This window comes from Cricetulus griseus, chromosome 8 (assembly GCF_003668045.3).
Source record: "Cricetulus griseus strain 17A/GY chromosome 8, alternate assembly CriGri-PICRH-1.0, whole genome shotgun sequence".
Lineage (NCBI taxonomy): Eukaryota > Metazoa > Chordata > Mammalia > Rodentia > Cricetidae > Cricetulus > Cricetulus griseus.
In genome coordinates this window covers 55,178,339-55,250,041 of record NC_048601.1, presented here as the reverse complement: position 1 = coordinate 55,250,041, position 71,703 = coordinate 55,178,339, and the positions used below count along the sequence as shown (strand labels likewise).

Below are 71,703 nucleotides of genomic sequence, written 5' to 3'. Positions count from 1 at the left end.
TTTTTTGGATCACAAGAGCTCTGCCCCATGAATGGAGTGATGAAGTGCTGCACAGTAAATTAGTTATTGAGAGTGAATTTTCTGGCTCTCTTGTCCATTGGATGGCATAGCATTAAGGCACTTACTAGCTACACTGCAAGCTCCTGGCTCCCAGCCTCCAGAGTCATATGTTAAATCTATATTCTTAATAAATTTCTCATTGTATAGAGAAATGAGAAGAAAATGTACAAAGGCAGAAGGCAGGGTCTTAATCATTTACATTCTAATGAGAGCATGGACCAATCTTGGTAGTATTAGGTATCAAACATTGGGTCTCACACATGGCAAACACACACTAGCACCAAAGCTATCAGTGTGAGTGTTTGTGTATAGTAAAGGTGTACACACATGTATATGCTGGTGAATATGCATGCCTGTTCACATAGAGGGCAGAATTCAACATTGGATATTGATTTTTTTGGGGGGGAGCGTGTTTTTGAGACAGGGTTTCTCTGCATAACGGCCCTAGTTGTCCTGGAACTAGCTCTGTAGACCAGGCTGGTCTTGAACTCACAGAGATCCACCTGCCTCTGCCTCCAAGTGCTGGGACTAAAGGTGTGCGCTACCACCGCCCAGCAGGTTTGAATTCTTCTTTAGCCCTTTTTCATCTATTTATTTGTATGGAGGAGGTATACATATGCCATGGTATATGAGCATGTGTGGAGGTCAAAGGAGAATTTATGGAGTCAGTTCTCTCCACCATGTGGCTACTGGGGATTGAACTCAGGTTGTCAAGCTCTGGGAAATCTGTCCGTCTCTGTGTGGTGGAGTATCCACCAAAGAATATTACTTGGACACTGGCTCAAACCAATAGAAAGTGTTTATTAGCTAGCTGGTGATGACAGTAGGTGTTTGGGATCACAATGTAGCCCCAGGACTTTCTCAGGGTGAGCCTCTAAGTACAGTAACCATATCCTGGGTTAACATAGTTCTGTTAGAATAGTTATCCAGCAGCAGAACTACAGAAGCAAGGTTAGTACATTTAGAGACTTTCCCAGAACCATGACTTTGATGGATTAGGTATTTGTTTTCATTTTGGCAGGTGGTGCTATCTATGTGCTGAGTTTTATGGCCCAAATGGTACTTCCATCATGGAGTTGGTTGTGCTAAGATCTGGGGCCTGTTACATCGGTTCCTCCCATTTCCTCTAGAAGCTAAGGTTATGGGGTTAACCACCACACCTCGCTTTTACATGCATGCTAGGGATTCGAACTCAGGTCCTGCCCCAGTTTGCTGTTAGTGTCAACTTGACACTAAAACCTACATGACAAAAGTCCCAACCTATAGTCAATCACCTGCAAACAAAGAACCTCAAGTGAAGCATTGCCTCAATCAGATTGGCTAGTGATTATGGCTATAAGAGATTGTCATGATTGACCACTGACATGGGAGGCCCAGGCTACTATGGGAAATACCACTTCAAGGCAGGTAACCTGAGCTGTATAAGAAAGCTAACTGAGTAAGAAGAGCCAGAGAACAAGCCATTAAGTAGCCTTCCTCCTGGGTTTCTGCTCCAGGTTCCCACTTTGAGTTCCTGCCCTGACTTCCCTCAATGACGCACTGTTATCTAGAAATGTAAAGTGAAGCGAACCATTTCCCTAAATTGCTTTTGGTCTTAGTGTTTATCGCAGCAATAGAAAAGCTAACTAGAACAGGTCCTCACGTTTGTATGGCAGATACATTACCAACTGAGCCATTTCCCTGCTCCCCCAAACCCGTTTTTATCTGAAATGTGGGTTCTGGCTGATCAAGCAACTTGTAGGTCACAATCTTGAAAATGGGGGAGAGGTATATATATATTTTTTTTCGAGGCAGGGTTTCTCTGTGTAGCTTTGGAACCTATCCTTGCACTCGCTTTGGAGACCAGGCTGGTCTCGAACTCACAGAGATCCGCCTGCCTCTGCCTCCCGAGTGTTGGGATTAAAGGTGTGTGCCACCAACGCCAACGCCCAGCAAGAGGTGCACTTTTTAATAACATGGATTTGTCACTCTCTAATGTGGACTGGTGTTTCTGTCCCACCTGGTCACGAAGGGACCTCCCCCATCACTCTAATGCCCACCTCTCAATCACTTTCTCAATCTTTAATGAGGTCCTGCCCCATGAGCCAACCTCAGAACGGCAAAGAAATGACATCAAGAAACTCAGGTAACGCAGATATGAGTCTCTGAAGGACATTGACTCCAAGTTCCTGAGGAAATGTGCTTTCCCAGGAAGCGCAGAAGGGCCAGGAGAAGACACCACAAACACCAGGAAGGCGGCGAGTGCACGGATGGCTAAAGCCCCTGTGAAGCCTAAGGACACTAAACCCAGGAGGCTAAAGTGCCTCAACCATAAGCTCTACCAACTTGTCTCATGGCTCTCGGCAAGCTTAAAAAGCTGATTTGTGGCTTTGTCAACCAAAGAACGAAGCCCATACCAAGGTGGAGGCTGGAGCTCTGGCCCAAGCCCAGACTCCAGTCCCTGTTGTTCCTCTAACTCCAGCTCAAGCTCCTAAAGATGCCCAGGCCTTCATGAAGGCCCCACAGTGAAGACCTCAGTCTGTCAATGTAAATAAGACAGACGGGTGTGACTCCATCCCCCCCCCCCACCATTGAAGATGGCTGGTGTTCTGTATTGCTTTTACAAATAAGTTTGAGGCAGAAAAAGAAAAGATGACTGTGTGGGGCGTGGATCCGTGGCAGAGTACTTGTGTGACTTAAGCATGGCTCTGGGTTTGATATCCAGTACTAAAAAAGGAAGGTGTGTGCACGCTGCTTTTCTTTCTTCTCTTTATGTTGGCTAGAAATGAGTATGAAGGCAGCCAGAATTTATTTGATTTTTTTTTAGTTTTGTCTACTTATTTGGATATGTATGGGTGTATTGTCTGCACATATGTGCATGGTGCCGGTGGAGATCGGAAGTGGGCATTGGATTCCACTGGCAACCAAACCTGTGTCCTTTGCAAAGAGCAGTCAGTACTCTTAACCACTGACGTGTCTCTCTCTAGCTCAAAATAAAATGTATTTTAAAAATTAAAGCACCGGGCGTTGGTGGCACACGCCTTTAATTCCAGCACTGGGGAGGCAGAGGCAGGTGGATCTCTATGAGTTCGAGACCAGCCTGGTCTACAAGAGCTAGTTCCAGGACAGCCTCCAAAGACACAGAGAAACCCTGCCTCAAAAGACAAAAATAAATAAATAAATAAATAAAAAATAAATAAAAATTAAAGCAATGTAACAGGGGTTCCTTAGGCCCATACTGTTTCCTAAAATGTGTGCACCATGGTTGCAGCTTTGTCTTTCCCCGGGAGATTTCCCACAAAATGTGGCAATCATATTTGTTTACTTATCCACCTATTTATTTAGCTATTTTGAGGCAGGGCCTCACTCTATGTAGTTCGAGATAGACTAGAGTTTATTACGTAGCCCAGGAAATTCTGTCTCAACTTCCAGAATTCTGAAACTACAGAGCTGTGCCACCACACCCAATCTGTACCCTGGAATTTTAAAGCCCTTGAGAAGCTCTGAAGTTAGAAAAGGTGGTTAAAACTGGGCAAGGTGGCACACAACTGTGATACCTGCACTCCGGAGTCAGAGACAGCCTGGGGTCCATGAAATCAGGACTCAAAGGAAGAGCTACATGACTGGTGGTGGAGGCAATGCATGTTGTTAATCCCAGCACTTGGAAGGCAGAGGCCAGCCTGGTCTACAAAGTGAGTTCCAGGACAGTTAGGGCTATACTGAGAAAGCCTGTCTTGGAGAAGGAAGGAAGGAAGGAAGGGAGGGAGAGAGGGAGGGAGGGGGAGGGAGGGAGGAGGGGGAGGGAGGGAGGGAAAGGAAAAAGGGAAAGAAAAGAAACAAACTACATCTCGGGGATGGAGAGGTACTGATTGGTTAACAGCACTAGCTGCTGTTCCAGAGGACTGGACCTCAATTCCCAATGCCCACAGGCACTCACAACTATGTTCTTGCCTCTGTGGGCACCAGCATGCTTGCAGTGCATAGACATACATACAGGCAACACACACATACACACATAAATATTATTAAAAAATAATAATAAAATAAAAACTACTTCTGTCAGTGTTCCCTGCAGGGAGCAAGTGGCCAGGTGACAGGGTGGAAGCAGAAGCTGCTGGGTGTGCTTCCTTGAAATTTTCACAAAGGAAGAACTGAGTAAATTAGAAAGTACAGTTGGTGGCTTCGTATTCCCCTTCATCCTGTCTGAAGCTGCCCAGTGATGGGGAAGTGTCACAATCACCTTTGATCTTGAGGGGACAGTTGAAAGACGAAAGCCACAGGATAAGGAAGACTGAGCATAAAAGCGACTTTGGTCTCTAGTGACTCCATGGTGACTTCTCAGTTAATGAGAAAGATGAAATGTGTGCCTGGTTGAGGAACTAGGGCATGGGTTTGTGATGCTGGAGATGAACCCTAGGCCTTGTATGTACTTGGCAAGTGCTATACCACTGAGCATACATTCTTCATGTGTTGAATTTTCTATCAAATGATAAAAGGATAAATCCAAATTGCTTTTACAAAATGGAATGACCAAGCCCTAACTTGTTTGTTACGTTTTTGTATTTTTTTTTTGTAATTTATTTTGTGTGTACGAGTGTTTTGTCTGCATGTATATATGTGCACTGCATGTGTGCCTTGTGCCCATGGAGATCTGAAGAGGGCATCCCATTTCCTGGAACCAGATGGTTCTGAGCCGTGTACAGATGACTGCAGGTGCTGATAACTGAACCCAGGTCCTTTGAAAGAACAGCAGGTGCTCTGAGCTACTGAGCTCTCTTTCTCCAAATCCTTATTTGTTGTTTTGACATATGTACCATACTTGGCTTCTGGATAAAAAGGAGTTCATGGGTACACAATGGAAATGGTGCATCTCAGTGGTGGGACAACCAAACAGACTGAGAGTGAGGTGATGGTTGGGTCAGGGACTTGGGAAGAGGACTGAAAGGGCAGTCCTGAGGCTTCCTGATGGGAGTTGGAAAGTCCCTCAACACCTGCTTGGGGCTGGGTAGAAATGTCAGCACCACTCTGAGGAAGAAAAGAAAGATTCAGATTGGAGCTCCAGCTGAGGGAAGACCCTCCCACTACCAGAGCGCTGCAAAAGCATTTCGGGTTTCTGAGAATGAGTAAGCATGCACAACCCCAGGAAGTTCAGGAGGGGGATGGACACTTCCTGATACTTCCTATAGCAGTGCTCAAATCACAAAGCTTGATTATAAAATGGAATTTTAACAACTTTGAGAGAGCATCCATTTTAGGTCAAGGTGACAGCTTCCCTGCAATGTACCACTCTTCCTCAGATGAGGCTAGGGTCATTTAGATAGAGTCAGCCAGGAAGTTTTCATATGTGTCTTTGGGAATTATTAGGCTGAAGATATTTATGGGTTTTTTTTTCTTAGTGGTATTGGGGGTTGTGGGGATTGAACCCAGGGCTTCATGTGTGCTAGTCAAGTATTCTGCCACTAAGCTATATCCCAGCACCTTCTCTCCCCCCTTCACCCCACCTCTTTTTGAGACAGGAGCTTGTCATGCAGCACTGGCTAGATTGGAACCCTTGCCTCTGCTTCCCTAGTACTGGGATTGAAGATGTGCACTATTGTTGTGGGATAATCTTTTTGTACACTGTGAGGATGTGTCTTTGATTGGTTTAATAAAGAGCTGACTGGCTGGGTGGTGATGGCACACACCTTTAATCCCAGCACTTGGGAGACAAAAGCAGGCAGATCTCAGTGAGTTCCAGGCCAGCCTGGTCTACAAAGTGAGTTCCAGGACAGCCAGGAATGTTACACAGAGAAACCCTGTCTTGAAAATCCAAAATAAATAAATGAATAAAATAAATAAAAATAAGGAGCTGAATGGCCAATAGCTAGCCAGGAGAGACTAGGCAGGACTTCTGGGCACAGAGAGGACCTCAGGGTTAGAATATGGCACCACAGGAGACACCAGTGAGACACACAAGGGATTGGACATACAGAATGGAGGAGAGGTAAAAAACCTTGTAGCAAAGCATAGATGGATAGAAATTGGTTAAATTGTAAGAGCTAGTTTGAAACAAGCCTAAGCTAAGGCCAAACTTTCATAATTAATAATAAGTCTCCTTGTCATTATTTGGGGTCTGGTGGTCCCAAAAGAAAGTCTGACAAGAAAACTTACTATACACTATCACCCCTACCACTCCTACCATCCCCATCACCCCAGTTTTTTATTTTGGAACAGGGTCTCACTATTTTAATTACTGTTCTATTGCTGTGATAAAACAATATGGCCAAGGCAACTTATAAAAGGAAACATTTAATTTAGGATTTATAGTTGCAGAGGGTTAGAGTCCATGATAGCAGATCAAGGGCATGGCAACAGGGGTAGCTGGGAGCTCACATTTTGATCCACAAATTAGATGCAGAGAGAGAGAGAGAGAGAGAGAGAGAGAGAGAGAGAGAGAGAGAGAATAACATGAGTTTTTTGAAACCTCAAAGCCTGCCCCCAATGGACATGCCTCCTCCCAAACTGGGGATCAATTATTTAAAAGTAGGAGTCAGTGGGTGCCATTCTACCACACACTAAATTATCCAGGCTGTGCTGGAACCAATGATCCTCTTGTCTCAGCCTATTGAGAAACTTGGATTGCAGGCCTTTGACACCAGGCCTGAATAAGATTAAAAAAAAAAAAAACCCTATTCAGTTTTTACCATGTTCTGCCTCCTGGAGACAGCCACACTTGTACTTTAGTATCAATTGTTTTCTATATTCATTTTTTGAAAACTGTTTTCTATTTTACATGGCATTTTGATGGTGTTTTAATTTTGTGTGTGTCTTTAAGACAGAACTTAATGCAGCATAGGCTGACCTCAAACTTACTATGTAACTGAGGAAGACCTTGAGTTTTTGGTTTTCCTGTCTCTATCACCCAAGTGTTGGGACTACAAGAATGTGTCCTTATACCTGCCTAATGTCCGTCCGTCCTTCCTTCCTTCCTTCCTTCCTTCCTTTTTTCTCTCTCTGTCTCTGTCTCTGTCTCTGTCTCTGTCTCTCTCTCTCTCTCTCTCTCTCTCTCTCTCTCTCTCTCGGTGGAGTCTCACAATGCAGCCCTGGCTCCCCTGGAACTCTCAAGAGACCTGCCAGCCTTTATTTTGTGAGTGCTGGAATAACAGAAATGTGCCACCACATCTGGTCTCAATTTTTTTGTTTGTTGGGTTTTGACAGGGTCTCACTATGTAACTCTGGCTGACCTGGAACTTGCTATATAGACCAGGCTGGCCTCCAATTCATTCCGATATACCTGCTGCTTTATTTCTTGACCAGTCATCCTGGCCTCTAGTTCACCATATAGCTCAGGCTGCCCTGAACTCTGGACTCTCCTAAACCCTAGAATCACAGGTGTGGCCCATTATTGCCAGCTCTTGCATGCGTGTCTTTTAGAGGCTTGGGTAATGGCACTGGGGATTAAACCAAGGATCTCATTCTAGGCAATGCTCTTCCACTGAACTCTGCTATAGCCCCAGCTACCCTCCCCACTTCCTTTTTACTTTATTTTGAGGCAGAGTGTATGAGTCAAATATATTGCATCTTTCTTTGGACCACCAGCTCCTGACTACTGACACTGAGACTTTTTAATTTTGAAAGCTTGGATTTACCTTAGGCTTGCTCCTAGCTAGCTCTTAAAACTTAAATTAACCCATTGATACTAATCTATATTCTGCCATATGTCATGTCCATCCACGTCTGGCTGACGAAATCCCTCACTCCTCAGATTCTTTCCCAGAGTTCCTATCTCTCCTTGGAAGTCCCACCTATCCTCTCCTGCCTAACTATTGGTTGTTCAGATCTTTATTAAACCAACCCAGGTCTGGAGAGATGGCTCAGAGGTTAAGAGCACTGACTGCTCTTCCAGAGGTCCTGAGTTCAATTCCCAGCAACCACATGATGGCTCACAACCATCTGTTATGAGATCTGGTACCCTCTTCTGGTGTGCAGACATACATGGAAGCAGAATGTTGTATACATAATAAATAAATTTTTTAAAAATCTTAAAAAAGGAACCAATCCAAAGGTGTTTAAGGCAGATGAGGAAGGACAGAGACACATCGTCATACAGTATACAAAAAGATTATCCCAACAGCAGAGTCTCACTGTGGTGCCCAAGTTGGTTTTAAACTTAGCATTCTCCTTTTTTCAGCTTCCTGTATAGCTGTGATCATTTCTATGATGCCTTGCCTCGTTTAGTGCATTTCTTTCTTTCTTTTTTTTTCAAGGCAGTTTCTCTGTAAAGTCCTGGCTGTCCTACAACTCACTTTGAAGACCAAGCTGTCCTTGAAGGGTCAGCAGGTAAAGCAGCCTGCCACCAACCCCATTGACCTGAGTTCAATCTTCCTGGCCTACAGGGTAGAAGGAGAGAACCAATCCCAGCAGCTGTCCTCTGACCTTCAAACTTTATGCTGTGGTATAAATCTGCAAATAAGAAAATACATGTAAAGAAGTAAACCAGTCAGAAGTTGTCTTAGTTCATTTGGGCTACAACAACAAAACACCATATGTAGATCACTTACAAGCTGAATGTCATTTTCCCCAGTTGTAAAGGCTGGCTAATCCAAGATCAAGGCCAGCAGATACGGTTTCCATGGAAGGTCTGCTGCTCTTGGCTTACTGGATAGAACTTTCCTGCTGTGCCCATCATGGTGGATAAGGTCAGCTAGTTCCTTCTGTCCCTTTTACAAGGACACTAATCTTTATCATGGTGTGACATAAAAATGAGTACTTTACATTGGTATGGGATTTTGGTTTATTTATAAAAATTTAAAGTCAATTTTGTATATATATATATATATTATATATATTATACTCTTGTCTAAGGTATAATGTTTATGCAGCTCATTTAAATGTAATATAAAGAGATCACTGACTCTGGTCTGACAAATAGGGAACCTGCGTGAGACTGAACTAGATTTCCTTAATATAGGTGACAATGGTGTGGCTGGGGCAATATATGAGGCCACTGGCAGTGGGTTCAAGATCTAACTCTAATGCACAGACTGACTTAGTGGAGGCTATTCTATATGGAGAAATAACTTGCTCAGCCTAGACTCGGGGGAGGGGAGGTGGGGGGTGTCTTGGTCCTGCCTCAACAAGATGATAGGACAGATTTAGTAGACTTTCTAGGGGAGTCCTTACCCTCTCCAAGGAGCTGGTGGGAGATGGAGGGGAGTGGGGGGAGAGGAGGGAAGGGGAAACTGAGATTGGAATGTATACAAATAAATTAATAGCCGGGCGTTGGTGGTACACAGAGAAACCCTGTCTCAAACCCCCCCCAAAAAAACAAGTAAAAATAAATTAATAAATTAAAAAAGAAAAATGTAATATATAACTAAGAAATACAAATTAATAGTCATCTATAATAATCAAGTTTACAATCATGTGAGTTAGGTTTTCTAGATATGTAGAGATATATTTTGGATGGATAGATAATCCTCAAACACTTCAAAGACCTCTCTTCCCGGGCTCTCATGATGACTCTCTCTGCCTACACTTCCCAGAATTCTCTTCATCTGGTAGCCCTGCCTATCCTTCCTGCCTGGCCAGCAGCCACACAGTGTTTTATTCATCAACCAATAAGAGAAACATATACAGAATAACATCTCCCATCACTATATGCTGTGAATGTGTGTTGCTTTTATTGGTTGATAAATAAAGCTGATTTGGTCAATGGCCAGGGAGAATATAGCTAGGTGGGAAATCTAAACAAACATACACAGAAAAAGTAGGCCTAGCTAGGTGGGAAATCTAAACAAACATACACAGAAAAAGTAGGCCGAATCAGAGAGACACATGTAGCTGCTGAAGGAGTAACATGCCAGAGTATTACCGTTAAACCACAGCCTCATGGCAAAACATAGATTAGTAGAAATGGGTTCATTTATAAGAGAGAGCTAGCCAATAATATGTCTGAGCCATTGGCCAAACAATTGTAATTGATATTAAATCTCAGAGTGTTATTTCATAAGTGACTTCGGGAACTGACAAGTGGGGCAGAAAACTTCCAATTACAACGGTGGCTTTGTACATGTGTGCAAACCAATGCCAAGGCCAAGGAATCAGGACTTCCTCATATGAAACGCCCTTAGACCATCATATTTATTATGAACATTACCATGTCTACACATTTACCATCAAGTGCAACATTTATTGCTGCCTAAGTGGGCCCTTCACTGTACAGTATGACCCCTTCAGATGAATCTTGTAATTATCCACATTTCACATATGAATAAAGTCATAGGTACTCTGACACCTTAACTTTTATTTATTTTTTAAAAAGTCTTTGATTTCTAACATTGACATCAGTGTCATCGCTACATAAAACTATAGACAAGATTCCTAAAGTCAGCTGTTAGGGTAAAAAGGAAGAAGATCAATGCTGTCACAGAACCTTAAACCTTTGTCTCCTTACAGGGCGGTCATGGCCTGTGATACACTGTAAATAACTGTGTTTAAAACAAAACAAAAATAATTTCTGGCAAGATGGATATGGTGGCACACACCTGCAGTCCTAGTACTCAAGAATTAAAGCAGACCAGGCAGTGGTGTTGCACACCTTTAATCCTAGCACTGGGGAGGCAGAGGCAGGTGGATCTCTGAGTTCAAGGCCAGCCTGGTCTATATAGCCAGTTCCTGGACAGCCAGGGCTACACAGAGAGACCCTGTCTTAAAAAAAAAAGAAAAAAGAAAAAGAAAAAAAAACCAAACAAATAAAAAGTTAAAGCAGAAAGATTATGAGTTTGATACTAGCCTGGGCTACATAGCAAGTTCCAGGACAGGTTGAGCTAATGAAACAAATTCAAAAGTCATGAGTGATATGATCCCAGTATTTGGAAGATGGAAGTAGGAGGATCAGAAGTTAAAAGTCATCTTCAGGGGCTGGAGAGATGGCTCAGAGGTTAAATGCACCGACTGCTCTTCCAGAGGTCCTGAGTTCAATTCCCAGCAACCACATGGTGGCTCACAACCATCTGTAATGAGATCTGGTGCCCTCTTCTGATGTGCAGATATATATGGAAACAGAATGTTGTATACATAATAAATAAATAAAATCTTTTTTAAAAAATCATATTCAGCTACATTGGGAGTTTGAAGCCAATCTGAACCATAAAACAAGTTGGAGGCCAACCTGGAGTACATGAGACCCTGTGTCAAAAAAGACAAAACAAAACCTAAAAATCAAGCCAACTCAAACAAAACACAAAAGAAACTTCTAAAGACTTCCATATCACCTGAAAACATAAAACATAGTAACCTTTTTGTTGTTGGTTGTTTTATTTGTTGTTTGTTTGTATAATAGCCCTAGCTATCCTGGAACTCCCTCTGTAGACCAAGCAGGCCTTGAACTCACAGAAATACACCTGCCTCTGCCTCCGAAGTGCTGGGATCAAGGGTGTGTGCCATCACCGCCTGGCACATAGCAGCTTTTAACAATAGCAGAATTACTTAGTCAAATATAAAATGTAATCAACTGTCTCTGGTCCTATCAGAATTTCTTGATATTAAAGTATGTCTGCAATCTGTATTTATAGCAACTTTAATGCTAACAGCTGAACAGTGGAAGTAATCCTAGTGTTCATTAACAGGTGGATGGATAAAAGTACTATATAAATACAGTAGATTACTCAGAATAAAGAGAAATGAAGTTCTGCTGTGTCCTGAAAACATGCTTGAAATATTAAAAACACAGGCCTGAATTAAGTAGACCAGATACACAAGGATAGATATTGCATGGTCCCATCAAAATATGCTATATAGAATAGTAAAGTTCAGAGAGAAAAAAAGGTAGAATGTTGGTTGCCAGAGCTTGGGGTTGGAACAAAATGAGGAATTACTGCTTCGTGGTAGAATTTCAGTTCAGTTATGCAAGATGAAGAGTCCTGGTGGTTGCTTATGAAATACTGTGGGTGTGCTTTATTGGACTATGCACTTAAGAAGGGTAAGATGCTAAGCTTTGTGTTATGTGTATTTTGCAATCATTAAATATATTTTTAAATGTATCCAAGATTAATTCACATGAAGTATGAAGATAACAGCCAGGTATAATGGTGCATGACTGTATACTCAGCACTTTGGACTTGGTGGGAGGCAGAAGATCAAGAGTTCAAAGTGGTTTGGGGCCAGCCAGGTCTACAGAGTTCCAGGATGGCCAGGACTATACAGAGAAATCCTGTCTCAAAAAAACAAAACAAAGAGAAGAGAGAGTCGAAGTCAGCTACCCAAGTGAGTGTGAATTTCAGAACTCCCTGGGTAGTCTCTGGGAAGAAAAGAAAAATGGGGGAAGGAAGAAGGAGCATCAGAAACATGGGTTGAGTGTCTGACAGACTCAGAGCAGACTGGGAACTGAAGCGGCAGGCGGTGACTGGCAAGAGGGCTTTGTTTTTGTTGTCGTTTTGTTTTGTTTGAGGCAACATTTCATTATGTAACCCATGCTGGCCTCAAACTTGAGCTCTTTCTGACTTGGCCTACTCAAGGCTAGAATTACAGATATGAACCCTCATGCCTGGTTATATAAATTACTTCTAACAATTTTCACTGTCACCCTTGAAAGAGGTTTGCAATTTTCACTTTTGGAAGGGGCTGAAGTTGGAAAAGATTAAGTAACTTATTAAAGGATACATAAGATAAAACTGAATTCTTTCTAGTATCCCACGTGGCCTCCAAGATGCCTACAGAACTAACACACTCCAAGACTAAACTGCACTGTCTCAAGCTATGAAGTGTTGTTCTAGGGTAATACATAGCTAATATTTATCAAGCACTTGGTACAGGTAAGTGGCTTGGCTGATTACATTACCTTTAGGTTTTCTTTTTCTTGTGGAAGGAGAGGTTTATCTGACTCAGTAACTGGTGGGGAGGCCTGACAACTGAGGCTCTGTGGTGGCTTGAACAGCATCTCCTGTCACATCTTTGTAGATGAGGACCAGAGCATATTACCATATTAACACTCCCAAGATCCCCAAGTGCTGTGTGTAATTACCCAATTGGAGAGTGCTCAATTTAGCTCTTTTCAGTGTTGGTGCAAGCCCTAAATCCCAGCACATGGGAGGAGAGGCAAGAGGATCAGGAGTTGAACACAGTCTCCTCTGCATGGCAGGTGTCTTAAAAGAATGTCTGACTTGTCAAAGACCGAACACTAGGCAAGATTCCAGGAGGTTAAGTTCTTTAGGATATTGGACCTAGTCCTCTCTTCTCATTAAATGTGACCTACAAGATCAACACCAATCTCGGATTGCTACTTTATTATGTTTCTCTTTTTTTTTCTTTTTCTTTTGAGACAGGATTTGACACTGTGTAGTCCAGGCAGGCCTCAAACTCACAATCCTCCTGCCTCAGCCTATAAGTGCTGAGAAAATAGGCATGAGACCTCACTCTGAATGTAACTTTATTATCTATTTATTTATTGGCTTTTCGAGACAGTGTTTCTCTGTGTAGCTTTGGAGCCTATCCTGGCACTCGCTCTGGAGACCAGACTGGCCTCCAACTCAAAGAGATCTGCCTGCCTCTGCCTCCCCAGTGCTGGGATTAAAGGAGTGCGCCACCAACGCCCGGCTTGTAACTTTATTTTTTAAGCACGGGAAACATCTTTCCAAATAATTTTAAGACTGAACTGGGCTCCAACTCTAACTTAATTCTACCAGCTAATCCCCAAAGGACAACTGAAAGGCCACAGCAGAAAGGCAAGGATGTAGTTGATCGGTAGGCAGATCTTCTTCGTGGCCCTGCAAAATAACTACATGTAACTTCCAAGAGATTGTCACTTGGATTAATATTCCTGGCAGCATGTGCTGCATACTAACCCTGAACATTTTATCCCTGCAAACTGTATCATTAATCTTTTCAGATGTGTTGGATCTATATCTTGAACCCCAGAAGAAAAGATAGACTTCAGGAATCTGACTAGATTTTGCTACTTACCCTGAAAGAAAAACAGGCAAGAAAGGCGATGAAACAGGAAAGGGATCTTTAGCTTCAATGTGTATCTTGAGGCTACTGAGGAAGAACAAAGGTCCGAGGGAGGTTTCTGCTTAGCTCAGTCAAAGGAGTTCCTGCTGCTGGGTGGGGTGGGGGTGGTCTACAGCCACCAGTCTGGTGCTGAGGAAACTCCTGCCAGGAAGGCAAGTGCTGGCTCAGGGGCCAATGTCCATTTGCCCCACAGGATATTTATCTGTCAGATCTTCGATCCTGAAATTTAAGTAAACAGCTACTCACAAATGGACAGGTCACATAGAGTCAAGATGACCCAGTGTTGAGAATTAGATTCTCCCTGGGCAGTGGTGGCGCACGCCTTTAATCCCAGCATTTGGGGAAGCAGAGGCAGGTGGTACCTATGAGTTTGAGGTCAGCCTAGTCTACAAGAAGAGTTCCAGGCCAGCCACAGCCACAGCTACACTGGGAAACCCTGTTCTGAAAAACCGAACAACAGCAACAAAAACATCATAAATTTATAAATCTCAGAAGACTTGATCTTAGATGAAAACTGTCCTTTCGTTGGGCAGTTACCAGTTTGTTATTTCTTGGAGAGATAGTATTAAATAAGTTCATAAATCCTTACCTGTGTGGGTCTTCCTGTCTAAAAACAAACAGTGGCCTATCCATACATATTTTCCTGTGCTTTGCTCACACACACTTTGGAGTTGGTTCTGTCAATAGCGGAGAAGAGAGGGAATACAGCTCAACCCTATTTCAAAAGGATGACTTAAATTCTTTTCAGAGACTTCCCCTCAGGTGGAGCCAGGATTCTTTTGTTTTGATTTGTTCTTTGTGTTTTGAGACATAGGTAGGGTTTCTCAACACAGGGTGACTTTTGAAAGTGCATCGTGTAAAGTGTTCTAAAGAACTTCGTTTCATCTTTTTTATTTATTTATTTTTGTAGATGTGATCCTGGGGTGGTTTCTGAGGTGGGCTGGATAGAATTTTTTACAGGCTGACAAGACAAAGCACAGGTCCAAAGTGTCAAAGGCATCTTAACTATAGTGGTTACACTGAAGTTAAACCATGCTTTGGCTGGTTATCGTCTAAGATTCTCAGAAGGTTACAGGTTACAGCTAGGATACTTAAAGGTTTAACTTGAAGATGTATCAAGGTGTGGCCATCATACCTATAACCCTAGCACTGGGTTGGCTGAGGCATGAGCCAGAGGACAGCCTGAGCCTGCCTGGGTTAGTGTCTCTGTCTCAAAAAGTAAAATCAAATGAAGCTAGGTGTGGCAGCATACACCTGATTCCCAGCACTCAGGAGGTGGAACAGCATTGGCTATATAGAGTTAGGGCCGCCTATGCTACATGGAATGTCTCAAAATAAATAAATTAAAATGGCAATGAATCATACTTTAAGTGCAGTAATTCTCAACCTTCCTAATATTGGGGTTCCTTAATTCAATTCCTCATGTTGTGGTGACTCCCCCAACCATAAAATCATTTTTGTTGCTACTTTATAACTGTAATTTTACTACTGTTATGAATCGTAATGTAAATATCTGATATGCAAATGGTCCAAAGTGTCAGAGGCATCTTTACACTATAGTGGTTACATTGAAGTTAAATCATGCTTTGGTTGGTAAATAAGGCTAGTTATTGTCTAAGAATCTCAGAAGATTACAGGTTACAGGAGGCCTTAGGCGACCCTTGTGAAGAAAGGATTGTTCTACCAACCCCAAAGGAGTCATGATACACAAAGTTGAGAACCCCTGTTAAAGTTTGAGGCTAAGACCTTGAGTTTTTCTTTTTGGATCGAGACAAGGCCATACTCTGAAGCCCAGGCTAATTTCAAACTCACTACAATCCTCCAGTTTTAGCTTTGCCCAGTGTTGTGGTTAGGGATGTCCCATCAACCCAGCTATTGTAACATTGTTTGAAATATTCCTACTTAATAAACATCGTCTGTGAAGGCAATGTTCACAGATAATTCGGTTGGATCACAATTTTTGACCCTCAGGAGACCCCAGGTACACAGGTCCCCTTTATCCTCCATGGCCCCTTAATTTTCTCTGGCTTTCTAACTGCCTCAGCATCACGTCAGCGCATACCCCAGTTCTGCACTGTTAAGGGTCAGAGATTTCCGCTGAAAGCGTTTCACCATGCTGGGTTTCGATTTGCGGCTGAAAGCTGGAAAAAGGAGGTTGTCTGCAGTCAAGTTACGGCTCCTGGAAACCCCTCAACTTGGTGCAAGAAAACATAGCCATGGAGTGGCACCTTTGCGCTCCTGGCACCCTAGCACAGTAGCCAGGAGACCAGGCTTCACTCTCTCTGCAGTGGGGCGCGGCGCTGCGATGTCATTCATATTCTCCTCTAGGTTGCCTCCAGCGTCGCAGCTACAGAAACTCCGCAGGGGTAGCTCTGTGGGTGAATCTCTGCACTTCCCAGAAGCAAGGATACCTCTCCACACTCCCACAACAGGCGGGAAGAGGCCAGAATGTACGCTACAAGCCTTCGTTTTCGGAGACGCAGACTGGATGAAAGCGGAACTGCATCAAAGCGGACTTTACGGCGGCTTGCACACCCCCTGGTGGCCGTGCTTTATCAGGTGCGTGGTCTTTGACTTGGGAATTCTGTTTCCGGGTGGGCCTGGACTGTTGACTTCAACAAGCAGGACACAGCTCACTAACCAGTGTGAGTTTACTCAGCGGACGGGGGCGTGGCCTGTCGGTTTGGAGTTGGAGGCCAAGAGTTGAGAACATTGCTAAACTTTTGCGGAGACAAAACCGAGGCTCTTCCTCTTTATGCACTTGGCTAAAACTCGGGTTGAGATAGATTTGCTGGCCTTTGCCTTAATCATGGCGAGATTTAACGAGTTTTTATGTTGTTGTTGTTGTTTTGCTTTGTTTTAATAAAACGTATTTATTTTATGTGTATGACTATTTTGCCTGCATGTATATATGTACACCACATGGTGTGCCTGGTGCCCGAAAAGGTCAGAAAAAGTGTTTATTTTGTTGGCTTGTTTGTTTGCTGGGATTACAAGAATGAGCCACTATATCCAGCTATGATTTAAATCCTCTCTCTCTCTCTCTCTCTCTCTCTCTCTCTCTCTATATATATATATATATATATATATATATATAATTTAATTCGGTACACATACATATTTTTTAAATTTCTGTCTAAGGAACCAAAATAAGATATTAGCCCCTGCCGGGTGGTGGCGACACACGCCTTTAATTCCAGCACTCAGGAGGCAGAGGCAGACAGATCTCTGTGAGTTCGAGGCCAACCAGGTCTACAGAGTGAGTTCCAGGGCAGCCAGGGCTGTTTCACAGAGAAACCCTGTCTTGGAAAAAAAAAAGATATTAGATCCCTTAGCTTAATGTAGTAGAAGATGAAGTAAGGGAGAAAAATGTAAAAATTCTAATGAAGGATCAGAAGAGGAAAAAGTCTGAACATTTATTTGTTTATTTGGTTGTTTTTGTTTTTGGAGACAGGGTTTCTCTTTGTAACAGTCCTGGTTGTCCTGGAACTTGCCCTGTAGATCAGGCTGGTCTCAAACTCACAGAGATCTGCCTGCCTCTGCAAATCAGGAGAAAAGCAAGGGTCAATGCCTGATATTGTACTCTCACCCATACATACATGCTTGCCGGCATTCATACAAGCAAATCTACACATTCACACATGCAGGTGAGCATACACACCACACACACATACACCACAGAGACCAACAAATTAACAAACATAGATATCATAAAAGGGGTGCTAGGCTGGGGCTGGAGAGATGGCTCAGGGGTTAAGAGCATGACTGTTCTTCCAGAGGTTCTGAGTTCAGTTCCCAGCAACCACATGGTGGCTCACAACCATCTATAATGTGATCTGGTACCCTCTTCTGGCACACACATGATAAATAAATAAATCTAAAAAAAGTGGGGGTGCTAGGAATTTTGGGGTAATAACAATTTACTGACTCACTTTTTTTTTATTTTATTTTATGAGCACTGGTATTTTGCCTGCGTGTGTGTCTGTGTGAGGCTATTCGATCCCCTGGATCTGGAAGTACAGACAGTTGTAAGCTGCCATGTGGGTGCTGGGAATTGAAATGTGGTCTTCTGGAAGAGCAGTCAGTGCTCTTGACTGCTGAGCCATCGTTCCTGTCTGATACAGTTTAAAAGTTTGTGGAGAGGCAAATGTATTATTGCCTCTCATGTTGTAGAATAAAGCTTCAAAGTTCAAATAGAAGTCGGGCAATGGTGACACACGCCTTTAATCCTAGCACTCAGGAGGCAGAGACAGGTGGATCTCTGAGTTCAAGGCCAGCCTGGTCTACTGATAGAGTTCTAGGACAGCCTCCAAAGCTACAGAGAAACCCTGACTCAAAAAACCAATAAACAAAAAACAAAGTTCAAATAGATATATAAGTGAGTTCCCCAAAATGAAAAGTCTAAAAAGAAAAATATGAATAATAAAAGAAACAAAAAAGATTTTCCATATGGTTGTTCTCTTGACCTGGTACAATATATTAAAATGACATCTTGTTCGATTGCTTTTTGTTTGTAAGACAGTATGTCATGTGCTCAGGCAGGTCTTCAGCACCTGCTTTTCCTGACTCTATGTCCTCAAGTGCTTTTGATTACAGACATTTGCCATCACACCTGAAGAAATGACACTTTATATATATTATGTGTGCAAATGTTTTGCCTGCGTGTATGTCTATGTACCACAAGCATGCCTGAGACTCATATAGGTCAGAAGAGTATGTCAGATGCACTGGAACTGTAATTACTAATGTTTGTGAGCCAGCATGTGGCACTGGGACTTCTGCAAGAGCAGCCAGTGCTCTGAACTACTGAGCCATCTCTCCATCCCCACTGTCTACGTTTTTATCTGTCTACTTTCTCAGTAATATTAACAATGCCCTTTTTCTTTTCTTCTTTCCTTCCTTCTTTCCTTCTCTTTCTCTTTCCTCCTCCTCCTTTTCTCTTTGAAACAGGATCTTTCTACATAACTGGCATGGTCACTTTGTAGATCAGGCTAGTTTTGGGCCCACAGAGATCCACTTGCCTCTGCCACCAGAATTCTGGGATTAAATATGTGCACCACTACACCCAGTCTTTAGTCTTATTTTTTTCTTTCAACAGTTTGAACAGCTAGCTGAATGACCAGAAAGTTACTGGGAGGCAGGCTTACTTAAATGTTCAGAATTACTAAATCTCCCAACTTTGTTCTGGGAGCACATGGAAACTTACTTACCTTGGTTGCATGAGGAGTGGAGAAACCCTTGAATGAATGTGTAAAGAATGAATGAAGGCCTGAGTCTATGTACATTATTAACAAAGACTAATGCTTCAGACCCATGGGAATTGGCAAAGCCTTCCTTGGTTTTGTGTACAAGTGACAGAGTGTACAGAAAGTCCAGGCTGCTGCTTCCTCCTCCCAGATGTTTACAGCTCATCTACAGAGTCCTTGCACTGAGACTGGCTGACCTCTCCTTTTGCTGTGTGCAATAACCTCGATCATGACCAGACCATGCTGGTCAAGGTACAGGTAGATTCTTCAGTTTACAACTCTATCTCATTCTTCCAGTGTGCACAGAGACAAAAGGTCAGCTGACAGTAAGATCTCACAGTCCTTTGTGTATTCTGGTGCTTTTACCCAGTTCTATGTATGTGCTGACTTTAGATCTCCAAACTCTTTCTCCTCCCTTTTAAGACACTTTAATCAGCTTGTGATTTGCCCTAACTGTTATCACCACTTCAGGTCACTGTGATGCTTAAGGATCTCCACTGTTGTTTCCCACAAATGCTTCTGGGCCAAAGCCCAAGACAAGTCTTCTCAGTGGGCTTTCCCGTGGAATAGCCCGTGGGTTAAATAGCAACAGGAACTGAGCTTTAGAGGAGCTTTCATGCCATTCTCTACCCTCCAGAGGGTGGCAGGCTAGTTTCCACCATGGTTTTTGTTTTCTTTCTTATTTTGCAAGGCTACCATGGGCTTAGAGAGAGAAATAAGAATAAGGCAAGTCAGAATACCACTGAGAACAGACAGGTTGGTACAGGTCTAAGGTACCATCACTCTGTGATGGGAGAATTGCTATGAGTTCAAGGGTGGCCTGGGATATACAGTGAGTTCTAGGCTAGCCTGGAATACAGAAAAACACTATTGTTTTCTGTTGGAAAGGGCTTATTTGGCTTATACTTCCACATCACAGTTCATCACTGAGGGAAGTTAAGGTAGGAGATCAAGGCATGAACCTGGAGACAAGATCTGAAGCAAAGGCCATGGAGGAGTGCTGCTCACTGGGCATGCTCTCCATGGCTTGCTCAGCTTGCCCAGAACCACCTTTCCAGGGGTGGCACTGCTCATAGTGAGCTAGGCTCTCCAACATGAATCATTAATGTGAAGATTTTCCCTGAGGACTAGCTTTCATAGTGCTAGAAGTTGCTATGCAAGTTTCCAAGGGAGGGAAGCAATCAAGTGCTCTACCTAGTTGCAATGCCTATGAACCATAACAATGACCAGCATGTGCCACATCAAGCATGACTTCAGGGATGGGCTTGACTGAGACAGTGAGGGAATAAAAAATATATGGATGGTTGGACACACAGGCAGACAGAAAAGCTGGCATAGGGCATACTGGGATCTCTGATGAAGAAACTATAGCATCTTAGAAAGCATAGCACATTTATTATATAAAGTTGAACAAAGAGGTAGGGTTATTTTATACAGCTGAACAAGGAGGTGGGGTTATTATACACAGACAAGTAAGCAGGGTTTATGGAATACAGATGGATCAAGAGGATAGGCTTAGCTGATCTTTGTAGAAATTGCCTTGTAGGCAAGCAGTTGTATCCAGGGGGAGAGGCTATCATGGAGATTTTCTGCACACACTGTTAACCCTAACACTCAATCGCCTGAGGAAGGCTTTGCAATCTTTCTGGACCTGAGGCTATGGAGTTCTGAACATGGCCATGCCCATGTTGACAGCACACATGTACTCAGCACTTCACTCACTCGTGGCTTTCTTGGTTCCCCACAAGCATGGCAAATATCCCTAATGGTGCAATAGTGGCATTTATATCTTGGCAGTAATCAACAACTGTCTAATTGGCTCAATCAAGAGGAGGGAAATCATGCCTAGTATTGGAAAACTAGTCAACATACATGCCAACAGACAAATCTGATGGGAACAATTCCTCATTTGAGGTGAATTCCCAGGTGACTCTAGTTTGTGTCAAACTGACAAAAAGTAACCAGCACACTTAACCTCCACCTCGGCACTATTGATAAGTGATAGAACTGTAAGAGGTGGGCCAAGTGGGGATTCTTAAAGTCATGGGGAAGATACCCTCAAAGGGGATGCTGGGGACCCAGCCCCTCCTCTTCTCTTTTCTTCCTGGCTATTAAATGATCGGTTTTGCTCTATTGTAATGTGTTGCCATAAAGTCAAAGCAACAGGCTAACCAGTCATGGATTGAAACTTGTGAAGTCATGAGTCATATAAACCTAGCTTATAAGTTGATCATATCAGCTCTACTGGCTTTATTTATTTATTCAGTATTTCATTTGCTTCAGTGTTGGGGCTGGAACTCAGGCTTTGTACATATGAGGCAAATGTTCTCTCACTGAGCTTCGTAGCCTGCATATTCTTTTAGACATGCTTATTCAAATTCTTCTGCTCATTTTCTACTATGTTACCCTTTTACTTTTCTTCTCATTTTGTATTTTTCTATTATTTTGGGTGTAAGTCTTCTGCTTGATGTGTTTAGGTTTTCTTCCACTCTAAGGCTTGCTTTCCATAGTTGTGTGTATATGTGCTTGGCTCTGAGGATTGGACCCTAGGTCTTGTACATGTAAAGCATATGCTCTACCATTGAGCAACACCCCCTAAAGTCTTTCAGCATGGTTGGCAAGTAGTGTTACAAATCCTTCTTCACATTTGACTTCTGGTGTTGTGATTTCAAGGGTGTATCACTGTGCCTGACTTTGTCATGGGTTCTGGGGATCAAACTCAGGTTTTGATGCTTGTGTGGCAAGGATTTTAAATGTGTATTTTTGAGAGAGAGAGAGAGAGAGAGAGAGAGAGAGAGAGAGAGAGAGAGAGAGAGGAACAGAGAGAAGAACACATGTGGGTGACTGGGGATCAGAAGATGGCTTCCAATCACAGGGTGCTTGAGCTACAGGCAGTTGTGAGCTGTTTGTGTGGGTGCTGGGAACTGGAGGAACTCAGGTCTTTTGGAAGAGCAGCAAGTTCTCTTAACCACTGAGTCATTTCTCCAGCCTCATGTATCTATTAGTGTTCAAACATTAAGCAGTTTTGCTTTGTGGGCCACACAGTCTGTTTTGCAACTATACTACTGTTCCTGTTGCAGTGTGAAAGCAGTCATAAGCCACAGACAAATAAATGTGGCTATGTTCCAATAAAACTTTATAGACCGACATAGTGTTGGCCTACAGGTGCTAATTTTCTGACTTTTGCTCTGTAGCTTGGAGCATGTCCTTACCTCCCTTCTCTCTTTCCATTAGCTGGTGCTATTGTTTGAATATTTCCATTTCTTCCAAAAATTAACATTGACACTAAATCCTTCAAGCAACAAAATTGGGGAGTTAGACCGGGATTGATTGAGGCAATTCGGTAATTAAAGATAGAGTTGCAGAATCTCTACAGAAACAGAATAGTCCTTCAGTCACAGCAAACGAAGGGCAGCAGTCTCTCCATGGGAGAGGAGCCTGTACACCCCGGTTGGTGCAGGGGGCTTGGACATTTTATAGGGGGAAAGGGAACTTCTGGGGAGGAAAGGTTTACCAGTAGATTTTTTAAAAAATAGTTTCAAGGCCCAATAACGCCAAAGGATGTTCTCATTACTATGTTGGCTTCCTTGTCAGGCAGGTGTTCTTACTAGTAGCTGAGCAGAAAGTTTTTGCAGTAATTTGAGGTACATTGTTTTAAGTCATTAACTCTTCAGAGTGACTGTGGGAGATGATTTCACCAAAGGAATCCATCCTGAAGACACCTTTGTAAAGGGGCTTGCAGCAGGGAGACCCTTCACTGCCTTTCTGCCAGATGAGGATATGGAACTCCTTCCTTAGGTGAAGTCTCATTAGTGTCATCTGGGTAGTAAAGAACAGCCTTTGTACCCCAAGTAGTAGGCCTGGGCTTTAAGATTTTCAGTCAGGCGCTCTGCGGTTGCCCGGTTGCCCTGGAGACGGGGTCCTTTCTGGCCGGGTCCAGCCATCTTGTGTTGCTGTCGTCCAATCAGCGGTTGCTCCGTGGCGGGGGCGGGGCTCGTGTCGCCGGCGCTCAGCTCGCGGTCATGGAGGCGCCGGTCGGCTTGCTGCTGCCGCTGCTGCTGCTGTGGTTCGGGGCCTTGGCCCCGGCGCCCGGCAGCGCCTCTTCGGAGGCTCCGCCGCTGGTCAACGAGGACGTGAAGCGCACGGTGGATCTGAGCAGCCACCTGGCCAAGGTGACGGCTGAGGTGGTCCTGGCGCACCCGGGCGGCGGCTCCACATCACGAGCCAGCTCTTTCGTTCTGGCCCTGGAGCCGGAACTCGAGTCGAGGCTGGCGCACCTCGGCGTGCAGGTGAGCGGAGAGAGGGGCCGCAGAGGCCGCACACGGGACTCCTGAGGGGCCGGGGATCCCTGGGGAGGCCGGGGCGGGAAGTGGCGGGCAAGTTGAGGGCGTTAGGGATCCACGACGCGTCTGGTTGTCTGAAAGTCAGGCTGGTGTGGCGGGGACAGCGGAGGGGTCGCGGTCCGCCGCCCGTGTGTCCACTCGGACACGTCAGCACAAGCTTCGGAGCTTCGGGCGCCGCCCACGTGGCAGCTCCGGAGCCCAAGGCGACCCTCTTGGTCCCCTGGTGACCACTTTTCCACACCTGTGGCCAGGTGCGGTTCTCCCAGCAACCTGCTTCCCCCACCCCCCACCCCGTCCCCCGTCCCGGTCCCCCGTCCCCTGCACGTGCTCGTTCAGTAAAGGACCATCAGTGGGTGAAATCGAAATTATTTCCTGAGTGCATTTGTCTGTCCGATGTTCCTTCTCGACAGTAGCGTTCGGAGACAGAACAGGTTTCTGGTATCCAGGTTTGTCATTACTCACTTCTAAAAGCTGCTGCTGAACACTTTCCTAAATGTTCCCACTTGCAAAGTCTTTCAAGTAGTAATCGGCCCCCTATGCTGTACAGAAAATTGAAACCCGCGTCTCTTGCTCCGCACCGCCTCTCATTGGAACACCTCAGCATTAGCCTGTGCCTTTCAGCGAACACTTTTACAGCTTTCAAGGAAAGACATCGTTGGCTTTGGGAATATCCACAAAGGTTGCTTTTTATTAGTTTTCATTAAACTGTATTCATTAAGTGATTACCCAATTTATTAAGAGACTGGTTATTACAGTATCACATTTCTAAGCACACCACATTCTCTGTATGGAGCTATAAAGCTGGGCCTATAAATTGTCACTGAAACGACTCCTGTCCCCTTCACGCTGAACCCTTGTTTACCTGAAGCACAGCTTTACTCAGATGTTTCTGGAAAGACATTCGTGACTTCATTTAACTTAGAGTGCCACCTGTGAATGTTTTGTATGTTCAGACCTATTTTGTGGAAGCCAGTCGTGACTTAGTGAGGTCACAGTATAATCAATAGCCATCGAGGTAGGGAATGCACACAAGTTGGATCACTCAACGAGGCTCAGTAGTTAAGAGCACAGAGCATCCAAGTTCAGTTCCTAGCACCGGCATGGTGGCTTACAACCATCTTTAACTCCAGTTCTAGGGTGCACAGACATACATGTTAAAAAGAAAGGAAAAGAAAAGGTTTCAGCAGGAATTTTAAGTACATTCTTCACCTTTATAGCAACCTTTTGAGGTATAGGGGTTATTACAGGGCTGTGGAAGCATCTGGCCTTGGAACTATTAACCCCATAAATGAAGGTCTAATTTGTTCCATACCCTGTATGTGCCTTCGTTATTGCCACCTTGCTGTCTGGCCTTGACATGAGATTAGTGAAAGGTTCAGGCATTATGCTGGCCTACCCCTGTTACCTGGCAGAACAGGCAGTACCCTGGTCAGCTCAGGGTTCCATGGGAACTAAGTCTGCAGGCAGGTGCAGAGGACCCCTTTAAAAGACAGACCCCTGCCCATTTACTCTCTCTCGCTCTGCTCTTCTCTCGCTCTGCTCTGCTCTGCTCTTCTCCTGCCTCTCTATGGTAGCCATTAACCATGATCCTCTTCTCTCTTAGTTTCTTTACTCTGCTGGGCCTATAATAAACTGGTTAATATGTCTAATATGTCTCTTAGTCTCATGTCTCATCCTGCGCTTCCTCTCTAGCTCTTTATTTCTAATTAAACAAAAATCTAACAATTAGGTCTTATGTTTCAGCTCTGCAGTTATATCACTGGTTTAGTCACAGTTTTGTTAATTCTGGAGGAAGACCAATTGAATATAGAACTGCTGTATACCCCTTACCTTGGTGAGAAACAGCTGGATAATAAATGTAGCAGAGAGCACATAACTGTGTTGGAGATTTGGGTGAAGTTGGATGGTTTAGAGGTAACCTTTTAGAAACTGGTAGAAAGGCATTCGTGATTATGTAGTTTGGGCCACCACTTTCTCTTTTACTGTTTTGTTTTTTTTGTTTTTGAGACAGGGTCATGTTGTGTAGCCCTAAGACTGTTTTAGAACGTGGAATCCTATTGCAGCCTCCAGAATGCTAATAGCTAAAAATGATCTTGAACTTCATATTATCTTGCTTCCTTTTCCCATGTATTGGGACTAGAGTTGTGTAACACCATGCCTGGTTCTGTCTTACCTTTTACTAAGTAATGAATATTTTTCATGGATGTAAGTAAGCTATGCATTAACAAAGAGTTCAGAATAAGCATGAGTGTACTAGAATGCTACCCTTGTAAGATTCTAGTCAAAGTAATGAATTATAAAAAGTAATGATTATATAACTTTTTTGTGCTTTCTAAAATACTAAAAATGTTTAAGTAATTACTTTTGGAGTTGAGATATGGTGATGGTGGCTTATATAATTATAGCAGTTGGCAGGAGGATCAGTATTTCAGTGTCATCCTAAAGGGAGTTTGAGGCTTGCTTGAGCTATGTGAGACTCTGTCTTAAAACAAAAGACAGTTTCCTGTGGGGTTGGGGTGTGGTGCAGTGAGAAAGCACAGACTTAGCTGCACCAGACCATGAATGCAAGTCTCAGCTCAGTACAACACATAGAATTATTCTTCATAGCCTTGTGTTCTCTGTTGGTAATTACTGCTTCAGTCCTAGAAACTAGGTGTTTTTTTGTTTTGTTTTGTTTTGTTTTTGTTTTGTTTTGTTTTGTATTTTGGTGGTGATTAGGTTAGTATGGAGTTAGTGGAGTGCATGTATATTTTACATATAGACTATCACAGTCTGGGACTCCAGATAGCACCTCAGCAACCTTCTGGAATTAACCTGGTTACCTTTCTGGTGGCAGTAAAGGTGTACCATAGTGGACTCTAGGGCTCCTTTCCCCTAAGGCCTTTGCCACTGCTGCCTCTCTGGGTTCAACAGTTTTGGTCACAGATAGGATTCTGTATTTCCTTATATTTTTTGTACTTACAGATATTTTGATATATAAAAAAAAGAAAATGTTCAGAAAGAAGTCTTTGGAATGTTTGGGAAGTAAACATAGTCTTTATGTGCATTTGATTGCTTAGGAAAATGTTTATAGAATGTATTCTGTGCACCAGTAAGTCTTTGGTGGTGTTTCAGGTTAAATCTTTCATTTTTTAAGTTATCATTATTTTTATTTTTTAAATATTTTTTATCTTACTTTATGCATATGATCATTTTGCCTGTGTGTGTGTTTGTACACCATTTGTGTGCTACAGACAGTGATGAGCTGTCATGTGGGTGCTGGGCCTCTGGAAGAGCAGTCAGGGCTCTTAACCTCTGAGCCATCTTTCCAGCTCCTTCAGGTTAAATCTTATGTTTCATAAAAAAGAAAAAAATTGTTGTGTTGGGATATGGCTCACTGGTACAGGTGTTTGCCTGGCCTGAATAGGGCCCTTACTTCAATCCCCAGTGCTACAAACAAAGTTTCTAGGTCAGTAAGAAGGATAAGGTAAAGGCACTCAGTGGTGCAAGTCTGATGATGATTGGAGTTTGAGTACTGAAGCCCATATAAAAAGCTTGGTGCAGTGGTCCACATCTGTAATGTCAGTACTGACACCTTCAGATGGAAGCAGAGACAAAAGAATCATCTGGAAGCTTGCAGGCCAATAAGCTTGGAGTACTTACCATGGCAGAAATAGAGAGATCCTGCCTCAATCTTCATGCACACACCACACCACACCACACACCACACCATACCCACCCACCCACCCACACACACACACACACACACTTGAAAAAACAATTTGAAAAGTTATTTAATGGAAATATTGTAGGAAAGTTGGTATATTAGTTTTTTTCTATTGCTATTGTAAAACATCAAAACCAAAGTAGAGGTAGCAGGTGGCTGGAGCAGCAGCTAAGAATTCACATTTTGATCCACAAGCAGGAGGCATAAAGTATACCGGGAATGGCTGGAGTAATTTTGAAACCTCTTAGCCCACCCTCCAGTGACACACACCCTCTCAGAAGGGTGTCTTTGTTAGGGTTTCTAGGCTGTGAAGAGACACCATGACCACGGCAACTCTTATAAAGGACAGCATTTCATTGGGGCTGACTTAAAGTTTCAGAGGTTTAGTCCATTTTATCATGGTGGGACATGGTGGCACACAGGCAGACATGGTGCTGGAGAAAGCAGTTAAGAGTTCTGTATCTATTTTTTTTAAAGATTTATTTATTTATTTTGTATACAGTGTACTGCCTGCTTGTATATGCTTGCAGGCCAGAAGAGAGAGCCAGATCTCATTACAGATGGTTGTGAGCCACCATGTGGGTGCTGAGAATTGAACTCAAGATCTCTGGAAGAGCAGCCAGTGCTTTTAACTGCTGAGCCATCTCTCCAACCTGAGTTCTACATCTTGATCTGCAGGTAGCAGAATGAGAATGTGTGGCACACTGGATATAGATTTAGCATATAAATCCTCAAAGCCCACTTCCACAGCGACACACTCCCTCGAACAAGGCCACACCTCCTAATAGTGCCAAGCATTCAAACACATGAATCTATGGGGGCCATTTCTATTCAAACAATCATAAAGGGCAAACATCCGAATCCTTTCCAATGGTTCCACCAACTGGGGACCAAATATTTAAGCATGAGCCTTTGGGGGCATTTTCATTCAAACCATTGTTGGCTAATAGTTGGCTTAAAACTTAGAACTTGAAAATATAAAAAAGAATAAACTACTCTTTCTGTTGTAGGTAAAGGGAGAGGATGAGGAAGACGGCAACCTAGAAGTCCGAGAAACCAAAATTAAAGGGAAAAGGTAAGCAAACAGACTGAGAGACTTCTCTAAGGTGGACTAACCAGATAACCAGATATTTGGGATAGGTAGGGTAGGTAGAGATATCAGAAAATCCCTACTTTCCGAATGTTAGTGGAGCATGCCTTTAATCCCAGCACTCAGGAGGCAGAGGCAGGCGGATCTCTGGGAGTTTGAGTCCCAGGATAGGCTCCAAAGCAATACAGAGAAGCCCTGTCTCAAAAAAACAAAACAAAAAGTCCCCTAGTTGTCTAGCTCAGAGTGGGCAGTGCTATTAACAGAGGAGGGGATCTGTTGGGAATGGTACTGGTATGTTGAATTGACTGGGCTGACAGCAGAGCTGATGAGGAAATGTGACCACTGCTTACTCAGGACCAGCAGTAAAAAGAGAAGCAGATCTGATACTTGAAGCCAAGAAGGGGATAAAACTGTCCTAGGAGAAGATGGGGAGCTTGGGGTATTAGTTGTAAACTTTTCAGAGCAGTACAGTGCTTTTTTATATAAAGTTGTTCATGTTCTAGTCATTGAGGATAAATTCCATGGGAACATGTTTAAAAGCCTTCAAAATTTTACAAATGACTTACTGGGTCTAACAAGAATTCACTTTATAGCTTAGAAAATCCAGATTCATTTGTTTACAGGCTTTGTCTGCTTGTTCACTTGCATGCATGCCACAGCTGGGGTGTGGAGGTCAGAGGACAACTTGGCAGTAGTGGTTTTCTCCTACCATGTGAGTCTTGGGGATTGAACTCAGGTAGTCAGACTTGACAGCAGGCCCTTTATCCACTAATACATCTCTTTGCCCATAAGCATTTTTTAAAGAAAATGTTTTTGTTTTTTGAGACCGGGTCTCTTTTTAAAATTAATTGGTTGATGTCTGTGTGTGTGTGTATCTGTGTTTGTAATTTGCTTGTATATGTGTACACCACTTGCATGCAGTGCCCTTGGAGGCCAGAAGAAGGTGTCGTATCGCCTTGGAACTGGAGTTAGAGTTGTCAGCTGCTATGGGTGCTGAGAATCAAATCTGGCTCCTCTGAAAGAACAGCCAGTGCTTGTACTGTTGAGCCGTCTGTCTGGTCACCTATTTTCTTGAGACAGTCTCATGTAGCTCCAGCTGACTTCAAACTTCCTCTGTCACTAAGGATGACCTTGAATTCTTGTTCTTTCTGCCTTCATCTTTCAAGTGTTGGGATTAGAGATCTGTCACCTGACCTGTCTCTGGTAGTTTTACATTCTTGCTATTATAAACAAATCTGGGATAGACATCTGTCTTTAACAGCTTAAGTTAATATATTAAAGGTGATAGTTTTTTTATCTTTAACAGAATTTACTGTGACTTTGATATATTAGCTGTTTTCAGTATCTTTAATCTTTTTTGTTTTTTCTAGAGCTTGCTATGGTAGACTAGACTGGCCTAGCATTCACAGAGATCCACTTGCCTAGCCTCCTGAGTGTTAGGATTAAAGGTGTGTGCCACCATGCCTGGCCAGTATCTTTAAATTAATTTTCTTGCTTTCTTCCTTCAGTGGGAGATTTTTCACAGTCAAGCTTCCAGTTGCTCTTGATCCTGGATCCAAGATCTCAGTTGTTGTGGAAACTGTCTACACCCATGTGCTTCATCCATATCCGACTCAGATAACTCAGTCAGAGAAACAGTTTGTGGTATTTGAGGGCAACCATTATTTCTACTCTCCCTATCCAACAAAGACCCAGACCATGCGAGTGAAACTTGCCTCCCGAAATGTGGAAAGCTACACCAAACTGGGGAACCCCACACGATCTGAGGATGTCTTGGATTATGGACCTTTCAAAGACACCCCTGCCTATAGTCAGGTAGGTTCAGAGACTATCACTGCCAGGTTTGGATGGAAGGTGCTGAGTGGCATTCTGAAATTGTTCTGAACCTATCTTGGAGTAACTCTTAGTCACATTAGCTTCCTCTTGAGAACTGAGTTCAGAGGCTGGAAAGTGGGACTTGGGAGAAGGCAGTGGGGCATTCTGTGTAGGGTGGTGATGGAAAAGGAGAGAAACCGTGGTGGTAAACAGAACCAGAGGCTCAGGGCCTTGGGATGGGTACTTTGAGGGAGAGAAAGCAATTCATGATGAAATTTTGTTGTGGGGCAAGGTGGTGTATGCTTTCAGTCCCAGCGCTGGGCAAACAGCCTGATCTACATAGAGTTCCAGGTTGGCTAGGGATACATAGTGAGAGTCTAAGCAAACAACAAATAACTGACTCGGCAGTTAGGAGCACTGACTGCTCTTCTAGAGGACCTGGGCTTACTTCCAGATCCATATGGCGGCTCACAACTATCTGTAACTAGTCTTGTGGGACTGCATACATGTGGTGCAAAACACCCACACACATAAAATAAAAGTTGTTGTGGAGATTAAAACATGTCAAAGTGGAGATACTGGTATGAAGACCTGCTTCCCTGTTACATTGCTTCCATTGGGTCCAGTTTTGGTTTTGTTTTTAACTTACGTTTATTTTGTTTATGTCTATGCATGGAGATCAGAAGACAACTTGCTAGTGGCTTGTGTCACTTCTTCCACTATGTGGTTTTGGTGGTTGAACTCAGGTTATCATCAGGCGTGATGACAAGTGGCTTTACCTGAGCCATCTCACCTCCTCTATTTTTTTTTTTATTACATCTGATCTCTTTTTTTCTTTAGCTGCTTTTTTCCTCTGTCTTCTACCCCCCTCCCCCTTTTAAACTTAGGAAAATACTTTTATTCTTTGAGAATTTCATGCAATATGTTTTGGTCACATTCACCTTCTGCTCCTCCCCTTAACTCTTCCCAGATCCATCCTTACCTTCCTATCACCTAGCTTCATGTCCTTTTTCTTTCTTTTCCCCACTTTAGTAACCTAATATTTGTGCTGTCCATGTATGTGTTTGGGTGTGGGGCCATTCATTGGAGCGAGGTCAACCTACTAAGAGCAATGGCCATAGCTTTTCATTTAGGGGTGGGAGCTCATGACCTCCTTCCCACTCCATGCTAGAATGTTGACTGCCTTAACTGTGTGCAGTTCTTTTTTTTTGGTGGGAGGGTTCTTTGAGACAGGGTTTCTCCGTGGCTTTGGAGGCTGTCGTGGAACTAGCTCTTGTAGACCAGGCTGGTCTCGAACTCACAGAGATCCTCCTGCCTTTGCCTCCCAAGTACTGGGATTAAAGGCATGCACCACCACTGCCTGGCCTGTGTGTGGTTCTTATGGAGGCATCTACAGCTGCTGTGAGTTGGTGAGTGCAGTGGTCTTGTCATGTCTACATGTCCAGAAGACACTGTTTCTGTTTGGTCTTCCCTAAACTCTGTCTCTTGCAGTCTTGCTACCCCCTTCTATGATGGTCTTCTTTTCCCTTCCTTTTCTTTCTTTTTAAATTTTTTTGGGGGATAAGGTTTTTGGATACAGGGTCTTGTGTAGCTCTGTCTAGCTTGCTACTTGATATGTAGATTGGTCTTGCTTCCTCAAATTTTCGGCAGTCCTGCTTCAACTCACACTCTCTCTTTTCTTGCCAAGTTAGGGGTTATACCTAGAACTTCACACAAGCTAGGCAAGACTCTACCACAGAGCTCCAGCACCAGCTCCCTGAAATTCACTCTATTCTTGTTTTTCTGTAGCACAGGCTGTTGTTCAGCCTCTGGAGTACTGGAACTATAGGTGTGTAGCACCGTTGGCTAGAGATAACATTATTAATGTAGAGATCATGTTATATATATAGTATTGCATAATTCTTGTGCTTAATAACAACATTGTACACTTTTTTTGGTAGCCATTTCTCTGATTTCTGCCTTGGGTCATTTGCCAGCTTGCTATAGATGGAAGACTAGAGTTTTGTTTTCTTTTGCTTTTTAACACCACAATGTACATTTCTCTGCATATATTTTCAGTAATAGATTTTGAGGGAGGGTACAGACAGGGTCTCCTGTAGTATAGAGAACTGGCTGTGTAGCTGAGAATGACTGAAAAATCCTGATCCTCCCTTTGCCTTTCAAGTCCTGGGATATAGGTATGTACCAGTATTCCTGGCTCAGAAATAGTAAATGTATTTTTAAGATTTGTCTTCTTTAGCCTGGCAGTGGTGGCACATGCTTTTAATCTCAGCACTTGAGAGGCAGAGGAAAGTGGATCTCTTGAGTTAGAGGCCAGCCTTGTCTACAGAGTCAGTTCCAGGATAGCCTGGGCTACACAGAGAAACCCTATTTTGAAAAAGGAAATTGGGGGCTGGATATGTGCACATAGTGCAGATGTCCCTGGAAACTAGAGGTCTCAGATCCCTGGGGCTAGAGTTATAGGTGTTTGTGAACTGCCAACAAGTAGAGAGGGCTTTTTAACTGTTGCCCTCTCTTTAGCCCCGGAAATAGATTCTCTATGGAAAAAAATTGCAAATCAAAACATGAAATAAAAAGTTTATTTTGACACTGTGCCTTAGCTGGCCTTGAAAGTTGTGGCAGTCCTACCTCAGTCTCCTAGACATGTGCATTGCAGGTGTGAGTTCCTGTGAGTTCCCATTCCCAGCTCAAACAAATGTTTTACAATTGCTTGTAAAGCCAACAGGAGACAGAGACTCCAGATTGTTTGAGGCCAGCCAGGCTTCATTGCTTCAAAACAGAACAAACAATACGAGTATTTTAAAAATAGAAGTGTGGCCGGGTGGTGGTGGCACACGCCTTTAATCCCAGCACTCGAGAGGCAGAGGCAGGTGGATCTCTGTGATTTCGAGGCCAGCCTGGTCTCCAGAGCAAGTGCCAGGATAGGCTCCAAAGCTACACAAAAAAACCCTGTCTCGAAAAACCAAAAAAAAAAAAAAAAAAAAGTATATATATATACACATATATATATATATATATATATATATATATATATATATATGCATGCATGCATGCATGTGTGTGTGTGTGTGTATTTGAGTCTGAGGCTGCTCACAAGTGTAGGCATGCTGAGGATATGCTCTGCTGAGGATATGCTCTGTCGGTGAGCTATCCTTACAGTACTGGCACTACATGGTGTTCAGTAGGATTCTGAATTGAATCTTAAAAGATGTGCTTAGAGTGAGGGAATAAAACAGGAGAGTTTAGCCCTTTCCGCCAACTGACCCAGGAACGAGAGCCCTCATCCAGTGGCTGTTGGAAGCAGAAACACATCCACAGATATACACTGAGCTGAAATCGGAAATTTAGTTGAAGAGAGGGAGGAATGAAGAGCGAAGGGGTCTGTACCAGGTTGGAGAAACCCACAGGAACAGTTGGCCTGAACAAGGGAGAGCACATCGATCCCAGATGCTGTCTAGGAGGCCAGTACAAGACTGATCCAGACCCCTGAACATGGATGTCAATAAGGAGGCCTCTGCACTCCAGGGAGCCTCTGGTGGATTAGTATTTCTCCCTGGTGCAAGAAAGGACTTTGAGAGCCCATCCCATGTGAAGGGTTACACTCTGTCCCTGGACACATGGGGAAGGGCCCAGGCCCAGCACAGGAAGATTTGGTGGACTTTGCAGAGCCCCCGTTGAGGGCCCTACCCTGCCTGGGGAGTGGTGGGTGGATGGGGTGGGGGGTAGGCTGGGGTGGGGGAGGAGGGATGGGGGTGAGGGGAGGGAGAGGGAGAAGGGACTTACATGTGAAACAAGCTTGTTCCCTAACTAGAACTAATAAATAAATTAAAAAAAAAAAAAAACAGGAGAGTTTATAAAATTGCAAAATGTCGTCATGGACTTTGTGAAGAAGGGTATTTTTCTAACATTCTAATTATGTATTGCCTTTCTATAGAGTTATTGGCAAGTTCATAAAAGGGCATTGGAATTACTCAGTGACCAGAGAGACTCCCAAACTACTCCCCATTGAACCTAGGTCCTTTGTATACTGGGCAAGCACCCTACATTTGACCCATATATATTCCCAGCCCTACAGAATTTTTAAAATTTTTCTCTGTATTGGTGTGAGTACCATAGCACATGTCTGGAAGGCAGAGGACGGCTTTTGGTAGTCATTTCTCTTCTGCCATATGGTTCCCAAGTGCAGCAGCAAGTGCCTTTACTTGCTGAGCCTTCTTGCTGTTCCTACTAGAGATTAAAACAGAGCTAACCTCTGGGAGATTGACAAAGAACCTGAGGAATTATGCAGACACTTGGACTCAGAATTTTTATTTATTGAAGACCTAGTATTGTTGCTTGTGTTTATCATCTAGTCAAAGGCTGTGGAGACTGCTGGACCTCTGACCATATTTGTTTTTTAGGTTTTTTGAAATGGGGTTTCTCTGACTGTCCTGAAATTCTCTCTGTAGAACAGGCTGGCCTCACATTCAGAGATCTGCCTGCCTTTCTCCAAGTGCTGGGATTAAAAGTGTGTGTCACCACACCTGGCCTTATGTAGTTGCACCTTCTTGTTGGACTTATTTCGACCGTCAGCCCTCAGATAATGACATGGAGACTTTTGTTAATTATGAAAGCCTTTAGTTTTGGGTTGTTCCCAACCAACTCCTGTAACTTAAAGTAACCCTTTTCTATTAATCTACATTCTGCCACCAGCTCTTTACCTCTCCTCCATTCTGTATGGTCGACTTTCTCCATGTCTTGCTGGCATCTCCTGTGTGCCTAGATTCATTCATTCCGAGTTCCTCTCTCTGCCTAGAAGTCCTGCCTATTCTCTCCTGCCTAGCTATTGGCCATTCAGCTCTTTATTAAACCAACCAGGTGCATTAGGCAGGTGAGGCAAAACATAGACACATCTTCATGCAGTGTAAACAAATATCCTGCAACAGCCTTGTCTGTCTGTCTGTCTGTTATCTGTCTAAGGCGGGGTCTCTATTTCCCAGGCTATCCTTGGAACTCAGTGGTGATCCTCCTGCCTCTGCCTGTTGAGTGTTTGGATTATAGGCATAAATGACCAACAATAACAACAAAAAGGTGAGAGTGGTGATGTAGGCCTATAATTCCAGAACTACCAGTCTGTGTCAGGAAGGTGACAAGTTTGAGAGTGTGACCCTTTCTCCAAAACAAAGCAAAAGAAATTTAAAAAAAAAAAAAAAAATCCCTCTATAGATAGGGACTGGAGAGATGGTTCAGTGGTTAGGAGCACATGCCACACTTTCAGAAGACCTGAGTTCATTTGCCAGCACCTATATCTGGCTGCTCACAACCTCCTGTAATGCCAGCTTTAGGAGATCCAATACCTTCTGGCTTTTGGTGCCTACAAACATATGGCACACACACATGTAGGAACGCATGTACATAGAAATAAGTCCAAAAACCCCACTTCATGTAATGGTGCTTGGTAACCATTCTGAGGATGATGCATGGGCCCTCTAGTTAATTACTGTTAAACTAACCTTGATTTCTCTGTTGCCAAGGCTGTGAACTGTTCATTTCCTTCCCTTCTAGGATACTTTTAAGGTACACTATGAGAACAACAGCCCTTTCCTGACCATCACCAGTATGACCCGGGTCATCGAGGTTTCTCATTGGGGTAATATTGCTGTGGAAGAGAATGTGGACTTGAAGCACACAGGTGCGGTGCTGAAGGGGCCTTTCTCCCGCTATGATTACCAGAGACAGCCTGATAGTGGCATCTCCTCCATCCGTTCTTTTAAGGTATGAATGAGTGGCCAACTTGGACACTGTGGGGGGACTGTCTTTATCAGTGTGTCCCTTCTCTTGCTTTTCAGTTTTTGGAGATTAACTAATGGTGATGTTGGGTATCAGTGTTAGTCAGAAGGATCTTTAAAGAAAAACATTCTTATGTTTATGTGACTAGTGTCCTGTATTTATATAAACAGTGCCTTTCTTTTTTCTCTATGCAGCAAGGGTTACTCTGTAGAGACCTGTGTAACTTATACTGGCCCAACTCAAGATGCCCCTGCCTTGGCTCCTAGTGTTGGGATTATAGACATATTAGTGTTCTAGCCTGGCCCTAGAGCAGTGGTTCTCAACCTTCCTAATGCTGCTACCTTAATACATGTTGTGACCCCAAACATAAAATTATTTTTGTTACTACTTCATAACTATAATTTTGTTATTGTTATGAATAGAAATGGAAATATCTGTGTTTTCTGATGGTCTTAGGTGACCCCAAGTGTATTACGACACACAAGTTGAGGACCACAGCCCTAGACTGTGGTTGTTTTGTTTTTTTAGAAAATTTGAATAAAGAAAAAACATAGTCATAGTACCACCCACACCTAAACATTCCCTTGTTCTATAGATTTAGTGTGTGTGTGTATGTGTGTGTGTGTGTGTTGTGTGAGTGTATGGGCATCTACCTGAAGAAGGCAGAAAAGTGTTGGGTCTCTTGGAGCTAGAGTTACATGCATTTGTGAGCTGTCTGACATGAGTGCTGGGATCCAAACTCTGGTCTCATGATTGAGCAGCAAGTGCTTTTAACTGCTCAGACATCTTTCCATCCCTGCTGCTTGCTTTTAAGTCTGGGGGCTGGAGAAATGGCTCAGAGGTTAAGAGCACTAGCTGTTCTTCCAGAGGTCCTGAGTTCAATTCCCAGCAACCACTTGGTGGCTCACAGCCATCCCTTATGAGATCCGGTGCCTTCTCTTGGTGTGCAGATATGCATGGAAGCAGAATGTTGTATACATAATAAATAAATAAAATCTTTAAACAAAAAGATTGAGTCTGGTGTAACGCAGGCTGACCTCTAACTTGATACAGATCTGAAGATGGCCTTGAGCTCTTGGTGCTTCCTCTCAAGTGCAGGGGTATACTACCATGGTGTAGGCTGTTTTTGTTTTTATTGTTGTATGCTTGTGTATGTAATACAGACTTTAAATGTGAAAGTAAGAGAATGGAAGAGCCTCTCAGATGGAAAGACAATTGAGAAGTGTGGATATGTGCTTCCTTCAGAGTCATCTTAGACTATTAAAAGTTAATAGATTGAATGTGCCTTTGTCCAAGTGAAATCTTACAAATAATTCTCATATATTTACATATTACAGAAATGCTCACTCACTATGTAAACAAATGTTATATTCTCCCTGGTCGGTATACTTGGAAGATGTGTAAGCACGCTGGATGGAGAACTGTTAAACTCAACCACTAGCAATTTGATATAATTCCTTTAATTTCTGTCTTATAACTTTAGTATACATGAGGGTCTTTGCAAATATCTTGTTTCCTGTTGAGAAGATTTTATCATTCATTGAGAAATAGATGTAATGTCTAGATCTTCTGAAACCATGGGAAAAGTTCATAATTTAGAAGGTTTACCGTCTGAGGTCTCTGCAGGCTTTATGCTTACTAGATCATATTTCTGCAGAGGTTCCTGGAATTTCTAGAAGGCATTTCTATTCTCTTGCAGACCATCCTTCCTGCTGCTGCCCAGGATGTGTATTACCGGGATGAGATTGGTAATGTTTCCACCAGCCACCTCCTAATTTTGGATGACTCCGTGGAAATGGAAATCCGGCCTCGATTTCCTCTCTTTGGAGGATGGAAGACACACTACATTGTTGGCTACAACCTCCCAAGCTATGAATACCTCTACAATCTGGGTGAGTGTTGAACACAGTAAGAATAGAATTGCAAAGGACCACCTTCTTGTAGGTGTTTATTTTTTTTTAAGAAATTGCTTGTTTTGTTTTGTTTTTTTAAATCACCAATGCTTATATGTAGCCAGGCGTTGGTGGTGCACGCCTTTAATCCCAGCACTCGGGAGGCAGAGGCAGGCAATCTCTGTGAGTTGGAGGCCAGCCTGGTCTCCAGAGCGAGTGCCAGGATAGGCTCCAAAGCTACACAGAGAAACCTTGTCTCGAAAAACCCAAAAAACAAAACAAAAACAAAAACAAAAAACCAATGCTTATATGTAAGGAGAGTATTCTCATGTTATTGTTAGGAAGGCTGGGGTACCCGTGCTTTTGTGAGTTGTTGTAAATTACTCTGGTAAATGTATTGCCTATATGCATTGTATCAGTATCAGTTGAGACAGAGCACAGCTATTTAAATTCTTTGTAGTTCTTGAACTTCCTTCCTCTTAATTCTTTTACGTGTGTGTGTGTGTGTGTGTGTGTGTGTGTGTGTGTGTGTGTGTGTCATACTTGCACACACCACAGTGCATGTGTGGCAGTCAGGACAATTTGCTGGCGCTGGGTCTCTCCTGTTTGGTTTTTAGGTATGGAATTAAGGTTGCCAGCACTGATAGCAAGCACCTTTACCTACTGAGCTATCTAACTGGCTTATCTCACTACTCAAAGATCCCCTTTATTTTTTGTGTGCTGTTGAAAACTGAACCCACATCCAAACAAATATCACTGAGGCCCATGCAACTCTTAATAAGTCCGGAAATAAGAAAAGGTTTTAAGAGCAGGCTTGGTGGTACACACCTTATTTGGGAGACAGAGGCAGACTGATCTGTTAGAAGCCAGCTTGATCTACATAGTGTTTTTTGGTCAGCCAGAGCTGCATAGTGAGGCCCTGTCTCTAAAAAGAAATGGGAAAAAAAAATTGTACAAATACCCAGAACTGCTAATTATAAACATTATATCATATTTTCTTTCTTATTTCTTTATTTTTCTAGGCCAGGTTTTTTATAACTTTGACTGTCCTTGATCTGGTTGTATAGAAGAAGCTGGTCTCAGTCACAGATACCCACCTCCTGAGTACTGTGATTAAAGGCTTATTTTTGTAGGCTTTTTTTGTTTTTTTTACTACTACTTACAGTTTTAGGTACTATTTGTTAAATTTTGCCCTTATAAAAATACTGTTTCTTGGGGCTGGAGAGATGGCTCAGAGGTTAAGAGCACTGACTGCTCTTCCAGAGGTCTTGAGTTCAATTCCCAGCAACCACATGGTGGCTCACAACCATCCATTATGAGATCTGGTGCCCTCTTCTGGTGTGCAGATATACATGGAAGCAGAATGTTGTATACATAATAAGTAAATAAACTCTTAAAAAAAAAATACTGTTTCTTAGTCTCCAAATTTATGAATTTCGTCCCCATTTCCTTTACAATTTACTGTTGAAGAACTTTATCTCTTACACTGCAGCCTGCTGTCTAGTGTTGCTGATGCTCGCTCAAGTGCAATACCCTTTGTCTTTCCTGTTTTCTGCAAATTGGCATTTGCCCCTTGTTCTGGGTGATCTTTACCTTAGAAAGTACAGTCCTGTGTAGTGTCTTCTTTGAGATGCTCAGATCCCATGTCTCTACTGTTAGTGCTAACTGTAAGTCTTTAATCTACAATTCCTTTTCATTTATTGATGAGAATTTATAAGGATTCACTTCCTGTTATTCCTGGGCTGCAGCTGACATAGGGTAAGTCAGAGTCTGTGCAGATTCATCACTGATTTACTGATTGTTTTACTGTCATATTTGTGTCCCTTCCTCCTCCCCTCTCCCTCTTTGTGCTGGGATTGAGCCCTGGACAGTTGTTACACCACCAAGGTACATTCCAGCTCCAGTTCCTAGGTCATTATATAATTAAAGATTTAAACATTGTGTTGGGTTCATTTAGTTCTCTGCTGGTATTTTAACTGATGAGTATATTCATCTACCTTTAGTTCTTGGGCACCTTTTCAGATTAAACTCCTGAATCTTTGACATGGCTCTAGTCTCTTAGCTTCTCCACTGTCTTATAAAAAGATTAACTCATGCTGGGTAGTGTAGCACTCAGGAGTCAGGGGCAAGCAGATCTCTGAGTTCAAGGCCAGCCTGGTCTTATAGATTGAGTTCCATGACAGCCAAGGCTACATAGAGAAATCCTGTCTCAAAAAAAAAAATTATTTTGTACACTTGTATAGTTTGTGCTCCAAACCTCATATCAGTCATGTCTCCAAACAAGTGGTATTTAAATCCATTGTATGAGAACTAGGGGTATTCTTTGCTCTGAGGTTGCCAATTTTTATGCCTTTGTGTCATGGGGCTCAGTATACATGATCTCACTGTAAAAAAAAATAAAGCATTTACAGTACATTTGCTTATGTATTTCTTGTCTAATTCCATAGGGAAATTTTTGGTTCTGAAGAGTACAGGGAATGACAGAATTGTGGGGTTATATAGCATAAGTTTTTTGAAATAGTGTCTTTCTTGGAACTTGATATCCTCCTCTCTCAGTTTCTTTCATTTCTTTTTTCTTTTCTTTTTTTTTTTTGTTTTTTGTTTTTTTTGTTTTTTGTTTGGTTTTTTTTGAGACATGGTCTCTCTTCATAAGCTTCTGGAAGTCATTCTTTCCTTCCTTATGGGTCTCAGGGATTGAACTCAAGTCACCTGGTTTGTTGGCAAGTGTTCTTACCTTCTGAGTCATCTCCCTAGCCTGCTTCTTTATGTTGTCTAATGCTGGTTTTTGGCATGAACTTGATGTAGGGTTTGTTGTTGTGACTCCTTTTGTATGGTTCAGTTCTCTGCTCATGTGTGACTTGCCTTCTGAGCTTTGTTTGCCTCTGTAGCTCTCTCTCAGTGGCAGAGTGCTTGCTAGCATGTGTGAGGTCCTTGGTTCAGTCCCTAGCACTGCTGTGGGGATGTGGGTGTAAGAAACTGCTCACATGACTCTTCTATATTATACAGTTTTTCAAATTCTTCATGGGCTAGACAGGTAGGACTTGGGTCTCTATAGGCCTGTCTCTCTTCTGCTAAGCCAGGCATAGGATTCATCTGCTGACCTGCACAGCTCTCTGGAGAAGCATTCCTGTTGCGGTTCTTCTCTCCTTGGTCCCATCAGTTGCCATGTAGTTTTCTCTGTCACAGTCACTGCTGACCTGCAGGTCTTTTGAGTCTTGATATAGTGTGAGAAATTTTTCCCTGAGATGGGGAGGACTAGGGCATATCTGCTGCCCTCCTCTATAAGGTCCCAATGACAAATCAGAGTTTCCCCTGGGGAATCAGTATTGGTTGGGCTTACTTACAGAGTCTAGGTGAGTGGGTGAGTCTGGCAGAAGTGTGGGTGACCCTAAAGTAGCCATGCTGGAAAGTTGGCATGGATGATGATTTCCCCATAGTTAGAAAAAGAGAGCCCCCTTCCCCAGAAATAACTGTTGTTGCCCCTCCCTGAGAGGCCCGGAGGATGATATGTGTATTAGGGCATAATTTTATGCAAATATCTAAGAGTCATAGCTGGATGTTCAGGGGAGGATCCATGACCCTCCTCCTATGAGGGATGTCAGGTCCACAAGCCCAGCTGTGGTGAGGTGAGTGGTTTGCAAGTAAGCACGACTCAACTGAAGAGCATGCTGTGTTGCAAGTGTCCCAGGATTTTGACATTATTTATAGTTGTTATGTCTTTCTGTGGAGAAAAGCCTACACCGTCACCTCCAGCTCTCAACCCTCCAGCTCTTGCCCATGAACTCTTGATAGCATCTCTATCTTTGTGTAAGAGGAGAAAGTTCATATCTTGTCATTTCTTGTCTGCCATCTTGTTTTCTGCTCACACCATTGCCTGTACTTGATGATTCTCAGGTGACCAATATGCACTGAAGATGCGGTTTGTGGACCACGTGTTTGATGAGCAAGTGATAGATTCTCTGACAGTGAAGATCATCTTGCCTGAGGGAGCCAAGTAAGTGACTGTTCCTGTCCTCTCCACCCATTTCTCTGATAGTGCCTGGTATCTCATGAGGGACTGTGTTCTGGGGGTATAGTGTAGGTACTCATTAAATAGCTATGACTGAGAAACCTTTTTTATGGAACCTTTGACTAGAGCTAGGAAAGAAAAGTTAGATTCAAAGGAGGATACATGATTTAGTTCGGAAGCTTTCCAAAAACATAGTGCATCCACATGCTAGAAGCAGAAGCCAGAGTTACCTCAATAAACTAGAGTAATGGCCTGAGTCTAATGTGGAGGGGATTATGGAGATGCACACCTGTAATCCCAGGACTTGGGAAGTAACCCTGGAGAATCTCAAGTTGAAGCTCAGCCTGGGCTACTTTCTATGTGGAATGTGCCTATCTTTAAAAAAAAGATTGGTAGACTTTGCTGTGTAAACAAAGAGTGAATGAGTGGAGAAGCTCTGGTACCATTCTTTCCTGGGGCTGTCTCAGGGGCTTTCATAACAAATAGGAGGAACACATTTGGTCAGTTTGAGCAGCTTGGGAAAGAGACATTGATAAAATGGGAGTTTAACCTAAAGAGCCAGGTGTTGGGAAGGAAGGTGTGAGGGCAAGGGCTGGGGCTGTGTAACTCTGGTAGAGTGGTCACTAGCCTGTTTGTGAGGCCCTGGGTTCAAGCTCCAGTACTGCTGGTGTGTGTGTGGAGAGAACCACTGACTTGAGGAAGAAGCCAGGAATGTCTGGAGGAGTCCATTTGGTAGGAGTAGATGGACAGGGGGAGCAGATTGATTACAGAGCTTCTATCCTTAGGTGAGCTGCTTACAGTTTTGTATCACTTAAAAGTCTCTTGTCACAGTGTTTGAATGGTCTCTGTGGTTTACGCATCTACTCTGATGATCAGGATGGCACGTGCTTTGACTGGTCCATGGAGGAGGGGTTGTTCCTTCAAGCCAAACTACTTTGTTACTATTTCTTTAGGGACTGTAGGTCTGGCCAGAAAGTAATACACATGCCCTAGTCCCAAAAGAGAGCATGATTCATGTTAGGGATAGCTCCAAAGGCACTCTTTAGGTCCCTAAGAGACTCCCTGGGTGGGCTGTACTGGGAAACTAACTGTGTTTGCTCTGTGAACCATCCTTGTGAGTGCTGGAGAGAGACTTTCCGTTTGGTCTTCAGCTTTCTGATGGTTAACAGTGGGAGGAGAGTATTGCCAGATGCCTAAAGCAGGCAGAGCAACACAGTGTGAATTTAGTCTCTTGCTAGCCCTTAGTCTTAGAATTCTGCAGTTGACACCCTCATCTGTTGCTGTGCTTTGTTTGAGGCTATTCTGTGTTCTGTGTGTTCCAGGAACATCCAGGTAGACAGTCCCTACGATATTAGCCGTGCTGCAGATGAGCTGCACTACACCTACCTAGACACATTTGGCCGCCCAGTGATTGTTGCCTACAAGAAAAATCTGGTTGAGCAGCACATTCAGGATATTGTGGTGAGTGGCTCTGCTATTTGTTGTTGGAGCTGCCGAGAGCAGTGGCTTTGGGTTCTGGATCTGAGCTGGTCTTCCTGACACCTTTTTACTGATTCTTCCAGGTGCACTACACCTTCAACAAGGTGCTCATGCTGCAGGAACCTCTGCTGGTCGTGGCTGCCTTCTACATTCTGTTCTTCACCGTCATTGTCTATGTCCGTCTGGACTTTTCCATCACCAAGGTACTCTGCTGTCTTCGTAGCTGTGTCAGACAGTCCTTGTGCCTTTGTGGTGTACCATACATCTCTGCAGTGAGCTAGATAGGACCTTGTGGCTGTAATCCCTTACCTTTTTCAGGCCTCTGCTAATTCTCACTAGAGAGACATTTCTTCCCCTTGTAGTGCTGGGGGTGGAACCCAGAGCATCGGGTATGCCAGGCAACTACTGAGCTGTACCATAGCTTTGTATGTTATGTCTGAGAATGTGATCAGAGGCACAGTTAAGTCCCTGCTTCCTGCCTTGTTTTGGTTGAGGAAACACCCAGGACACTAGGTGAGATAGGAGAATCATTGAATGATTGGTGGTGATTATTCTACTATTTTGTTACTTCTACTATTTTGTTCAGCTGAATGTGGAGGTGGTGTGCCCCCTTGGTCATGTCTCTTATGGGAGTGAGTGTCTTGTGGGGAGATGACACCAGACTTCACCAGATACTGCTGACCTGGCCTAGTCCACTACCTTTCTTTCCTTGGAGTTCTGCTTGCTAACTGGAGGCCACCTTCCCTTGGGCTGCAGGGCACTGCAGTGTCTCTTCCCTTCCCTTCAGTTCCCATTCTTTCTCATTATTACCAATAGAACTGTTTGTTGGGCACCAGAAGCACAGTTATTGTCTCTTTTACTCTAAAGGTGGGGACTGAGTGGTTTTTTGTTTGTTTGTTTGTTTGTTTTTATACTTAGCATTTTCCATTTGTCAAGTATATCCTAGAATCCTCATTATTATCTCATCATACCTCATTATTACTGGAATCCTCATTATTACCTCATTATAATGAGCAATCCTCATTATTACTTCCATATCTTCAGATATGACACTGAATGATAGAGTCATTGTTTACTGTGTCTACATCTATGTCATGTTAAAGTTCTGAGGACTTATTATGTAAAAGTAACTTGTGTCCACCAGACCTAAGCTAGCCTCTGAGTTGTCGGGCAGGCCTTACCAGTGAGCACATAGTGAGAGAGGATCTAGAGAAGGTGGGGTCTCTGAGGGATGGTAAATGGAGGAAAGGGTTCATATTCTTTCCTGAAGGCTCTGAGAACCTTTGAAGGGTGAGACTTAATGGTTTCCCCAAAGTCTTCTGAGACTGGAGATGAGCTTTTGCTGCACCAGTTTCATGGCACATTCTACCATTACTGTCCTGATCACACATGTGCCTGCGGAGCTGTAAAGTGGTGTTTGCTTCATCTTGATGTCTCTTCCACTCTTTGTTGTAGAGCCTCATCCTCTGAATGTCAGAGGGTTTAAGCCCTGGCTTCCTAAGGTGACTTCTGTTGGCTGGTGGCAGTAGGCATCCTATGGCAGATAGGTTGGAGTAAGCACCAGCCTATATGTTGACAGATGTGGTCTCTCTTCTCTCCAGGATCCAGCTGCAGAAGCCAGGATGAAAGTGGCCTGTATCACAGAGCAGGTCTTAACCCTAGTCAACAAGAGGTTAGGCCTCTACCGTCACTTTGACGAGACCATCAATAGGTACAAGCAGTCCCGGGATGTCTCTACTCTCAATAGTGGCAAAAAGAGCCTGGAGACGGAGCACAAAGCTGTGACCAGTGAGATTGCTGTGCTGCAGTCTAGGCTGAAGACAGAAGGCTCTGACCTGTGCGACAGAGTAAGTATTAGTGTTGTGAGTCGCTTGTCTGTGGCCTTCCACACCCCACTTCAGGGCCTATTTACAGTTGTCAGAAGCAGCACCCATCCTATCCCTTGGGCTGGGCACTCACATGGTACGGCGGGACCGCAGGCTCTTAAAGTGGTGCCAGTGCTTGTGGCACAAAACTTTGTGATATCTGGAGGCCGGCTTTGGAGATGACGCTCTGTGGCTTCTTCAGCTCTGTGTTCTTGTAGCTGTCAGTGAGGGCAATGTTCCCCCCTCCAGATGTCAGTCTTCAGCTTCTGATGGCCATGCTGTAACCCCAGCACTCTGGCAGTGTGTGTGTGTCAGGCTACATAATGAGATCAAGGTGAATCCTATCCAGATTCACTCTCCAAAAGGGGGTGGGGAGGGGCAACCAGACTTAAGTCCCAGGCTCTGATCCAGACTCTCTAAACTTAGGCAGATTACCTAATTTCTGTGCCTGAGTGTCCTTCTGGATATTGGGAATTCAGTAGTCTTTTACAATACCTGAAAGGTAGTTCATGTCAATATTTAGAGCCCTGGCAGTTATTTGCTGTGTGAGCCGATTATTATTGTCTGTAAAGGAAGTGTTACCTACTTTACAAAGTGCCCCTCGAGTTCTTCTTAGGCTTCCTATTAGCTCCTCCACTCCCACCTTGGATCCTTACTAACCCTTTAGTTCCTTTGTAACACCCACGTGAAACAGGTTGTCTGGTCCCAGTAGAGAGAGGGGACACTCATGGAGCCTGTGTGTCAGTCATGATGCTGCGGTATAGGCAGAGTTTTTAGTCAGCCACTTCCCAAATAACCACTCGGAGACTTAATTATAAATGCTTAATTATAATGCCGATAGCTTAGGCTTACTACTAACTAGCTCTTACATCTTAAATTAACCCATTTCTATCAATCTGCATTCTGCCATGTGGCATTATCACCTCCTATTTCCCCTCTTTGTCTGGCGACTTCTCTGACTCCACCCTTCTTCTTCCCAGTGTCCTTAGTCTGGTTCTCTTTCCTAACTTTATCCTGTCCAGCTATTGGCTAGTCAGCTTCTTTATTAAACCAACCACAGTGACATATATTCACATACTGAAGGGATATTCCACACTGGGGTCCTGTGGTTTTCACCCTCAGTTGTCAGGGTGGAAAACAGCTTGCATGTCAAAGGTGAAAGGTGATGAAGCTACTGTTGGGAGCCAGGCTTGTTCCAAGGCCTCTGCCATGGGAACTGCATTTTGCTGGATTTTTTACTTTTCCTGTGGGGACTGGGAGGGGATGGGGCTTGTTGAGTAGGGTGAAAGGTCACTTCTCAAAACCTTCCCTGCTCCTGTCTCTGCCAGGTGAGCGAAATGCAGAAGCTGGATGCGCAGGTCAAGGAGCTGGTGCTGAAGTCGGCAATGGAGGCAGAGAGGCTGGTGGCTGGAAAGCTCAAGAAGGACACATACATCGAGAATGAAAAGCTCAGCTCAGGAAAACGCCAGGAGCTGGTCACCAAGATCGATCACATCCTGGACGCTCTGTAGCTCTTGTCTCCAGGGCAGGCCTAGGTTGCCTACACTTCAGATACAGCACATAGGTAGAGGGAGGAGGTTGTGATTAGCAAAAGGCCTCAAGAAAGAAAAGCCAAGGCCCACCCACAATGGTCTAAGAAGCTTGTCCCTTATTTCTGAATGGTTCCCTTTTTAAAAAAAAAAAAAAAATAACAACAAAAATCCTGTATAAAAAACAAATATGGTTTGTTTTGAACAAAGGCCAGCATTTCAGTTGATTTGTTTGTTCTGAGGTCTGGGGCGTTTCTTCCATGTGTATGTCCTGTTTTATGCCCTTCTGATTCCTAATTTTTGGTTCTTTTGTGAGTGTATGCATGTTTTTTTAAAGTGTGTATGACCAAATGAAAATAAAGGAGGGACTTCAAACATTTGTTTTTGTGTACTGAAATCTCATGTGATTCTGAAGTTTGGGGATAATACTTTTTTGTTATTTGTTTTGTTTTTCTGTTTGTTTGTTTTCCACACAGGGTTTCTCTGTATTGCTTTGGAGTCTGTTCTGGAACTTGCTCTGGAGACCAGGCTGGCCTCAGACTCACAGAGATTCGCCTGCTTCTGCCTCCCGAGTGCTGGGATTAAAGTGCTGCTATGCCTGGCCAGGAATTAATACTTGTATATCACTGTGGATTTTCTCAGAGTGTTTGCAAGGCAAGTGTCAGAATGTTGACATTCTAATACAAGCTGAGAGACCCAGAAAGTCACATAGCAGTGGTGGAGTAAGCCTTTTATATTCCTTAAATCTACGTCACATTCTGGGCATTGGAAAAGGGTGATGAGCAGAGCAGAGGTGTTTCGTGGGAGGGTGACAGATACCCTACAAATTCATGGTCTCAAATTGACCACACTCTGAGGAAGGGCACAGGCCTGGAGAACACTGGGCTTAGTCTGGGTGTGTGGAGGAGGGGGGAGGTAACAGAATGGAGTGTTCCAAGCAGTGGCTGGGGTGTGTGAAAGGTTCTGGAAGAAGCTGGTACTTGAGGAGCAACAGCGAACCTGTAGAATAGAGTGGATATCTGACTGGGCTGCAGAGGTAGAGATCTAGAACAAGATAGTTTGACAGGTCTTACAAGGCTTTTGGCTTTACCCTAACTTTGGGATAGACTGCATACTGTGAGAGCTGGGCAAGTTTGGTATGAGAAAGCCAAGAGCATATTGTAGTCATAGATGGGGGCTGGGTGAATTTTGGTGCTTTAGAAGGTTCTATGAAGTGTCTGCCTGGGATATAGTCCCATCTTTGGCTAGTCCTTCAGATAACACACAGGTCAGGAAGCTATTTGTTACCTGACTGAGTCAAGCTCTCGTGTCTCCCATGTCATAGTTCACTGTAGTAGTGTGACCACTGGGCTGACAGACAGATGGGAGTTTGTTGACAAGCTCACCTTTATGTTAACAGGTGTGCACACAGTAGTAGGTGGTTACTGGGTGGGTGGCTATATTCTTAAATTGGTGGGGTGAGTTGATATTGATGGTACCATCCACTGAACACAGAACTATGGACCAGTTTTGAGAAACGGGTGAAGTTTTGCTTCAAGTATGGCAAGGTGCCTGAGATCTCCAAATAGGATGTCCATGGGCTGTTTAGGGCCTGACAAGGAGAAGAGATGTGGTTTGAGATGACAAATGGTTTGTCCAGCACAGAGCTGGTTAGGGAAATGGGTTGTTGTGGTAGCTGGGAGTGTCTACAAAGAATATAGAATTAGAAGAGACCAGCTGAGGTGGGGGAGGAGGGTTCGCACCATTAATCCAGCACTTGGGATGCAGAGGCAGGCAGAACTCTGAGTTCCAGGACAGCCAAGGCTACAGGGAAACCCTGTCTTAAAAACAACACACAAAAGAAAAGACTAGGGCCTGTGCGGCAGTATATGTGTGTAGTGCCTGCTAGCTAGAATTCTAAAGCAGGAGGATCACTTGATTTGTTTTTGTTTTGTTTTGTTTGCTTGGTTTTGAGACAGGGTTTCTCTGTGTAGCTCTTCCTGTCCTGGAACTCACTCTGTAGACCAGGCTGGCCCAGAAGGTTCCCTTTTGAGATCAATTGGAGCAATGTGGTAAAGCCATCTCTTTTTTTTTAGTTTATTTAAAGCATTTGTTGAATCAGTATTTTATTTTTAATATCTCCAGGCCAACAGTGAGCTGACTTTATTAAAGAACACAATGTATGTAAAGTTATGCTTATATTATAGAAATATGTCCATCTTCTGGTACGAAGCAGAAGTCATTGAGACAAAATCAAGACAAAGGGACTATCTTAACACCAATAAAGAGATTCCCAAAATAGCATTAGACCTCCTGAGACAGTGGCCACCAGGGTGGACCAGGGAAAGAAGACAAGTGAAAAGATACTACAAGATAGGCCAGAGCTAGCAACCAGTGAGCATGGGGTCCAGGACAGCAATGCCTGGTATTTAGGAGTGAGCCAAGCCAGCAATTTGCTGTTGAGTTGGGAACAGAGATCTGCTGTGACACTCACTGGTGTCACTGGTGGCTGGTGCAGGACTGTAATCTCAGAATTTGGGAGGTGGGGGATGGATGGTGCATCAGGCCTTCAAATTCAGCCTGGGCTACATATGAAATTCAGTCTCACAAACAAACAAGCAAACAAAAAGGGTGTGTGGTGAGTTTAAGATGGGGGATATCAGGAGACCTGTGGGCAGTGAAATCCCAGCCTGCCTTTCTGCCCTTACACAAGACTCTAATATAGAGCAACCTGCTTATAGATTGACAATGGCATAAGGCACTGGAGCTAATTCTTTTGGGTGCTGGCCCTTGGAGGAGCTGGAGTTCCAGCCGGTGTCAAGGTGATGCTCACTCCGGAAACTGCCTGTTGTGCAGGTGCCCAGTGCAACGCCAGACCCGCCGAAGCCCAGGCCTCTCAGTATTTTGGAGCCTTCAGGAAACAGCAAAGCCAGATCTCGTCTATTTGAACGTGCTCCGGTCGCCCCCCAGTGGACCCGAGAGGGAAAGGGCCACGTTTGCTCATTGGCATCACTTCAAGTGCTAGGGAGAAGCAGGCGCCAAGACTGGGATGCGCAAGCGCAGTTGGTGGCCACCACCGTCGAACAATTCCGCGCATGCGTGCACTGCTCCTGATTTAAAGGCCTGGTTCTGTGCGGTCTTGCCCAAAGTCACCTGGTTAAGGGTCCGTCATATGACCGGGCTCCAGTATTACTGCGTCTGGGGTTTATGTAGCCCTGCTTCAAGAAGCCGACAGGCGAAGGACTTGTTTTTGCCGGTGGTCCAGCAGTGGTGCTCCGGAATCCCTGGCCTGGCGCAGCAGGTGCAGCTTGTTCTCTGCTATCTCCATCCTCCTTGCTGCCCTGGTGTCAAGAACCTAAGGCCATCACATCCCCATGCCTACCTGCCCCAGTAGCAAGCAAGCAACTCCCCAGGAGCAAGCAAAGCCTCAGTTTCTCTCTTGGAAATCCACATCTCACCAGGTTTGGGACCACATCTCACCAGATTTGGGACCTTGGGCGATGCACAGCCTTACTCTGGGTCCAGCCATGGCAGGTAGCCCAGAAACCAGGCCACCACCTCAGCCCACATGTCCCAAGGCCACATGGCAGGTGGGCCCAGTCCTGGGCAGCCCTGTCTTGGCTCAGAGCACAGCAGAGGTCTGCGGGTTCTGAGCTGCCTCCATTTGTCTTGGAGGCTGACATGGAGAAAACCCCGAAGGCCCAGTCGCCCTCACAGTTTCACCACAAGTATCCTGACCGGGTGTCTGGTGCCGAGCTGATAGTGAAGGCCCTGGCCGCAGCCCTGCCGGAAACCGCGCTGCCAGCAGTTGGGGGCCGCAGGCTGGGACAGGAAGCGCCCCGGTGCACCAGGGGCCTCTGCAGACCTGCACTGACACCAAGCTGCCGCCATGTTGAAGGTGGACTCCTGGGGTTTGGCAGATGCTGCTCTGTTCACCAGCCTGTCACTAGGCTGGGGCAGTGACAGGGTCGGGACAGTTAGCCTCCAACCCCCTGGCCCCAGTCCAAGGGTCAGGAGCCGCTGTCTTCTTCCATGGCCAGGCTTTTCACCTTGTCTTCCCAGCCCTCTAGCCTCAGCTTGCATGTGACCTATGACTGGTTTAGACCTAAACCAGGGAGCCCAGAAGATGGAAAGACAATCGACCACTTTGAGAGAATTCCGAGCGAAGCATTTTGATGCGGTGACGTGGCAAGGGAGCAGCCCAGATTCCAATCCCGTCTTTTGACTTCCACTCTTGTTGTGGAACCCACCCAGAAGGATTCCTTTTAAAACCGATGTCTTAGTCTTCTTGAACAGCTGTCACTGAAACGCTACCTGCGTAGCTTATAAACAGGGTTTTTGCCATCATAGTTCTGGAGAAGGCAGGGAGGGAAGTGTGGGTATTTGGGTGTGGTGAAACTCCTCTCGTTCTTGGGTGGGCTTCTCATGAAGTCCTTCATGCTGGAGAAGGAAGGAAGAACCTCTCAGGGACATTGTTTATCACGTCACACATCTCGTTGATGAGGGTTTTCCTCCATGCCCTAATCACCTCACACATGTCCCCAGTTAGGGATTAGGCCTACGTGAATACGGGGGCACACACACGGCCATGGCAAGAACAGGAGCCTGTTGAAATACTAGTGGGTGAGGAAGAGGTAACAGAGAGCTGTTAGACCCAGGGGGAAAGAGTTGGACGAGCAGGGTAGGTGGGACTGTGAAAGGGTGCTGCCAACCAGCACCAGGGCTGAGCACACCCTACCCCACCCCAGCTCTGGCATTGCACTCTGAGGTGGGCTGATGGCTGCATCCCCCCACCCCACCCCCTTACGGTGTTGAAACAGAGGCAGGGTGTCCGTTTACTCAAAATAATGTCTTTGCTTTGTGTCAGACCCTGTCTTGGGCACCATGTCTATGTCATTAAGTAGGACACAGCCTCCTTTGACTTGGAGAGGAACCAGACACTACAGAGTGAATCACTGCAGACAGATACACTGGTGACAGATACTGTGTGACTGGGTGAGGAACAGATCTGGTCTGAAGGTTAGGAGTCATCCTTGGCAGACAGAGTGTGTGCCTAACTCCTAGTGCTCTTTTTCCCGGTCTCTCTCCTACACACCCATCCAGGCCTCTGGTGGCTGCAGAACCTGCTCCTCCTCCTCCTCCTAGCACCCAGTTTCCTCTCCAGGGCTTAACTCCTGGAGCCAGCTCTTCTAGCCTTTGTTAGAGGCTGTGACCATGCCTAACAGGCACCTGGGACTTGTATTTGCTGTTCTTTGAATCCTGAATTGTTAGGAGAACAGGGACTGAATGACAGAAGACCTGGAAGGGCTCTATGACTCGACATCTGTGAGGCCCAGCTCAGACCCCCAGTACGGGGGTCTTCCCTCCACAGCAGCAGGGGCAGCCACAGCCAGGAAGCTATACGGAGTGACAGTTTATCAAGTTCTTTATCAGTCTGCATACTGCTGGTGCCAACAGCAGGTAGAGGTGTCAGCTAAGATGTCACTCCTACTGAGTCCCCCAGACCTGGGCCACAAACTGTGTAGCCAGCATGTACGCAGCCTGGAGCAGGTCTCTCTCTGTCTCTTTCTTCCTCTCTGCCTTCCACCTCCCCTGTCTGCCAGGGATGGTCACCCACCGTCAGACCAGTCATTTCTTTCACAGTATCCATCACCTCCTGCAATGATTCAAGCCTTACGTCTGGCTGTCTAGTGACAGGTATCTGAGGCCCTTTGAGCGCTGACGCCCAAGAGCATTGGTTGCCATGGTTCTGGTGGTGCTGGGGAGTCTGGGGCAGCCTGAGTGGAGGACGGCGGCACTGGCTTCTTCTCTACCCCAGGTCCCGGCTCTTCCTAGACTGGGTGAGGCAGGTGGGGCTGAGGTGCACAGTGGGCTTCCTTGCTGCCTGGTCAGGGATGTTGGGTGCAGTTCTGTGCTTTGGGTCCTACCTGGCACACTGTGCAGTGGCAGATGTGTGAGAGCTTTTGACACTGATGCTTAGATGCCTCTTTGTCTTCTGTGGGTATGTGAGGCTCATAGCCATAGGCAGGCTCACAGCCATTCCAAAATTTGGATGTACATAAGCTACTACCTTCACCAAGGCTCACTGTCGTGCATAGAGTATACACACGGAAATACATGTGCTGGCAGGTGGACTTTTGTTAGGCACTTGGCCAGTTCTGGGTGCTGTTCTTGGCCCTGGGAAAACTACAGTAGACAGGGGTAAGTAACATCCCTATTCTCAGAGCCTTTGATACTCAGAGACTCCTGCCAAGTCCTGAGAATCAGAACACACATGGAGCTTCCGAGGCCTGGGCTGTGGGCACATTCTTGTCAGGCTGAGGCTGTAATTCCCTCACTGCTGCCAGGAGAAACATGCTGAGCAGGCCCTGTGCCCAGCACCGGGTCAGGCTGGAAGTATGCAGGTGAGGACTAGCTGTAGGGACGGGTACCGGCTCCCGGCTCCCGGCTCCCGGCTCCAACTCCCACCGCTCTTCCCAGGAGCCCAGGCTTTCATAAGCGGTTGGGCAAGGAGCAGCAGAGCAATGCAGGAGGGCTTTGTGGGCTTCAGATAACTTGTTAGAATGAGGCTAGCGGAGAACCTTAGATAGTTCAATACAGTGGAGCCTGGCCTAAGAGAGGGAAGGCCTAGCTCCAGGGAAGTGGTATATGTGGCTGTGTTCTGCCGTCTGGGCAGGCGTGTCTGAGTGGGGATCCATGTGCCCCTGTTCGTGATTCTTTATGGTTGAGGTAGGGGACGGAAGGCGGCTTGGGGCAGTAGGAACAGGGTGGGAAAAGAACTTAGTCCTGACGGCCAGGTGACTATGAGGCAAGTTGCTTCCTCCCATTTCCCCATCAAACAGAAGTCTAAACCATCCTGGTATCGTGAGGGTGACACCATCGAGGCACACATTGCACTTAGACACACAGCAGTGAGGATTTGTGTGTATTTGTGCTGGATTTTAGAACCCCTTGAGGATTGGGAATGGCAGGTGCCAGCTCCAGTGTGGCTGCCTGTGACTCTGAGAACACTGTCCACCGGCACACACAGAAGTGACAATCCATAGGAGCCTTGCCTCAGTCCCTTGTCTTCTGCTCTAAAAATTTCCCTAAGGGGGAGGCACCTTCTAGAGCAAAGGTCTTTTTTGTTTTTTTTTTTGTTTTTTGTTTTTTGTTTTTTGGCTCACGATTCTGGTGTCTGGAAAGTCCATCAGAAACAGTATGTGACTAACTTTCTGGTTGGTGGCCCTGGCAGAGTCATAATGCAGCAGAGAAACAGATCAGAAGAGACCAGGGTCAGTGAGATGGCTCTTCGGGTATAGTCCCAGACGGCCAAGCCTGACAGCCTGAGTTGGATCCCTAAGACTCTCACCGTGGAGGCAAAGAATTGACTCCCCCAAAGGGGATCTCCACACGTGGACCATGGCCTGTCAACAATCAATGCAATGATAATAGAAAGAACACAGTGCACACAAGAGTGGTGGACTCTCTTCATGACAACCTGAGCTTGGGAGGCTGAAAGGTTCCCAGGAGACCCAGCCCACTGCATAAGGCCAGCACCAGCCCTTAGAACATTCAATTTTCTACCACTCTCTGTCCCAAAGGTGCCATCAACTCAGTATGTTTGCTCTGAAGCCACATGTGAGCTTGTGAGAGGACACACGGACCTCCTCCCAGATGGCTCAGCTGAGTCCTGCATGGAAGACCTAGGGTTTAAATGAGCTGACTTGGGTGGACACTTTGTTACAATCCATCTCCTTTTCCCTCTGTGTCGCGCCATACTGCCCTGTTGTTCCTGCGTCTTCCCACATCCCCACCCCTGTGTTGGGATGCCAGCCCACTAAATGAGTGTCTGTCAGTGATGGGTGACCCCCACCCCGGAGTGTGTGAGATTTCATGCGTCTTACAACAGTTGGCTTGGATGGTTTACTACAGTGGTGCTGACTTCTTGGGGCTCTGCAGGGTGGAATTTCAAGATTCCTGTGCCAACCCCCCATGTTCTGGGAGGTCTCTTACCAACTTCACCAGGCAGAAGGTCCTTGGCTGTGTGGTCTCTTGTCTCAGAGTCTGGAATCTAGTCATCATTCTCTGCTGTCCTGGCCTAGGGGCTACACTCAGCTGCCTTCCTCTCACTGGTTCCAGGCTCGATTTTCAATATGTGAGTTTATTGATTTATAGATTTTCATATTTAGACTTATGTCCCTCATATATAAATTATTTTAACTCAGTTTTAACCACTGAAAACTTGTGGGTTTTCTGAAAGAAAAGGCAAGTGATTTCCTGTTTGGTTTATTATGTGTGTCTAATACTTGTATAAAGTAATGTCTGAAGACTCTAAGAAATCAGTCTTCTAGCATTTATAATTTTCAACTCATGTTTCTCTGTGTGAGAAATTTTAGTCAAAAGTGGTTGAAATATTAACACTGTTCTTTGAAGGACTAACCAGAAAGTTTACAAATGTTTGAAATATCACACAAAGGCAGATTTCTTGAAAATAGCCATTAAAACAATAAAATACTTATTTTGACAAAAAAAGCAGATATTGTAACATTGAAATCTTTGGAGCCCAGCACTGGTCTCAGTGATATTTCATATCAGCAAATGCAAATTGTTCACCATTCACTTATAACCTATTATCTGGGTAACCCTCTCTATCTTCCCTCCCTCCCGTTCACTTCCCACTCCCCAGGGAGGGACACACACTGTCATACCTTCCCTCTTCACCCCATCCCCCAGGGAGGGACCCCTTCCCTCTTTTGCATCCTGCTGACTCTTGGAGTGAAGAGAATGAATGGGAGCTGTAGTTATACAGGCCTGCTCCTGGGGCGTGTGGCACAGAGCAGTGATCTGTTCTCTGGTGACACATAAATCTCTTTAAGGAAAACAGAGAGCTATGTCTAGACTGTGTGCTCTCCACTGGCCAGTATCAACACCACAGGTCACTATCTTGCATTTAAATTTTAATTTAATTTTTACACAGCCCCCCCCCCCCCGAGATAGTCTCATATATCATGGCCTCAAATTCAGTATGTATCTGAGGATGACACTGAACTTCTGGTTCTCCCAAGTTTTGGGATTACAGGTGTGGTTTTCAGTTTTCTATCTATATTAATTAAGGAACCAATGCTACAAAGGATCCCATTATGTAACCCTGGCTGGCCTGGAAGTTTTTGGTTTGTTTGTTTGGTTGGTTGGTTGCTTGTTTAGATAAAGTTTCTTTGTGTAGCCCTGGCTGTCCTGGAACTTCTTCTGTAGACAAGGCTAACATCAAACTCAGAGAACCCCCTGCCTCTGCCTTCCGGGCGCAACTTTTTTGTTCGTTTGTTTTTCGAGACAGGGTTTCTCTGTGGCTTGGGAGGCTGTCCTGGAATTCGCTCTGTAGACCAGGCTGGCCTTGGACTCACAGAGATCTGCCTACCTCTACCTCCCAACTGCTGGGATTAAAGACATGCACCGCCAACGTCCGGCCGTGTACCGCAACTTTTGGCATGGCCTGGAACTTTTATGTGGAGCAGGCTGGCCTCACAGATATTCCTTTGTCATCTCCATCTTCCCTCGCCCCACACCCTGTGGTATTTACAGCACTCGCCACCATGTCTAGCTGTGAAGTTTTCTTTTGAAAGGCAGGTGGGAGGTGTTTTATACACATTAGGAAAATAAACCCTCACTAGGAAGTAAATTGAAAGGCGGAGGTGGGGTTAGCTTCTGCTCAGCTTCCAAGTGGCACACTGAAGATGCCCCTTCAGGACACAGCCCCCACACACTAGATGTAGCAAAGGTACCAATTGCTTGGAACTTTGTTTCTATCCTTAAAATGCAATAACATTAATTCCTTAGAGTGGCCTGGGCCTCAAATAAGCCAGCCAGTGGGGTGGCTCCTTTGGTGGTGGCTCAAGGTGGAATCTTGTTCCCTGTGAGGTCCAAGCTGGGTGACAGGTACACACCACACTGCTAATGATGTCAAGACACAGCCTGACTGCTCACAAGGCACTGGGCTCCTTCAGCTCCTGTCAGAGGTCTGAAGTCCCTTATGCCTCACTGTGTGGAGTGAGACTTGGGGACTGTTCCGGGTCAGGGATTTAGAGTGATTTTGAGTTTTATCCACAGAAGAGAATAATGTCTTGTTTGGGGTCACAGAGCTCCACGTTTGAGCAGCAATTCCATGGAGACTCGTGGCCCCTGGAATGTACCACAGCAGTTCTGGGCAGCAGTTCTGTCTGCTCCAGTTGTCTTGTGCGCGTAGGCTATGCCTTGGTTTCCCCATTGCAAAGTGGGGTGGTGTCCCTGGCCCCAGGGCATGGGGCCCAGGAAGAACTGGACTAGTTTTATCTCACTGCACGGATGTTGAGATTTGGGGTATGGGTTGAGTTGGAGCCTCATAGCCACAAGAGGGAGCCCTAACACTGCAAATCCAACCCTGCTCCAACCTGGGGTGGAGAGAGGGTGGGTGTCTGCATGCAGAGATGGAGGGAGCCGACACTGGGGCCTCCTGTCCTCATCCCTGTTTTACCTGCACTGGCTGTGGGTGGCCTTGCTGGCCTCACTCTGTGATCTGATATAAGTTCATGCTGGGAGCCAAGTCAGAGGACTCTGGTGAGAATCAAGGTATAAGTTAGGTACCCACGCTGTCACCTCTTGTCAGGTTCATGTTCTAGGTTTGGTCCCCTTATACCACTGGTTCCTTTCCACTTTTTCTCTAGTTCTGGGCTGAAACCCAGAGCTTGGGTACACTAGGTTACCAAGACACACCCCAGCCCCCATTAGTTCCTGGCAGTTACCCTGGGTACAGATCAGAGTAGAAGTTCCTATTGAGGACACTAGGAGATACTGGGAAAGAGCTAAAGACCCCATCCTTGGCTATGAGGGCTCTGAACAAAGCAGCCAGTGGCAGTTCACAAAGAGGGCCTGTCACACCACACACCGCTGTTCTCAGGCCTGTGTGATCAAGAAAGCAGGGGACCCAGAAGACTGTGGGCCTGCAGACACCCCCTGGGACTCTGGGTGGTCACTGTGGGTTGGATCCATGGGGACCTGTGTGTTCTCAGGCTGAGGGTCCTCTTTTTGCCTACCTTGGGCATCAGAGCCAGCAGCCAATAAGCTGAGACCGAGGTTAATAGCAGCCAGCGGAACATGGTGGCTCTTTGACTTGTGGAGAGATTTACTCAACAGGAATATGGATGTCATGTGAGAGACTTGGCCTCTTAAGCCTGGCTGCTGGGACAAAGCTGGCATTTCCCCTTTGCTGGGCTAGCCCTTCTCCATGTGGGTTCTGAGGTTCTGGCTGTCCTGCTGGAGGTGAGTGAAGTCCCCCCCAATGAGCAGGCGTGGAAACTAAGCACAGAGGGCCAACAGAACAAAATAGGGCCTGGGTCGAGGCCCTCATCCTGCCCTGCCAGAAGGCTCTGATGGCTGGTTGGGCCCACTAACACATGAGGTGTGAAGAAGGCCTGCCCAGACACCCAGCCCGGCGTTCTGTCTCCATGTCCAAGCTTGTATTTCATCCGTCACCAGCTCCTCTCTCCCAGTCCATTCTTCAGTCCTGTTAGCAGTGCTCCCTCAGCAGACTCCAAGAGGTGTGCGTGTTTTTAGGCTAGAGCAGCTGCTGCGGCTTCCTGCAGCACCTTCTTGTATTCTGCTCCTGCTCTGGGAACTCCCCTCTGATGCCAGCCTCGCTCCCAAGGCTCCTGAGGCTGTGTGGCCTCTGTCCTTGGCGGCGTAATGAGAAAGACTGACACGCCTGTAAATGGTCGCTAACAGCCCATTGCACCTGAGAGCCTGAACCGAGGAAGGAGATTAAAACCAAGAGACCCCATGTCCCCTGACATCCTCAGACCTAAATCCTGGTGGGCACTCAGTTCCATCTGCGCCCTTCAGGACAGCGCCTGGCTTGACATGTGGAGTTCTCTTTGTTCTTGGGTGGGAACATCTACCCACGGGAGAGGCCAGAGGCCCAGCACTGGGTCCAGAGACATGCTGTTACACTTGAGAACTGATGTTGAGGACAGCCGAGGAGGATGAAGGTTGTGGTGGCCCTCTTTAAGGGTGGCCATTGCTCTGCTCCGGGTGTAGACTGGGAAGAGGGTGTCCTGGGTTACCAGAGCACAGAGCCTCTGAAGTGAATCTGGAAATTCAACATACAGTGAAAACACAAGTGTGTTTAGAGATGGAAATGTGAAACCCAAGTCACCGTGGTGAAACCCCCCAGGGGCCTGGCTTTATGACTCTGATCTCTACTATCACCATTTCTTCAGAAAAAAAGGGGTTTTCCCCCCCATAAGTCAGGGGAGAATAACCACAGAGCACAGGGAAGGCTTTCAGAGAACAGGTTTTGCTTCGTAGAAAACCCGCCTTTGAGTTTCTGGTTTCCCCACAGCTTAGGAACCTTAGTCAGCCGGAACCTGAGGACTGGACTGAGTCCTGAATGTGATGGCCCAGCGACTGCCAAACCCAGACATGATGCCAGTCTGCTGCAAGAACTGGGGGAGGGGTACCATCCAGAGGAAACCCACATGCCATTCAGGACAGCAGCCAGGGACGGGCAGGACTGAGACAGGGAGCCTAGGTTTGGCTGGAGCACTGGCACAGGAGAGGAGACTCTGGAGCTGCCCGGCCTATGGAGACCTCCCAGTTTTGGGGACTTTGGCCGACTACCAGCCACCCTCCTGCACAGCACAGCCAGGGCCTGCTCAGGCTCTGGGCCAGCTTGGAACACGACTGAGCGCCATGATGCTTGCTGTACCTCAAGCCTTGGCATCTTGCCCTGGTAGGCCAATCCAGACCAGTGTGAGTTGACATAGCAAGCTGAGACCAGAAGGCAGGGAGACTGGGCTGTCCCCTTGTCCACTTCTTGCTGACATCTCTTCTGTCTTTTCCCAGCTGCCTCCTCTTGGCCCCAGCTCCCCATGGGGTATGTCGTGGGAGGTTGTTGACGATTTGAGCATTAATCTCTCTGCCTGGGGCCTCATGGTCAGGTGGCGCTTATCAGGGCCCTGCTCCTGTCAGATGGGCCTTCCGGAGCCCGTGGGTGAGGGGGGCCAGCAGGAGTCCCTGCTGCAGGGCCTGGAGGCTGCCTTACCATCCCTGGGCCTTCACAGCCCCTGCCTCCCCCTGCTACCCCGTGGGCCGCCGCCTTTACCACATCAGGATACAGAACATTGCATGAATTCCGGTCTCAATGGAATTATTTCAGAATTCTGGTCAACCGCAAGCTCAGGGTGTTTCACAAACTATCTATCACTGCTGTGTGGTGGGCAGAGCATGGGCTGGGGGCAAGTAACGGATGCGAGAGGCCCTGTCCACTCCCCGGGGGTGGCAGTGCCCCAGCCCTGTTGGCACCCAGGCCTCTGCAGGCAGATGGTATGTGTTTCACTAGCCCCCCTTCCATCAACCTGGCAGGGATCAGACTCAGGATGGGGCTCAGGAGAGGCAGCATGTGATTAGACCCTGGCGTGCCAGCGCCCTGCAGTCAGCATGGGCTCAGGAACCCAGGAATACTGTCCTTGATTGAGGGAGGCTGTGCAGTGCTGCAGACCTGTGGCACTTCCTGGGGTAATCTAGGTATTCCCTCTGTCTCTTTCACGGGGATGACCCTAATAGCAGCACTGCTGCCAGCCAGGTAGTGCCTTTGTGAAGTGGCATTGACCCTCAGACAGCATCAGGGGCTTATGTCACCCATTCTGCTGCAAAGGTCCCTCCCCTTTATCCGGATGAGGGGACATGGTGATCCTATCCATTTGCCTGTCTCTTAGTTAATTAGTTAACTTTTGTTTGTTTGCTTGTTTGTTTGTTTGTTTGTTTTTCAAGACAGGATTTCTCTGTGTCACTCTGGCTGTCCTGGAACTCAATCTGTAGACTAGGTTGGCCTCAAACTCAGAGATCTTCCTATTTCAACCTCCTGAGTACTAGGGTTAAAGGTATGTGTCACCACTGCCCTTAATTTTATTTTTAATGAGGAATAAATTCAAACCTATAAAACTGTTAGCAGTAGCAGCAGCAGCACAAATATCTGTGAGATATCTGCACCAACCTCCCCATGTTAGCATTTTCTCTATCAGTCTCTCCTTTGCCTGTGTGTCTGTGTGCACCCTGGACTGGGCACATCACACTTGCAGCACAGCGCTTGGGAGATGGTTGAGAAAACGTGAGTATATGGTCCTTTGCTCCAAGAGGCCCAAGCATGTATTTCCTAAGAAAGAGACAGTTTTTTCCTGTGTTACGGTATTGATCTCTGTTCACTACCTGTTTCTGATCTGTTATCTAGAATCCTTTCCCACCATTTGACCCAATAACATCTGTGATCACATGTTTGCATTTCATGGTCATGAAATTAGTAATCATAAAAATTGTTTATTTTTATTGTCTGGGTATCAATGCTTTCCTGCTTCTACGTATGTGCAATACCTGGTGTTCACAGAGGCCAGAAATGGGCACCAGATCCCTTGAAGCTGGAGTTACAGGCTGTTGTGGCCCACGTTGTAGGTGCTGAGAACTGAACCTGGGTCCTCTGCAAGAAGAGCAGCAAGTGTTCTTAACTGCTGAGCCATCACTCCAGCCCCTAATTTTTTTTTTTTTTTTTTTTTTGAGATAGGGTTTCATGTAGTATAGGCTGGTCTTGAACTTGTTCTGTAGTGGGTGACCTTGAACTCCTGATCTTCCTGCTTCCAACTCTTGTTGTTCAGATGTCACATAGGGACACCCTGGCCTGTGGCACCATGCTGTTTTTAAAGTGCTGGTCATTAAATGCCACCAGGCATTGTATTGTTAGCAAGCAAGCTGCCTGCTGAGTAGCACCCCAGCTCATTAGCTACAGTTTTGCAAGATGCACATTGGAGTTTGTGGACATGTGTGAGACACAAAGTCTGTCGCTGACTTTGAACCAGGCCAAATAAAAATTAGATTAATTAAAATGTTATTCTACTATTTAACTTCTTGTCAAATTTTCATGACAATGTTCTTGCGATGAAGGTCATAATACTGGGAATGAGCAGAGGTAGAGGGTGTCACAGAGGCTGCGGATGCTGAGGGGTGAGGAGTTCCGGGAGGAAGAGGCCAAAGAATCTGGCAAGAGGTAGAAGGTGGCAGATGGTGACCATGGGCAAACTTCAGAAGGACTTATGTGAACTTTGGGCTTTCATTATATTTCATTTCACCAACCTGATGAAGATACACTGTTGGAGACCATGTCTTCTCCTTGTTTAGAGACAGGGCCTCATAATAGTATAAGCTGGCTTAGAATTCACTTTGTTGCCCCTTCTGGCTTTGAACTTATAACAATCCTTCTGCCTCAGCCTTTCCGATGCTGGAATCATCATTACACTCTTTGAAAACAAAGAAAATGAGCCCAAGAGAATAAAGAGCTGACCATCTTCATGGGTGAGTGACTCAGGGTTCTTTATTTGGTAGGCTGGAGAGATGGCTCAACTGTTAAGAACATTGGCTGCTCTTCCAGAGGTCCTGGATTTGATTCCCAGCACCCTGATGCCGGTCACAGTCATCTCTAACTCCAGTTCCTGGGGATGTTCTAGTACCCTCTTCTGGTCTCTATGGGTACCAGGAACACAGATATAAATGTGGTGCACATACGTAAATGCAGGCAACACACACACACACACACACACACACACACACACACACACACACTAATAAAATAAGTTAATAAAAATATTAAAGTTTTTGCTGTTGCTGAGGTTCAGTCTCACCCTAAAGTCCACATGGGCCTGGAATTCCCTCTGTGGTCTCTGTCTTGGGACCAATCTTCCCACCTCTGTCTCCTCAGTGCTGGGATTATGCCACACTCAGCCAGAAAGGTGGGTTTTGTTGTTAGTTCATTTTCAAACAAGGTCTTACTCTATAGCCAAGGTTGGTCTAAAATGTGCACTAATGCTCCTGCCTTAGCCTAGGATTATTGGTGTGTATGACCGTGCTTCAGAAGGTTTTTGAAGTAACAAATTTAAGCAAACAAAACAGACGTTTTCCCCACAGCCACAGCCCCCATGGTCACTTGGGAGCACCCTGCCCAATGTCACTGAGTGCAAACTTCTCTTTCCTCCCCATTTCTTTCCCTCCCTCTGCCTCCTTTCTTTTTCCTTTTATGACTTTCTAAGGCTAGATTCCCAGAAGAGGACAAGCAGGGGAAGGGTAGGTTCAAACAAATACAAATTTTCATGGGTTCTTCAAAGTTACTGAGTGAGAGCCCCCTCCCTCCTTAGAAAGGGAATTCCCATTTGTGGGGGTGGGCTGCAGGGGAGTTGCGGATCAGTGTATCTTAGATCACTTCGAGCAGCTTATGGGAAGTACAGCATCCTCATCGTCACTGTCACTATCACTCATGAGCATCTGGCCATCTTCGTTGCATTATCTTCACTGCTTCAGGAAATTTGAAGGGCCCATAGGGCCACATTTTGCCCCTGGGACTTTCTCAGGAGGGACATATTTATGCCACGGAAGGATGTGTGTGGTACACGTGGAAGGATGACCCCCCGCCCCACAGCCTAGACAGGCCCTGAAAGACACAGCCTGGGGATCCAGGCTGGAAGCCCTAGCCCTAGACTACAGTGTCTACCCTCCTAGGGCCACAGCTGTGTAGTGGGGACAGCCCAGAGGTGCTATTCCCCAGGCTGTGGCGGCAGGGAACTTCTAGGGAGATGAGCATCATAAAATCACTACCATCTCACAGGGTGTCTCTGTTCGGACAGGTGATACACATGAGCCAGATAATGGCACATTCAGTTACTCATGGACATTCTATAAAGCCATTTATTTTACAGTTTTTGAAAGAAACTTTGAGGGTGAAGAACCACCTCTATTGCAGGAAGAATAACTATGTTGAGTGACTATAGGGAGTGGTGGGGTCTATAGAGAACCACTGGGCACAAGTCCACACCAAGAGGCAGCTGCTCCTTGGCTCCAGCTACATGGAACCATGTTGGTGGTTCAGTCTCTCCACTCATCATTTTCTCCATTTGAAAAGGCTAGTGAATCGAGAACCCACAAAAGCCTATTAACAAATTCATTAAGGGTGCAATGGAAAGTTCTGTGTAGTGTTATGAGGACTAGTGAACATGAACCCAGGACTTGAAGCCATGCCTCATTATCTAAGTGTCACTATAACTGTTTCATCTTTAGTCAATTGAGGTGTTACTCCCTGTCCACAGGTGACAATGCAGGAGAGATGTGTCCCATAGTGCCTGGGCCAGTAGTGATAATGACAAGTGATGGGTGCTAAGTACAGGATCCTTCCATCTGTCACCCCACTTAACACTTACAATAAGCCCTAGGCTACGGAAGAGGAAGCTGAGGCACAAAGAGGGTGGAACAGGCAGAAGCCAGGTGCTATGTTCCCAGGGCAACTCTTGGGCCCTGTGCCTAATGGGCTGCAAAGCGTTCCTTCTTTCCCTCCTCACCTGGGGATAGAACCACAAACCCACAAATGCTGAGCTGCACCTGGCCTTGTGAGGCTTGTTTAAAAGTAACACCACTGTGGGGTCGATGAGATGGCCTCTAAGTCTGAGGACTTGAGTCCAATTCCCTGAGCCCACATGGTGGAAACAGAAAACCAACTCCTATAAGTGGTCCTCTGACCTCCACACATGCGCCACGGCACCATCCCCAGATATACACAAAACAAAGAAATGAAATTACAAAATAGTACCGAAAGTGTGCAGCCCTGTGAAACATCTCCTATGGAGGATGCAACTGTGGATGCTTCCAAGCAACAGTTTCTCTTGCTGAGTTTGTTGCCCATAAAGGGAAGGACTCTGGGAAAGGATGGGGGATGGCCCCTGAGACTGCAGAACTCACTCTTTCAATGTGATTCTCCTCTCTGAGCCAAGGGGAAGGAAGCTGCATTTCCTGAGCATCCACCACACACAGGGCACAGCCAACATATGCAGCCTGCCTGCAGTTAACCCCCGAGGCCACAAGATTCAAGGCAGGCCCCCTGGACAGTCCAGGAGGCCAAGGTTCTGTGCTGAAGCCTCATGCCCAGAGGCCTGGCTGGGACTGGGCCAGGCTGCCCCACAGGTGTGAGATCCTGATATTCCCACCATGCTCCAGTAATGTAGGAACAGACACCCTCAGCAGATGGCTGTCTCCTGGGCCCCTCTGATCTCTTGGGCCATTTCTCATATGAGGTCCCGTTTCTCAGCCTGGTTCCTGAAAGCACAAATGTGGTATCCCTCTCTCCTGCCTGCCTGTCTCTAGGTCTTGTCTCTGATTGGCTGAAGCATACCTACACTTCAGCAGCTGAAACTTTGGCTGAGAAGACCTTAGGTTCATGCACAGCGGTGAGAAAGAATACGGCCATCGCCTGTCTGCTTTGCCCATGTCCCCAGTGGTTCTATTTTTGGAAACTACAGGATGATGTCACAGCTGATCTGATTCAGGCTGCCCTAGTTTTATCTGTACCCCGAGAGAGAGAGAGGAAGAGAGAGAGAGAGAGAGAGAGAGAGAGAGAGAGAGAGAGAGAGAATTTATGTGTGTTTGTATGTGTGTGTGTTTTGTGCTTAGCATTAAGCTAGTGGTCCTCAGCCTTCCTAATGCTGCGACCCTTTAATACAGTTCCTCATGTTGTGGTAACCCCCATTTTAAAATTATCTTTGTTGCTACTTCATAACTGTAATTGTGCTACTGTTATGAATCGTAATGTAAATATTTTTGGAGACAGAGGTTTGCCAAAAGGGTTGTGACCCACAGGTTGAAAACCACTGCTCTAAGCCATTCTGTTGTCTGTGAAGGATTTCCCATGAGCCACCACACACAAGACAGCAACTGGACTCATGGCCCCTGCTGCTGCATTCCCACAATCACATTTTAGCTGGTTCTTCAGTGCTGAACAGCTATAAACTTTCCAACAGCCATGGGAGTTGACATGGCTGTCACCATGCAGGCTGAGGTGCCCATTGCTGATTAGGAAGCCGTTTCAGGATGTCCCTGACTTCCAATAGCTTGTCTTAGGACGTCAAAGAGACATGCATCCAGCAAAGTCTTTCCTTTGAGTTAGTTATGAATTTGCACTTTTTATTTTCCCTGAACGAGCAGTATATGGTCTGGTCTTCCATCTCTCAGTGGAAAGCAAACCCCATCAGCCCGTGATCATGAGAGGAAACACCAGTTCACTGTGGTGTGCCGTGTGACTCGATGGTGATGCTCATTTGTAGTTGAGGGTATCCAGGTCATTGTCATTTACGATATCTTTTTGGGAGGAGGTGGGGTCTTGCTGTGATGCCAGTTCTTAAACTCTTGGGCTCTGGTTAGATACACCCCGGCCCATGATGAAAGTGTTTGATTTGCAATCTTACCGCTTCCCTGTTGTTTGTCCAGGGCCAGGACAGACAGAGCCATACTTCTGCTTAGACAATTGCGGGGTGTTTGTGAAACTGATGTCATGTCAGAGAAAGCAGCTGGGCTCCCACACAGCTGCCTGTTTACCTCGTGGGCTGTTCTTGGCGGTGGCTTTTGAAAAGGGAAATCAAGTGCCATCAGTCTCATGATTGTGTCAGATCAGGACATATTCAAATATTTAAGTGGCAGTCCTACCACTTCGATGGGTGACTTTCCCGGCCAGGCATCTAGGTTTCCCAGAGTATGGCTAGGTGAGCACAGGGGACCTGACATTGATCACTAGCCTTTCTGGGCTCGGACTGTGAGATGCTTGTCTCCATGTACAGGAAGGATAAGCAGCTGAGGTCAGGAACAGCTCAAGAGGGACCCCTAGTGACAGCAGATGTTTTGCGCACGTCCCTGTTTCAGGGAGTAGATCCACAGGCATGAGTAGTGTCACCCTCTCCTGGGGGACAACAGCCTGCAAGACTGATGTTTCTTGGCAGCCTGCTGTCTGAAACAGTCCCCCTGATTCCTGCTATCCCTAGGTGGCCATTCTTCACACTTAGCTTCTCTGGAGGGTCCTGATACTATACACAGCCCTTGGAACCTTCCACATTTCCCAAAGACCACCCTCCCACAGGCAGCCCTGCTGTGCCTCCTCATTTTCCCCAGGAATTCCTGGACCACACATCCCACTGGGTCCTACCCAGCACTCCAGGCTTCCTTGTTCCCAGGAACCTCTTCCTTGGTCAGTTGCCAGCAGGGCTCTCTTGATGTGGCGATGCCTCGCCCATGAGCTTCCCTCACACAGCTGCTGCCTTTGCCCTCATGGGGGCAGCCACTGCTCAGGAAAAAGACACCCTGCTGCAGATCAGGAGTTCCCTGTCCAGCCTGGCCTCAGGCCTTTGATCATAGGTGGGGGATGTGGTTCTATGAAGATGATTCGGCATGACTCTACTTTCTTCTGTTTGCTGGCTCTGAGGGGTCTCCAGGCCCAGCAAGATGGAACCACAGCTCCTCCTGGGGACAGGGAGACACAAAGGGACTTCGAAGACTCTGAGATCCGTCCCAGCCCCTCCCTGTAAGAGACAGAGAGCCTTCTAACAAACTAAACAATGGAGACAAGACAAACCACATCCAGACCGATCGCACTGTCTAGAAAGTGCAAACACTGCATGGGTTAGCTCACCTAATATGTGTGAGAAGTTGGGTTGCACTGCACCCTCTGAAAGCATGTGCAGTGACTTGGGTAGGAACTCAGAGGCAAGACGGAATCCAACTCAAGTCCACTATGAAAGTAAAGCTGAGAAGAAATGGTTCCCTGAACTCCCCTGAGTCATCTCAGACCTGCCCCCTGGTTCTCCTTCCCTGGGACCCCACAGGGCTGGAGGGATGCCTTGGCTTCCCTGCCCCAGCTCATGGTACAACAGCTTCCCAGCCTGTCTCACTCCCCATGCATAAGGCTGCCTGGTAGTCTGTGAGGCTACAGATGGGGACATCCTGAGAGCCTGAAGGTAAATTCTTTCCAGAGTCATTGGTCCATACCTACAGGCAGCCTGGACTGTTCTGGGCACTTGAGACACTGCAGAAAGTATAGCAACAGCCATCTTTGGTTTCCAGAAGAGAAGTGACAAGGAAAAGTCAGGGCAGCCATCAGGTAGATGGGAGACAGCCTTGCAGTTTCTTGTTATGGAAAGCCAGAAGGAGAGCTGACCTCTCACTCTGTCTGAGAGTGTGTACCAGATCCAAGCATGCCATGCTCTGCCACTTTGCTTGTAATCTGAAATCAGTTGGAGAGGTTCTCAAATGCACCCCTACCACCACCATCCCACTGCACCCCCCCAACCGCTACCTTCGCTCCATGACCACACCACCACCCCTACCACCGTCACCACCATCACCACCATCACCACCATCACCCCATGGACAAGGCTAGAGCTGCTTCCGGGACTCCTAGGTGACTACAGTGTGCAGCCAGGGCCTGCTGTATGTGACAGGAGGTACTAGGAGGCCAGGGGACTTGAGTTTCCTTTGGATGGTGTCTATTGATAAGATGGTAGGGCTGAAAGTTTGATAAAAAAAAAAAAAAGGTCCAAGACTGTGGGAGCAAAATGATAGTGAAGGGGTTAGATACTTATGCTCAGAGGCCACAAGAGGCCTCTTGGGAGACACTTCTCCAGCAGTAATTTTGACATCTGGGCTTTGGCTGGTGGCTGGGGTCACTTGTGATGTGGGGAGTGGAAGCCATGGCATCCTCAACATTGGTGCTCTGAGACAGCAGAGGCAGTCTTGGTTATGGGAGCCACTAAGAAGGGTCTGTAAAACCACGTCTGTCTACGGGCTGTGACACTTTTGTGAATTTTAAGCAGGATCTGGTCCATGCTTTTAAAAAGTTGATACTATGTGAAGGGTAGATGAGCCAGAGTAGACCAAAACCAGGTAGAGCAAGTGGCTCACTGGACAGTAACTGTAGGAGCAGGGCTGAGGTAGGGGCTGGAGAAAGTTCTGGCAGGGGTGTGCATGGGATACAGAGGGGTGAAGCTGCCTTGAAGGCATCCAGATCCTCCCCAGTGTTCTCTGAGTCTTCACTTACAGCCTTGCTAGCCTCAGGCCTGTTGCTGCTCTTGACTATGTTGTGGTCACAGGCCAAGGAGGTGTCCTCTTCTCTAATGGCTTATGGCTCCCAGTCACAATACTTCCAGGACTAGAGCCTGAGAGCCCCACACTATTATCCATGAGGTCACTGGAAAGATAGGGTTTATAAGTCACTCTGTACAATTTTCTTGAAAATGGGTCTCGTTTTATAGCCCAAAGCTGGCAATCAAACATGTAACAATCTTCCTGCCCCAGCCACTTACCTGTTGGGGACACAGGCGTGAGTCCCCGACCTGCACTCTAATCCTCGAGCATCTTAAGGCTTCCTGAGAGGAAGTAAGATTACACCTCTTAGGCATGAATTCCATCATAGCACCTGGTGCCACCCGTTGGTCATGGGATGACACCACCAAAATAATTCTGAGATTTGATGAAGGTGGAACCTCATCTGCCTCAGTGAATGAACACACCTGCCCACAGGCTTCCAGAACCAACTCGGCTCAGTTCCTAGTTCAGAAACTATGCTTCTTACAGCCATTCCCCAAACCTAGGATGGTTCTAATGCTTAAAAGAAGAAAATGAGTGTGGGAGACAGGCAGGACAGCAGGGCAGGCAGTCTGAGCTCTAAGGGTGTGTGGCGGCTAGTTTCATTGTCAACTGAACTAGATTTAAAGTCACCCAGAAGACTCACCTCTGGGTGTGTCTGTGAGGGAGGAACGACCCACCCTGAATACGGTCAGCGCCACCCATGGGCTGGGGTCACAGACTGAGTTACCAGCCCTCGCTCCTTGCCCCTTTCTGATAGGCCTAGGTGTGAGCTGGCAGCCTCACACTCGCACCACAGCTGGGAGACATTCTTACCACCTTGCCTGCCCGCAGTGGTGGACAGCACCCTCAGCCTGTGAGCTCAAATAAACTCTGCCTTCTTTAAACTGCTTTGCCAGGTGTTTGGTCACAGTAATGAGGACAACAACTAAGACAAGAGACAGTTGCTTCTTTTGGAAAACACTCCTGGAAGTGTGCTGGGCAGGTAAGAGTTTGGCTTGGGAGGCAGTGAGGGATGAAAGAGCTGAGGTGCTGGATGAGAAGGGTGCTGTGATGGGGAGGGCTGAGCCCTGGATAGAGAGGGGAGGGTCCTCTGGGGCAGAGTAGACCGGCTACAGGGTAAAGGGTCGGTGATGTGACTTCATCATATTGAATTCCAAGATTAGGACCATTGTGGGTCATATCTGCATCTTATAGTTACCATGCATTCCCGCCCCTGTGGGAGGAAGCCACCATACTCAGGGCACAGATTTACTAAGTTCAAAGCCCATTTCTCTCTCTCTCCCTCTCTCTCTCTCTCTCTCTCTCTCTCTCTCTCTCTCTCTCTCTCTCTCTGTGTGTGTGTGTGTGTGTGTGTGTGTCTCTCTCTCTCATGTATTTATTTTATTTTTAATTAATTGATTTTTATTTGATGTATATGAGTGTTTTGCCTGCATGTATGTCTGTACCTCATACATGCCCGGTGCCTAAGGAAGAGGTGAGCCTCCATGTGGGTACTGGGAATTGAACCTGAGTCCTTTGCAACAACAAGTTCTCTTAAACACTGAGCCCACACCCCCTACAATTTTTAAAATGTATTTATTGGTTCTCTCTCTCGCTCTCTCTCCTCTCCCCTCTCAGAGACAAAGTTTCTCTGTGTAACAGTCCTAGCTGTCCTGGAACTCACTTTGTAGACCAGGCTGGCCTTGAACTCACAGAGATCTTCCTGCCTCTGCCTATCCAGTGCCACCGCCACCCAGCCTATTGGTTCTTTCTTAAGAGGTAAAGCAGTGAGTTGGGGCTACAGCTCAGTGGTACAATGACTGTCTCGCATGGGGGAGACCTAGGCTCTAATTTCCAGCACTGGAGGGACAGGTTGTGGGGTGCAGTGGGAAGCCAGAGACAGTTACAGGCATGGCTGATTTGAGGTTCTTATGCCAACAGGACTTGGATCTTTTCTGTTTTCATACTTGTTGGGCATTCTCTTCAGAAAGGCAAGGTGTAAATTCAGAATTCTGATGTGTTATGAAAAACCAGCCAATAACCAACCACCCCATCACGGAAAACCCAACAACAAACAACCCAGAACTGCACATAGAAAGATTACTGAGCTTGGGAGTGAGGCTCAGAGGCAGAGTACATGTCTGGCATTCATGAACATTTGGGACTTGGGTTCCATCCCCAGCACTGAAAAACAAAAAGAAGAAAATTACAAGACGAAGGGAGGGAGGGAGGGAGAGACAGAGGGAGGAAAGAAAGAAGAAAGGAAGGAAGGAAGGAAGGAAGGAAGGAAGGAAGGAAGGAAGGAAAATTGTTGAATAATATAGAGAGAAATCTATTTCCAGGAGGTATCTGGGGGAAGTTCTGTGAACAAGGGACAGAGTTAAGTTGAAACATTTCCATTTAGAGACAGTTCACTTGTTTTAAGAGAAGAGGAAAAACTCATAGCAGACTTGAAGAGGGAAAAATATTAAGAAAGAAGAAAAATATCAGTGGTGACCCTTGATAGAGGGGAAGTGAGCTCCTACTGTAAGCTAGAGGCTGTGACACCCCTGTCCCAATCCCCGCCCCCCTTGCAGCTAGGGTTGTGTGTGCCCTACTTTTGTTACAACTGGATTTCCTTGGCTATAACTGAATGCCACAGTGGAGCACTGGGTAAGTTATAAAGAAAAGAGGTTTATTCATGTCCCAATCTTAGAAGCTCTGGAATCTCTGGAGGGCATTTTGCTATATTGTAACATGAGAGGCAGAGCAGCCTCTGGCTCCCCTAAAGCCACTAGAACCACCATAGAGGCCTACCTTCATGACCGTGTCTACCCTTCATCACCTCCCAAAGGCCCTGACACCACACAGTCAAGAGGTGAACGAGGAGATTAAGTTCCCAGCATAAATTTTGGGGGACCACTCATCCTCGGGCTGTGGTTTAGACAATGTGTCATATGTTCACTGAAGGAGTCTCCAGTCACAGCTCCCTGTCCTTGGCAAGTAGATGATGTCTGAGATCAGTGCTGCAGGGCCCTCACATCTGCCTT

At 45.7% G+C, this 71,703-nt stretch overlaps 1 protein-coding gene across 1 annotated transcript; it reads left to right on the top strand.

Moving 5' to 3' along the window:
* The first annotated feature begins 23,260 nt into the window (after positions 1 to 23,260).
* Positions 23,261 to 47,150, top strand: Rpn1 (ribophorin I). Its single transcript, XM_027428690.2, has 10 exons — positions 23,261 to 23,563; positions 28,334 to 28,398; positions 29,922 to 30,228; positions 35,773 to 35,982; positions 37,697 to 37,889; positions 41,784 to 41,883; positions 43,221 to 43,359; positions 43,461 to 43,580; positions 44,979 to 45,224; positions 46,571 to 47,150. Exons 1-10 carry the CDS (start codon positions 23,297 to 23,299, stop codon positions 46,751 to 46,753), a joined length of 1,830 nt encoding a protein of 609 aa, XP_027284491.1. The 5' UTR covers positions 23,261 to 23,296; the 3' UTR covers positions 46,754 to 47,150.
* Positions 47,151 to 71,703: the final 24,553 nt, after the last annotated feature.

Excerpts from the sequence above, each read along its gene's own strand:
- Rpn1 (XM_027428690.2), top strand. The coding sequence starts at position 23,297 with ATGGAGGCGCCGGTCGGCTTGCTGCTGCCGCTGCTGCTGCTGTGGTTC. Across the intron at positions 43,360-43,460 it reads AGCACATTCAGGATATTGTG|GTGCACTACACCTTCAACAA; the intron begins GTGAGTGGCTCT and ends TGATTCTTCCAG. Across the intron at positions 43,581-44,978 it reads TGGACTTTTCCATCACCAAG|GATCCAGCTGCAGAAGCCAG; the intron begins GTACTCTGCTGT and ends TCTTCTCTCCAG.